This window comes from Quercus suber, unplaced genomic scaffold (genome assembly GCF_002906115.3).
Source record: "Quercus suber isolate HL8 unplaced genomic scaffold, Cork oak 2.0 scaffold_456, whole genome shotgun sequence".
Classification (NCBI taxonomy): domain Eukaryota; kingdom Viridiplantae; phylum Streptophyta; class Magnoliopsida; order Fagales; family Fagaceae; genus Quercus; species Quercus suber.
Genome location: NW_027069907.1, coordinates 305784 through 377872, shown reverse-complemented (window position 1 = coordinate 377872; position 72089 = coordinate 305784). Strand labels below are relative to the sequence as shown.

Below are 72089 nucleotides of genomic sequence, written 5' to 3'. Positions count from 1 at the left end.
TCTTTGGTTAAAATTCCACTTGTTTTAAAAAATTCAGTTATACTAACCTTTAGACACACGCGTTGCACATGTTCAGAGGCTTTTTTAATTTTTTTTCTAAAGGACCAAACTTTTCATTCATCATAATTCATGATTGATGCATTTCTAATCACCAAAATCCCTAAGAGTGATAAGATGTATCACAAAATAGAAACACATAAATCTTATCACCCCCTTATGTATTTTTGTATTCCATCTTATATTTTACCAATCACAACTTGCAATATATATATATATATATATATATTATTTCCTTCTAAGGTCACTAAAGTTTAAATTGAAAAAACAAAAAAAAAACAAAAGTTGTAATTGATGGAACAGTGAAACGCAAACAATGTTGGAAATGTTTCTCTCCAACCTAGAAAGCCTTCAAACTCCCCTTATATATATATATATATATATAAACTCTCCTTATATATATATATATATATATATTAAATGTGAATTCTAAAAACCTAACTGTTGGATTAGATTGCACGTTTTTCATGTTCTTAACGTACACATAAAATTTCGCTTAAATAAAATGTTATTTACTATTTGATTAATAAATTTATTTTTTTATGTATAATTTTAGATCATAAAAACTTGAAATTTAAATATTTGATTGATGATATAATTATTAATTTGTTATCTTCTTAAAATTTTATAAGTATAAAGAACATAATAATAACATGCCATCAAATTATTAGATTTTTAAAATTTGTATTTAATAAAAAGATACAGGAAAGTTGATCTCCATGGCGATTTCTATTTCATACTAACCATTCAGTGAGAAAGAGAGTATGAGACAATTAGTGGGATACTTTTACAGCTCAAATGCGTGGAAGACAAATCAGAGAAGCAGAAGTCAGAGTCATGCACCACGCTTTTCTTGCATGCATGCGGATGTGGCAAACAAAAACCCAGCAACCGTACGTTTAGAAGGTAAACATATGGGTCCGTCAACCCCAATTTACAACGCCATGATTACAACTTTTCCCTTCACTTTTTTTAGCTCAGTCACCAAAGACTTTGCTGAATGGTCTCTCCCTTGAACCAAATCCAAATATAATTTCAATCTTTTTGATTGGAAAATACTAATATAAGACCTAAAAGAAGAGGGCAATGCCCTTACTTTTTCCTCGGCTTTTTGAAATGAAGGGACCCTCTCCAACACCCAAGAAGAATCAGAGCCCACAAAAAAATACTAATTAATTAATAAAAAAAATTAAAAGTTTTAAGCTTTTGCAAAGGCAGACTTTTTGTTGGAATAATTTTACATGATTGAGGATTTATGTTTGTCTTTATACTAATGCCTCTTCCGCTTTGTCACTATTCTTTTCTCTCTCTCTCTCTCTCTCCTCTGTGATTCAACCTAATTCATATGCAAACAAGAAAGATTGTCTTCATTAAATAAAAACAATGCCATTGCCTTTTGTTCATTTAATTTGGTAAAAACAATGAAGTTCCATGTGAACCTGGAGATTCAAATTTGTCTTCTCTATCTCTGAGCAATTGCATTTAAATAAATTTGTTTTTTGGAAAAAAAGTAAATTGGTTTGGCTGTCACGCACGCTAGGCCATAGCTAGCCAGTAACCTCACGCTTAAGTCGCGCAGATACGGCTAGCTGAAAAGAGTATAACACAGAAAATGTCAAAATCCCTGGGATGCCCTCCCATTCCAAAGCAGAATCATTATTCATTCCCATCGTTGAGTATTTTCTACTTTATATAAAATTATATTTTTCATAATTATCTTTGAGTTATTTCTTTTTCAGTTGGATACTTGGTTTGATTCATCTTGAATTCTTGATCATTGATTTTACCTCGAATCTTGTTGCATAAAAAAAATATGTATCTTTTTTTTTTCTATATTATTAAGATATCAAATTCTATGATCTATTAAATTTGCCTCTCTTTTTTCTGTTTTAATGGGAAAATTTGCCTTATTTAATTATAAATGGATTCATTTACATACTAATTAATTTTGCAGCACGTACTGGGAGTGATTTGGTTGAAATCTATCTTTTAATATAAAAATATCAATTATTTGAAAAATAATGCAATGTTATTTGAAATTGCGTCTGCATCTTGAGAATGAGATATCTTGTTGTGATGAAACTTGCAAAGATAGCAAGAGATTCTAAATTTGAAATGTTAAATTGCATGTTAAAGATGCAATTTTAGCTTTGGATAATATACTCTGTTCATCTTCAACGTGTGATTTACTTTAAAAGGTGAATGGTTGAAATTTCATCTTCAAGCGAGTTGTAATTTCACACTGGGTAAATTATATTGACAAACTCAAGGTATACTGAACTAAACTCTCTATACTCAATTTTGAAGAGATGATCAAATAATTGACAGTCCATTTCATTTTTTGAATTATTTTAGGGGTGGGAAAAAGGGTGGAGCATCAAATGTTTTGATTATTTTGGAGCGAAGTCTCATCTCTTAAAAATCGAGTATAACGAGTCTCATTTCATTATACCTTAAGAGTGTCCGTGTAATTTGATTTCATATATATATATATATATATATATTTGTTTTTTGGAGGAAAACACATTGAATATACGATTTCACTTTTTAGATCCCATTGTCCCTCTAACCCGATCATCCTTGGCAATATTCTCTTGAACCAAACCTAGATATAAAAATAAAAAAAATAATATAAAATAGCCACGAGTAGGTTGATTTATTTAGGGGTGTCCAAGCAGACCCGGAACCCGCCCAACCCGGACGACCCGACCCGAAAACCGTCCGACCGACCCCGGCGACGGTCGGCAGCGGGTCTCCGCCCATAAAACCCAAGACCGGCGGGTCGGTTGACGGGTTTGAGCATGAAAAACCGATTTCAACCGACCCGACCGGAAAACGCATTGAAAAATGGTTCCCCGCCGATTTAGCACTGAGATATCGCCGGATCTCTTCGAGGTTTGGCCTGATTTCGTTGAGATCTGCCGAGATCTCTTCAAGATCCGGCCTAATCTCGAAGAGATTCGGCGATTTTACACTAAGATCTCGCCGGATCTCTTCGAGATTAGGCCGGATCTCGAAGAGATCTTGGCAGATCTCTTCGAGATCCGACCTAATCTCGAAGAGATCTGCCAATGATTTCGAGATCTCTTCGAGATTAGGCCAGATCTCGAAGAGATCCAGCAAAAACCAGTGATTTTGGCGAAATCCGGCGACGATATGGGCGAAATCCGGCGACGATTTTGAGCATAAAGACAACCGGCGATGATTTCTGCAAAATCCAAAACCGACCGATACCCGACCGGCGATCTGCCAACATCCGACCACCCGAACCGCTGCCGTCGGCGGGTCGGCGGCGGGTTCAGATGTAGGAGACCCGATATAGTCGGGTCGGTTCCGGGTTGGGCACAAACCCGACCCGGACCGACCCGTGGACAGCCCTAGATTTATTATTGGATTTGGATTATTAAGCTTGGTCGTGCTACTGTTTTTTAAATATATTTTTGATACGATTGTAGTTCAAAAAAGAAGCCACGTAGAGGAAATCGGGATGAAACAGTATTTACTATTTAAGGTAAATTGCAGTGACACTATTGAGGTAAAGCAAAATTAGACTTGGTAAATTTCCCAAGGGCTATAGTCATAGTGATCTGCTATATTCGATTTCAGGAAATGACAAGTATCCATTATTTTGATCATTTGGGTGTGGAAAAAGTAACAGATTGAGATTTCTTGAAAATCGGATATAATAAGTCTTCTCAAGAGTGTTAGTGTAATTTATTTAAAAATTATTTATTTCAAAACTTGACCAAACTTTATAATATATGTGAGCGTTTGGATTCAGCGTTTTTTGCTGAATCCTGTGGCACGTTTCTTCCTTTTTTTTTTTTTTTTGCTTTCACGTGGGTCAGAGACAGAAGTTACTGTGCAGTTACTGTTTATGAGAAAAAATACTGTTCAAGCACTATTTTGATACTGTTCACGCACTGTTTATGGGACCTACAGCCACTTTATTCATAAAAAAAATATTAAAAATTGGTCCCGCAATATTATTCATACATTTAAAAATTATTTTGCTACAATGTTTTTAGCAACAATCAGTTTTCAGCAACTTTCAGCAATAATAAGTTGTATCCAAACGGACATATATATATATATATATATATAGATATAAAGGATGTAAATGCCCTCAGCTTCAAACTATATCGTCCAAACAAATCAAAAATATGTACAAGTTTACAACATACAAAGGTGAGTGGGAGAACCTCCACCTTATTGTTTCCAAATCACAATCCGTCTATAGGCACCCTTTTCTACATCTAAATTCACACTTTATTTATAAGTCAGCTTGTGATTAGATTTCAACACTTTCACGTGAGTTTACCACAAATACTTGAGCATGTTATGTCAACTTATGCACCAATTACAGGTTGACACATATATAATTAGGTAATTAAGGTAACAGATTTTAGTCTAGGTGAGGTCTACAGTGGAGAGACATGGTAAAAACCTATGATTATAATTTATATCTTGATAAATTATTACTTATCCCTAAATCTTAAACTAAAAATAAGCATAAAATACGTTTTAAACTGCATAATTTAGATTGGTTTCAAATTAACAATTTTAGAAGGTTTAAGTTAAATTATAAATACTTTTTATAAAAATTATTTCAATTCAAATCATATACCCATTTAGTATGTTGTCATTAATGAAAAATACTTAAACAAAACAGCGTGATGTGATTTGAATTGAAATAATTTATTAATAAAATAAATACATGTCTTGAAATAACTATTGTAAGGACACAATTTGATCCAAAGCCGAAATGGTTTAAACAATGGCCCAATGAGCCGAAAATAATGAATTTGTTAGAAAGTGGGCATGTTACTAAACGTTTAATGAGTTAGAATGTTGATCACAATAGGCTAGTTAATATTAGGATGAACAAAACAAACAGTTTGAAAAAGAAAAGTGCTATATATTTCTCTTAGACTTATACAAAAATTCCAGTTCTAAGTTACACAGTGATTTTTCTTCTGGTTTTTCTCATCCTCCCCATCTGTAATGGAGTCCTTCCCTTTTATATTCCATCTTCCTCTTTCATCTCAGCCCTCCATATGCAGATCAAATTGATAATCTTGATACTTGTCCCATCATCACTTTCCTGGAGTCTTTATGGGTAGTTGTAAGGCTGAAAGTCACTATTCAGGTATCATTTCCACATTAATGCGGCCAAGGGGTTAGGTGCAGAGTATTCAATGTGGTGGTAGCAGCTTTCTTCTCAGATATTTCTCAATTCTTTGTTAACTCATCTCTTTCTAAAGCTTATCCTCCCCCAGTATGGTTGCCTATTGCCCAGTACTTGATGGGTGGTCAGACTTTAGGCCTCCACTCTGTTGGCCAAGGAGGGATTGCTCCTCGGATAGCGTCTCCTGCTCATCACGACCAAACCTCTTCCTTGGCCCAATAATCTATTTGCCTTCACTAGTATCTATCCGTCCTCGGGCTATTTGACATTCTCAGGCACGGCCCATGGCCCAATATCCTTATCTAGGCCTTTCATCCCTACAACTATATAATATTGTTTTGTTTAAACATTTTTTGTTAATGATGTTACCATAAATAAGTGTATAATTTTTAAAGATTTGCTTTAGAAAGTGTACAATTTAATTTAAAATTCATGAAAGTATTAGGTTTAATTTGAAACCATCCCTTAGGTTTGGTTAATTATCATTTTGGTCTTGTCAATTTTAATTTTAATTTTTTGATCCTTTAAATTTGCATTTTCAATCACGGTTAAACTCTCTAATCATAAAAATGTATTATTATTTCTTTTTTAGAAAGAGGCAAAAAATGAAAATGAAAAAACAAATCTTTAAGTTTAGTCAATTGTCATTTTAATCTTGTAAGTTCACATTGTTGTTACTATTTCATTTTTAACAGCAAATATTTTTGTGGAATGGAGGAATGACTAATGGTAACTGTAGATGTTTACTTATAGGACAAAAATGACAAAAATAAAATATTTTAAGACCAAAATGACAATTGACTATCTTAAAGGTTCTAATTTATATTTTCGGCTAAATATTATTTTAAGTACAATTGTAAACAATTTTTTCCCCTCTTCATTTTGCCTCATTGCATTAGGCATTTTACTACTTCTGAAAGTAAAAGTATATCATGTAACTGAAGGTTTGAAGCTGCTATGAGGTATGAATATCCCTTTTTTTTTTTTTTTTTTTTTGGTAACTAGTGAAACTTAAAACATTAGAGCATCCACACCAATGGATGCAAATTTCTCGTCTATTTTATACCAAAAAAAAAACTATTTCTATTTTACACTCCTATTTTTACAAAACACACACATCAGTTTATATATTTTACATATTTATTCAATACAATATTCATTCTTTTACAAAATTTTATTATTCTCTCCCTCACTGCCCCTCTCTCTCTCAGAGCCATCACTACCAATGATCCCTTTACACCCAGCCACCATAATCACCACCTAACCAACATCATCAAGAAAAATCAACCCACTCAATCTGAAACTCATTCATTACCCACCCAACTCGAAACCCAATGAGGATTTGATGATTTAATCGGTGTGGTTTGATGATTGGAAATGCCTTCGTTTGATGATTTGATTGGTGTGGTTGGTGATCGGCGTGGTTTGATGATTGGTGTGGCTTGATGATTTATTGACGGCAAGTAAAAGATGATCGGTGGCAATGGAGGATGATTTGATCAAATGAAGAAAGGGAGAGTGAGGACCAAAACCCAGAGACAATGAGAGAGAAGAAATTATTAAAATAATAAATACACAGGCTACAATGACTGTGCATATATGCACGGTCACTGTAGCTATTGTATATTTATACACAATTTTACACCCACTGATGTGAGTGTTTTTTTGGCCAAAATGTGTAAAATGAAAGGGTTTTTGTATTTTAGAAGACTTTTCACCCACTGATGTGGATGCTCTTAGTATGATTCTACATTTCTACTCATATGGACCAAATTATTATGCTTTTTTCCTTCCTTTTTAAAGCTAAACCAGTAAACCCCTTGGTTTATCTCTACACTACAAAATAACCCCACACCCACCAAGGGTACTGTTCGAAGTTCGACATTGATTTTTAAGAGAAAATTCACCTCCTTGTGAGAGAGAGGATGCATGTTTCAGAAACATGCAAGACTCTCTCGATTTTTACTACCCTTAAAACTCACTCTTCCCATACCTAAATTGCCCAAAGACAATCATTGCACGTGTGAAGTTTTTCACATAAACCATGTGGAGTCCACCTCCTTGTAAGAGAAAGGTTGCCTGTTTTAAAGACATGCAAGACTCTTTCGATTTTTACAACTCTTAAAACTCACTCTTCCCATATCTAAATTGCCCAAAGACAACCATTGCACGTGTGAAGTTTTTCACATGAGCCTTGAGGCAGTGAGCATGACGCTGTCACTGAGCACTGAGCACTGAGTGTGAGTGGACATTAGAACAAACACGTACGAGCAATGTCCAGCAATCACACACACAAGAGAGAAGCACTTTCCCATCAGCCTCTAAGAGGAAGATAGAGAATGAAAAAGAAAACGACACCACAAGCTGCCAAATCTTCAGACAGCCTTTCTTATCAAACCCCCCCTCCTCTGTTCTTCTGATTTCTGATTCTTTTCTCTCTCTCTACCAAACGAATCTCTTTCTGTTTCTCGTGGGCCCCCCCACCCCTCCTCCTTCACGCTTTTTTTCTTCCCCTTCTTTTAAAAAAAAAAAAAAAAATCACAACCACTTTCCACAAAAAAATAAAATAATATATGATAATGTGGTTTAATGAGTGCTCACTTTGCTTCGTGACATTGGAGCCTCCCAGACTCCAAGTCCTACTAGTTTAGTCCTCATGACCAATACACTGAAGTGAAGTGAGAGTGGGACTATTCACGTGGATTATGAATATGAAACCCCCCCATCATATAAACATCATTCTTAGTTCTTATTAGAGAGAAGAAGCTCAAGAGTCAAGAGAGGCCAAAGAGAGAGAGAGAGAGAGAGAAAAACAAACATATATTTTCATTTACTCATGTAGGGTTCTTCAATAATTGAATCTCTCCTGAATCCTTTTCTTCTTTTTCAACTTTAACCATCCCATAATTTCACAGAAACATAAAGTTCTCACCTTGATTAACCCTTTAAAAGCAACTTGGTTCAAAGTTTTCGGCTTTAGACTTTACACCCCATCTCTCTTTTCTTCCAATTTCCCAAGTGTCCTACCTTTCCCATCTTTTTCCAACTTTTCACGAAAATCATTTCTTTTTTTCTCGCTTTCCAAACAAAACCCAAGTAACCCTCTCACTACCACTCTCAGAAAACACCAAAAACCAAACCAAACCAAAAGGGTCAAACTCCCAACTCCAAAACCTTACCTTAAGATGGTGTCGTTAACGTTCATTTTCAGGTCAGCTTGCATTGTATTATGGCTAATGATTTTTAACGCTCGCGCCGGTTTACTTTCTGAACCCGTTAACGGCCACGACCAACCACTAGACCCTGGCGTGTACTCAACCCCAAACACTGTCCCAGCTTTCCCGGTTCAAACCCAGAGCCAAACCTGCCGGCTCGACCTCTCAGCCGAGCTATTCGGCGGCGTCAACGAAGCCTGCGGGAAAAACCTCGACCGAAGCCGATGCTGTCCAGTCTTAGCCGCGTGGCTTTACGCGGCTCACGCCAGGACAGCTCTACAGGTTCAATCGGCTTCGGCTCCAGCTGCTGGAGCCGAAGCCGATCTCCCAATGATGCCAGATGACTCACAGAAGTGCGTTAATGCGCTGCAGGGCTCGTTGCTGAGCCGAAACATTCGGCTCCCACAGCCAAACGCGAGTTGCGATGCTATACTTTGTTTCTGTGGGATTCGGCTGCACCAGATCAGCTCACTGAGCTGTCCAGCGGCTTTTAATGTTACTGGGTTTCATAATGCCACTCCTACTGCTGCAGTCAAAAACTTGGAGAGGAATTGCCGCAATTCTTCTTATTCTGGCTGTACTAAGTGCCTTGGGGCACTCCAAAAGGTCAGTTTTCACTTTCGATTTCAATTGTTGAACTTTCAAACTTTTTTTTTATTAAAAAAAAAATTATAGATTTTGCATTGTCAAGAATTGATTTATTAAGTGTAGTGGTTCCCGGATTTGTTATCCAACGTGGTTCTTTTTAGTTTAATAGTTTGGATTTATATGGAGGGGAGGTGGGTGGGGTGTTACCTAACTTTGAAAGTTATGTACTTAGCTTTGAAATTATGATCATATGCGAATGATTGGATTGGTCTATAATCTATATTGAGGTATGAATTAGGCTATGGGCATTCAAGCTTTTAGCGAGGCAATTACAGTGAAGGTCTCATGCATTGTTGGATTTTTATTTGTTATATTTTAGTATTGTTCCCAAATCCTGACATGTTGAGTTGGTATTTTTGAGTTATGGTATTTTTTTTATGAGATAGAGGTACTTGTTTAAGATTTATAGGTTAAATTTCTGTCCATTGGACTGAAATGAGTTCACTCCACACATTCGTTTTGTAGATTCTTACATAAAATTCTATCTGCATGACCGGATTATCATTAATCAGGACTGCTTTATTTTTGGACATGTGTCCAATGCTCTAATGCCAAATTCATTATTAATTGGGTCATAGTTAGTGCATGTTTGGTTTGGTATTTTTTAAATTCAGATATACTTTTGTCCAACCGATTTTTTTATTATTAAAAAATAAAAGCTTTTTGCCAACTTAAGATCTCTTGTTTAGCTGAAAAAAACTGAAAATTTTTTATTAAAAATATTATAGATGATAAATCTAAAAGTTAACTAAAAATAATCTTTAAAAAAAAATGTCTAATATAAACTATCCCAATTAGGCAATTACAATCATAATTTTTAAACAAAGCCAGAAAATAAGCTATAGCAAAGCCCAAGGGGACACATTTTTAACAAATGAAAAATACTGATTTGCCTCAAACCTGATGATAAGGGCACATATAACATGACAATGAAAGTTGAAGTCACACTTCGCCATTTTATGAACGTAACCACAGTCATTCCGATACACACTAGAAAATGACCTTACAATGTGCATCCTCTCCCCTTTTCCCATCTTGTCAATCACACACGATTCGGCCATTCACCAAGATTTACTTCTTACTCACGCTAACACAAATACCAAGTTCACTAATTTTTTTTTTTCCTACTTTTACGAAAATACGATAATTGAATTGGCATTGACTAAAATACCCTTGTATATTGTTGATAACTACAGCTGAAGGGTGGGTACAAAAACGGAACGGGGGACAAGCCCACAACCGACAGAGCAAGCAAGATGTTCAACAGGGACTGCCAGCTCATGGGGCTGACGTGGCTTCTTGCCCGTAACAAAACGGCGTACATACCAACGGTCTCTGCTGTATTACGCGCCATCATGTACAGTGCGCACCCTCCGCTACACGAGTCCACGTGTAGCCCCGACCAAGAGAACATGCCACTGGCCGTTGATTCCCTGCAATTTGAGAATGAGGAGTCCTCATCACCACCGTCCATTTCCTGGTTTCCCGTTTTGCCCCTAATCATTCTAGTTTCTCTGTTTCTGTTTGTTTAAAAAGGGGGGCCGTGGCCTCTCTGCCTTTTTGCCCTGGTTTTTGGTATCCCGTGTCGGGTCAGGTCACGTGAAGCTAGTTGACAAACGGGTTGTCAGGGCTGTTTTTGTCTTATTGCCCACTTGTAAATTTCAGCCTGTTTTCCATACTTGTACGTGTGAGGGTCTTACTTTTGCAGCTGTGCTAAAACATACACTATATATGTAGATTCTTTACCCTCAATTATTTTTGCCAAAATTTCAGCATTGATGAAGCCATGTTAACATGTTTTTATGCATTGCCTCTCTTCCAAATTTGAAACTGTTTGGGTAAAGGACTAGTAGAGACAACGTGAATGTAAGAACTATTGGGCAATTGACCTAATTTATGGCCTATTTGGATGGAGTGAGAAAGGTTGGGGAGCAGAGTAGAGTTAGCTTAAAAAAACTTAATTTTGTACTAAATTTACTTTACTTTACTCTTCCTTCTTCCCTCCGCCTCAATCCAAATGGATTATTAAGATTGCTTCAAATTTTATGCAAGATAATTGGTTCTACAATTATTAGACATCACAAAGTTATGTCCTTAATGTCCTACAACAAAGCGGTGGTAAGAATATTATAAATTTTTTATTAATAATTTTTATAAATTGATATATCATTCATTCTAAAAAAAAAAAATTTAGGTCAAATTATATTTTGGTTTCAAAACTTTACTAATGGTTATTTTTCCTCCCTAATTTTTTAAAAATATTTTGTGAAAGAGGTTTTTTTTCTCTTAATAATTTAGAAACAAAAATAAGAATAAAAAAAAGAGAGAACATTTTTTAATAATTTAAAGATAGAAAAAAAATTATGTTTAAGAGGACAAAAATAATTAGTTGGATTCAATCTTCATTTTAAATTAGCAATTATTATATTAAATCATGAAGATGATTTTCGTGATGTCTAGCCTTTTTATGTTGGGATTTGTGCAAAAAAGACTACAAACTGAAAGAAATCAGCTTGGATTGCGCGGATTAAACAATTTGGTACACTCGACGAGGTACCAACTCACGGAGCACAAGGAGGAGGGCATCACCCTAGCCTAGGACTGAGTATGTTGGTCGCATTGCCAATTGCAATGTAAACAATTGTATTATTGATTGAGTTGGGTTATTGTAAGACTAAATTACTTTATTTGTTGTGGGGTTATTCTGTAAATCCAGTTTTAATCTCACTTTTTACTGTATAAATAAGTAAACTAGAATTTTTTTTAAGTAAAATAATTTTTCCCTTTTTTTTTTTTTTTCATCAGATTTGAGCAAATATACCACCTAGTACTACTGGTGCCAAATCTTTCACTCTTTGGTTCGTAGATTAATTTTTACTTTACTCTTTAAAGTTTAAACTATGGGTCAAGTTCAAACTTCAAAGCCGCCACCCCAACGAAACTACGCAAATGCACAATGTTATCATTCAATTATTTATAATAGGCAAAATTGTATAATGCTAACAAATTTTGCTTAAGTATAATTTAAAAAAAAAAAATTATAAATGGAATCCTTTGATTTTACCTAAAATTCAAATTTTATAACTTCACTTTCATTAAATTAAATCCTTTAAATTTCCAATTTATTCAATATAGTCTTCCTATCAATCCCGTTAAAATTAAGTCAACAATAACACTTAAAATGACATTGTTTAAAACAACTGTTTTGGAACACTAGACAAAAATCTTCTAATGGAAGTGGATAGGAGAACTGAAGAGAACAAATTTAACATTTATAGGATTGAATTGAAGGTCAGCAGAACTTATATGACTGAATTTAATCTTAGTCAAAGTTTTCGTTATCTTCTTCAACTCAAATATATTTTTCTGCTCCCAGCCTCTTTGATAGACTCCGCTAGTACCGATATGCGATATCCATGATTTGGTGCTCATCCTTCACATCTATACCCACAACAAGCTTCTCCCTAGGACTCTATTTCCATGGTTGACATTGGTCTTCTATTTGGTTTGATATCTTTATTTGAGTTTGCTGCTTGATTATAACAATGTGGTGATTATAATCTACGAATTAATGGGAGATTTAGGTATTTTATTTGGTTTGGATAAAGGTGATTTCTTATTTTATTTTTAATAATGTAATAGATTTATAAACTCATGAAATTTGTGGAATTTGAGTTTTTGATTTGGTTGGACAGAGGTTTTTCTTTTATTTTTATTTTTATTTTTTTAATGTAATAAATTTACAAAAACCTAATAATTTTGTTCTTAGTTTGCAGCTGATAATTTTGCTATTGTATTGTACTATTGCAATTGTAAATTGATTGAATGTCACTTTTTTCCATGTTAATTTCATGTAGTACACATTGTAAATAAGCCGAGTTTTGTCGAATAGTGCATATTTAAGCTTAGCTTATCAAGGAAAATCAAATTTGTGACGAGCCTAGAAATAATGTTTGAGCTTGAGCCTGTGGAAAAGTGAAAAAACTTGAACTTGAATTAGTTTGACTTGATTAATTAGTCAAGACAAGCTCTCAAGTTTAATATTAAGCTCAAACTCAAGCTTAGGTCAAGTTTTTGAGCTTGAGATCTAAAAAAATTACATTATCAAATGCTTAAATCTCTAAAATTAAGAAAAAAAAATAGTATATTCATTTTATCATGCATCTAGTTTTACTTATGATTAGCCATTATTCAAATTAAAATTTTACATAATTAAATTTATTTATTCATCATTCCTTGTCTACTGCTTCAGTAGTTGTTCAAAATATAATTTTTACATTTACGTTAGATAGTGAAGAACTAGAAAAATATTTGTTTGTAATTATTATGAACGAGAAAATACTAACATGTTTCATAACTTTATTTTAGATGATTGATAGGAAAGTATTATATGTGGCTTACTTAATTAATTAATTTATTTTTAAATGTAACTATAGTTTAAAATGGTTCTTAATTAATTTAGAGGGAAGAAAAAAAATTAAAGTAATAAGTAGTGGCCCCATGTTGGTCATGTCAGTATTAAGATATGTATAATGGGTATATTTAGCTAACACATATAAACTTATAAATGAGTTTATGCTTGAATTGTTGTGTATCAAGCCTAATAGCTTATGAGCTTGTTTGTAAACAAATTTTTTTGCTTGGGTTCGGCTTGTTTATTAAACGAGTCTAAAACTAAGGGTCAAGCTTGACTTGTTTATAAACAAATAAATATGAACGCTTTTTATCGAACAAAATCCGAATTGTTCATAATTGGCTTGATTCATTTACACCGTACACCATAAATTATTGTTCTTCATCTTTTTTATTTTTTATTTATTTTATTTATTTATTTTTTAAACTTTTTTATCAACATCAACGTCAACATCAACAGAAAACAAAAACAACATAGGCACAGCAACAAAATGCACTAGAGAGATGGCTCCTCCAAGATGACATGGGCCTTAGGCCCTTAGCCCTTAGGGGAGAACGCCCAATTCAAAACAGCCAAAAAATAGAATAGTTGAGAGACCATTTAGTTAGAGAAACCTCACCCAAGGAGTTATAGACATTCTTAATAGTCTCAAGCCGACTACATGCAAGCTGGAGGGCCCATCCTTAGATCGGTTAGGGAAATTTTCACCTTTTTCGATAGTGAGAATACCAAGTTCTCTCTAATTTCACACTTTATCTAATTTTGGTATAAGAATTAAATCTTAGATTTGATGGGTAAAATTAACATATTTTTTTTTGTTAATAATTAAATAAAACAATTAATGTTTTGATTTTTTTATTTAAATTTTCAAAAAGAGTTGTGTCAAAATTTTTGAAAAATGGCATGACTCTTCAATATAATTGGATTTGGCATGCAAGTTAAGATAATTGAAATTTTTGTGAAAAATATTAAAATTGATGAACATTTAATAATAGAGGCAAATGGAAGGGGACATTGCTCAATTTTCTAACTGAACTTGTCCTTATACTTTAGGAAGGCAAAGTGAAATTAAACTCTTCATTTTTTTTTTACACAAAGCGCTCTATTTTTGTTCTCTCTATATCCAGCCACTCAAGACTCCTTTAATTTTTCTTTCGTCTTTCGTCCACAAAAATTCCCTCTCCCCCTCTTTTGATCTATTAAATTGGAACCTCCCCCGCCCCCCTTTTTTTTTCCTCTTTGATTTTCTTTATTTTTCTCACACAAAAAATCTTATCTTTTCTTTCTTTCCTTCTTTCCAAAACCCTTTACCTCTCCTTTTCACACATTTTGCTTCTTTCTTCCACCAACAAATCTCCCTTTCTCTAAAAAATTTCCATAAACACTCATCTTCAAACTCTTTTCCAATAGCACAACCACTATCCTCAAGCAATTCTCACTTTCCAACACTTAGTTGGGAAAATTTTATTTTACCGTCTCTTTTACGTACTTGGAAAGTGTGTGTGTGTGTGTGAGAAAGAGCTTTTTATCTTTCTAGCTTTGTTTTTGTGGATATTACACTTAGAGACTCGTATGATTTATTTATTTAATTTTGTGGGTTCATGTGTTAGCCTGTCATGACAACTATTTCAAGCCCAAAATTCAGAGAGAGTATATCTTGCATTTGGTGTATGCTTGGGATGTCTCACAACACATGGGCCTCACCAATATTATGAGAGGGCTGTTTTCATACACTAGAGGCAGGATAAACTTTCTTCAAAATTCATATCCTTTCTTTTGACTGTGTTTTGAGTTCTGTGCGGATTTATGTCTATTTGATTGCATGGACCCAAGGAACCTCAATTTACTTAGTATATTTTAATTCCATCATTTACAGATTTACTTAGGCTATGGTTGGTTTGACAAAAATTGGTTTCAAGAAAATATTTTTTGCATTTGTTGGTGTTTGAGCCAATTGAAAATGTTGGTCAACCTGACTGTAAAATATAGGTACTTATGGAGGAAATTAGTTTATGTTTTCATTTTCTGTAAATAATTTTTAGAATCACTCAAAACTTATCAATTGAACTTCCACCCTTACTGATAGCCACCCAACCAACCCCCTCTAACATTCTCGGTCTCCAGTTTCCAACCATTGACGACCACCTATTTCCACCACCATCAGTCGTTGGTCATAGTTAGTCTCCATCATCATTGGCCGTTGTTCTTCGTCATTGCCAACTTTTCATAGCATTTTCAGAACACAACCAAAAACTTGAAAATATTTTTTGGAATGCAATCAACCACTTGAAAATAAAAATATATATTTTCACTTCGAATTTATTTTAGGGTTGGAAAATATTTCACCTTGAGCTAAACACAACCTTAATGTTATTTATATTTCATTCATTTACATAATGTTATTTACATTTTCCATCTTTCTTAAATTATCTTATTTACCCTTTGTTCAAACCGATGCACATATTTTTTGGCTTTATTTATTACCATTTCTCTTGGTCCGTGGTTAGCGTTTCATGCCGGTTTAGAAACATTTGAGTTTGCATGGGCTCAAGGACCCACCAAAGAGAAATTTTGGATGTTCCCAAAATCCAAAACCATTGGATTAATGGGCCAATGAATGGTTAAAGCCCAGTAATCACTATCCTTTCTTTGGGCATGCGGTTAAGGTTCCATCGGTTTTGGCCCATATAATTGGGTGGACCCATGGATCTATCAAAGGACATGAATATTTTAAGTAAGAGCATTTATATTAGTTGTTGCAAAAATTTCTTCAATTTTAACATAAGAATTTATTTTTTCTATTTTACCTACTCACTTTTCAAAATACCACATATTATTTTTTTTTTTTGATAACCAAAATACCATATATTAGATTATCTATTTTATACTATATTTCATTAAAATATCAATTTTTCTTGATTAATTTTTTTCCTTTCTTTCTTCATATATAACAACTATTATTTACTCTCTTCTCTTATTCTCAAGATATGTAAAGAAAGAATAAATAATCAAATGCAAAATTAATAATATTAGTGTAAATTTACCCAATTACAGCAGCAAATTTGTGAATTTATATAATTATACATGGACTGATGTAAATCATTTTGAGATTTAAGATAAAATTGAGTAAATTCTACACATTTTTCTATTATACACAGACTAATTGAATGCTTTACTATCTTGGATGTCACGTGGTTACGGATAGGACTTATAGAATTGGCTAGATTTGAGCTGCCAGGCCTCCTTAGAATAAGAGGCAGAGGAAATAGGGAAAACAAATAAAAATAAACTTAAATCTATATTCAATTGAGAGGTATAATTTCTGGAAAAAATTTATTTTGAAAGAAAAGAAGCGAATTATAGATTGACCAACAAGCCACACCGGTGAAGTTTTAAAGAACAGGTTTCTTATCTGAAGAGGATATTTGTATACTCTCTCTGTCTCTCTCCCTTAAAGAGAGCCCCAGTTAGAAATCATAGAAACTGACCTTCACAACCCCATACATTTGACTATCATGTGGACAACTTTTGGTCTGTAGTTGAGTGAGTTGGGCACTTTTGCTGGAGCATTATTAATTAAGAATATACAGAGCTCATAATGCTTAAATAATTTTTTGAGAATGATTTTTATGGGATATGAATTTAGAACAGTAGATCTCAAACTAGATTGAAACTAGCACTATTTTGTAAGTTTTCCCATTGTTAACTTGGCATTCTTTTTTCTTCTGCAATATGGATATTAAGCATATTAACTTTATTTCTTCTTTGTACTTTAGGTGCAATTGGAGCTTTTGTACTGTCCTTCTGGCATGGAGAATGGATTTACCAACCCTTTTACCCAGGATTTTTCAATGACCTCCTTGGAGAAGGTTTTCAAAAGTGGGGTGAATGGAATAGAATTTCATGAAAATGAGAAAGCTGCCATACAGAAGAAAAGGGAGGTTATTATTAGAGGAGTACTTTCTGTTACTGTGATATCTGCTGAAGACTTGCCTGCTGTGGATCTCATGGGGAAGGCTGATCCCTATGTTGTACTCACCATGAAGAAATCAGATATTAGAAACAAAACTAGGGTAACGTCTTGGTTGCTTAAATTTTTCTCACAGATTGGAAATCCTTAGGAAGCCCTGTTTGTAGATCAAACTGCATGGCATTTCATGCCTTCTTTCTTCTTTCTCCCTTCATTTGTTGTCTATTGTGTGTGGGGGTTGGGGAGACACCTTGCCCCTTGCATGTCCAGTAGTTACTCTTAGATTCTTGTGGGTGGAGTGCAGTCATCTCTAATTAGACAGTTTATAAATTCACTTGATCCTTAAATGATTTATTTTTATTTTGTCACGCAGGTTGTGAATGAGTGCTTAAATCCTGTTTGGAATCAAACTTTCGACTTTGTTGTTGAGGATGGATTACATGATATGTTAATCCTTGAAGTCTGGGACCACGACACATTTGGAAAGGTATAAAATGTTTTGCAATTTATTTCTTCAATAATTTTTGTATGTTTCATATGGATGTTCTTCTGATTACTATAAGTGCAAAGCATGCTTTTTGACTCTGGCCCTTGTATGGGGCCTGTGGATTGGAAATTCTACCTAAACATGTTGGCAGCTTTTGAAGGGGCTATCTTTCTGATGTTGAACATTCCATCAGAGTGAGATTTGGATTTAAACAATGTATTGAAGTAACTGTCTATACTTGTTTATTTAGGATCATGTGATTTGATCTTTCTTAAACGTTGGCAGCATCTAAACTGGATCAGTAGACCTAATTATGCTGATTGATGAGTTTTGTGTCAAGTACTGTAGTTTAATGGTACCTATTTGAATATTAGGAAGAATAGAAATCATTTGACAACTGCACATATGCATGTGTATGTTTCAGTATCCTACCAAAAAAAAAAAGAAAAGAAAAGAAAAAAGTTTCCATGTATGCATGTCTTTGTGTATTTATATAATTGGATTGCTTGGATATATTTCTAGGCTATATAAACCATTAAAACGGTTGTTTAAAATTAGAACTTCCCATTGATTTCTGGTTTTGAAGTTGTGAAAACGTGAATGCGTTCAAACATAGCTAGTGTTAAAATTTGCAGCTTACAATGTTTTAATCTGGATGCGTTTATAATAAGTGTACTAACACTTATTTTTAAATCATGCAGGATTATATGGGGAGATGCATCTTGACCCTAACAAGGGTTATTTTGGAAGGGGAATACAAAGAATGCTTCCAGCTAGATGAAGCAAAATCAGGAAAATTGAATTTGCACCTCAAGTGGATGCCACAGCCAATTTACCGTGACACTTGAGTGTTTTTTGTTCTGCTGCTGACAGTAACTCCTTAAGTCAAGAACATTGCAGCCTGCGAAATTTATACAAGAACATTGCTGACACTGACACAAATTAATTAATTAATAAACCTTGCACCATGTATTTTCAAGTAAAAAGTAGAGCATTGTACATAATTGTTTCATAACTTAAGGCTGAATGTAAGTAGTGAAGTTTTGAAGAAAATACACCGTGTGGGTTGAAAGAAAAGAGCTAAAATTGTTGCATGAGATTGTTACATAGCGGTACCTTTTGTTTCACTCACATCTGATATTTGCTGATGCGTTCATTGACGTTGGTATTTGGCACCTGAAATTTTCATCCTGTTAAAGGCTGAACCTCAGTTGGATGTTGTGGATAGGTTTAAAAGCTACAAAAAATGGTGTACATCTTTTTTTCTTTGAAATCCCTTTACAATATCATGACAGGCCTCGAGGTGACTGGCTTAGCCATCTGATTTTATGAATAATTTCCCAGTGGTATCGTTATGTTTCTAGTTCAATAGGAATGACCTATTTAGCTGAAATACTATTTTGGATGCATTGTTTGATAACTTGATCTACCGTTGTAATCCATTTTGTGTTGATATTTGAATTTTGTGCTGAATTTTGTATTTTTATATATATATATATATAGATATATTTTAGAGATTTTTCCTTAAAATCTTCTAAAGCCATTAGGTATTTCTCAACAGTTTATAAGGTAATCGAGCACCAGTCACAGTTTCCTAGAGCTGTAAACGAGTCGAGTTTTGTCGAGTAGTGCATGTTCAAGCTTGGCTTGTCAGGAAAAATCAAAAGCTCGAGTTTGGCTTAAGCTTGTGACAAGCCTAAAAATAGTATTTGAGCTTGAGCTCGTGAGAAAGCCAAAAAATCTTGAGCTTGGCTTGATTAATTAGTCAAGTCAAACTCAAGCTTAATAGCAAGTTCAAACTCGAGCTCAAGTTAAGTTTTTGAGCTTGAGATCTAAAAAAATTACATTATTAAATGCTTAAATCTCTAAAATTAAGAAAAAAGAAAAAGAAAATAGTATACTCATTATATCATGCATCTAGTTTTACTTATGATTAGCTATTATTCAAATTAATAATTTACATAATTAAATTCATTCATTCATTATTCAATGTCTACAGCTTCAACAATTGTTCAAAATACAACTTTTACATTCACGTTAGATGGTGAGGGACTAGAAAAATACCTGTTTGTAACTATTATGTATGAAAAAATACTAACATGTTTCATAACTTTACTTTAGATGATTGATAAGGAAGTATCATATGTGGCCTACTTAATTATTTATTTATTTTTAAATATAACTATAGTCTAAAGTGGTTCTTGATCGTTTTTTTTTTATTTAAATTTTTTAATTTTTTATTATAAAAAAAGTGGTTCTTGATCAGTTTAAAGGGAAGGAAAAAATTAAGGTAATATAGGTAGTGATTTCATGTTGGCCATGTCATTATAAAGATATGTGTAACGAGTATATATAGCTAACACATATAAACTTATAAATGAGTTTATACTTGAATTGTTGTGTATCAAGCCTAATAGTTCATGAGCTTGTTCGTGAACTTTTTTTGCTTTGGCTCTGATTGTTTATTAAACGAGTCTAAAACTAAGGCTCAAACTTGTCTTATTTATAAACAAACAAACATGAACAAGCTTTTTATTGAACCGAGCTTGAATTGTTCATAATTGGCTTGGTTCATTTACAGCCCTGAGTTCCCACTCATATTACTCTTCTCCAGTAAATATAAAGTTCCATGGATTTCTTAATGGCAATATGGGATCCAATATTAGTTACCAGACAGATCTTTGTGAAATGGTGGGATAATCTCAACAACACGGATTTATTGATCAAGTCTATAAAGAATTTCCACGCCAAAGAATCTCAGTCACAAGGCCACTCACACAGTCACCTTCCACCCCTCTATCAGTTGAAGGAAAGACACCTACTTAACTCAGAGATGGCAAGACAATTATTTGCCCAGGCTTCCCAAATGGGGCAACTAGAACGTGCTTCACCCACATCATTTGAAGCATCCACTTCCAGTCAAACGACGAATCCCTACGCCAGTTCTCTCTTCCAAGATTCCCAAAATTCCTTTGCAGATCTTGTAGAGCATTAGAGGGAGCAACCCCAGTCAAAACTCACCAGTTCCTCTGTAAAACTTGGGAATATCTGGGAACATCATCAACAACAGTAACCCTGAACAGTGTTTGCTGACACAACACGACAATAATAGTACATCATTCTAGAAATTATGCATCCTGCAAAATAGTATATCCCACCATGCACATTTCATCATCCAATGTAGTGTATCATGCAACTATGCAATATTCCACCGGTTCACCCATTCCACCAAGAAAAAGAAGACAAGACATCACTCCATCCTATGAGGGCAAAAATAAATCTCATTACATTCCATTATCAAGGACACCCCAGTATTAGACAAAAGACATCCATTATTCAAAAAGAAGAGTCCCCATTCTCACCATATCCGAGAAAATCTCCAACATTATAAATAGAAGGTGAAGCCTTTAAGACAGTCAGATCCAATTGCAGAGCAAATTTTTAGACATGAAAAACCCAGAGCTTTCTTCTATAAACTTGTATCTTTTCCAACATACATTTCTGAAATCCATCTCATCCAAGAACATGTAATTTAGTTATAAGTTTTCATTTCAAGTGATTTCATTACAAGTATTTCAAGTGTAACTAGTCTAACTACATTTGTAATTACTTTCAATTTCTTCAATAAAATCTTTCAGTTCAGTAAAGATATTTGCACTTTACTTTTAAGTTTACGTATTTTCTTAGTTCACTATAATATTTCATATTCCTCTTTAATATTTCTATCATGCTTTATATATATATATATATATATATTATTTATTTATTTAAAATACTAGTAAAGATAATTGATCTTTGTAGCCCTGGTCCTGCTTTCCTCAAATTATACATTACTTTGGGGTGCAAGAATGCTAGATTTCCAGGTGGAAAGTAAACTGCGTAGCAAATAGAAATTAGGCCCCAATGAGCCCTTTTCACCACTTAATTTATTCTTGTCACCTAGAAAAGAAAGGGTTACATATTTCCAGATGAGAACCGTATGATGCAAACCCTATCATATAACAGTTCTATAAATAGGCTTGCTGGTTCTATTTAAATAATGCATGTATAAATTGCACGTTTTCACCTGGATACATGTAAATTTGTCTATATATATATATATAACCTGCATAATTTCGTTCTATCAGAAACATTGATCATATGGAATAATGGTATCTTATTCAACAATTAGAATTGGAAGTTCCACAATGAAGATGCACGGTTTTCCCTTTCAGGAGGGATGCAATCATTAGCTAAGAAATGCCAGATTATCTTTCTACAGAAAGCAAATAATACATCCTCAGTCAAATAAATCTTTCTCAGCAAATTCATTTCCCTCTGAAACTATATAAAGGCATCTTATTTGAGGTGGTTGGACTCTTATTAATAATTGGTAATTGGGTCAACAACACTCCTTAGGTAATGCTTCTTCAGTTTTCTCCTTCTCATATTGCTTCCCCTGTATTACCAGAAATCAAGCATGTTTTAAAAAAACAAAAACAAAAAAGACGGGGAAAAAAAAAGTTGAGTTTAACAGTAGGCAAAGTTGTAGCACATTAGTGCAGGCTATTATTGCCGAGACCAACAAAAAGTGAGATACCCCCACACTTGTTTAGTATATGCATCACTATGCTGTGCCTAATGGGAACTAAAAGCTAGCTACATCTCTTCATGTAATAATATGATACAAAACAAACAAAGCTGAGGGCAATTAATACTCTTCATCTTAACTATTTTTACCATTAAATAGTTATGATGTCGTCATAGCCCATAACTCTGGTTCACCAAATCAAGTATGACAACTTTTTGGGTTGTGCTTTTTTCAACTATGTCTCATTTAAAGCAGAGTATGAATGTTTGATCTCAGAACCATTCATGGCTCTCACCAACTGAAGAGAAGCAGTGGACAACTAAATTATTGGACCGTTGTGGTTCAACAAGGCAGACAGGTCATGTATTGGGAAGCTGGCATTTCTTGCTACATAGTTGATTAAAACTATTCAATATGGGTGCATAGGAAGTTCTTGTTGACTCCTATACTTTCTGGGTGCGTGAACTCAACATGCATCTTCGGCTCACTTCCTAATAGCTAAAGCCTTTGGAAGTGATGTTTTTTAACATGGTATCAGAATTGGTTATCTGTGAGGTACTTGGTTTAAGTCTTGGTGGTCCCAAAGTAGGAGTGATGATTTTCACCAGCAGATGAAAGCAAGGAATGCTTTACTCACCAGTATTGATTGTGTAATATGAATGAGTCAGTTGCCACTTTTTTCCCATCATCATTACGGTTCCAATGGTAGAATGCATGTGTCCTATTTTTAATCTCCAATGTAGAATGTCCGTAACTGGCTTCCCGGAATGCAGAATAATTTGGTTGTGGATCTATAAACCTGCATGACCAACAATTGTTATGCACAACAGGAAAAGATTTGAAATTTCTCATAGAAGTGGAACTTGACTCTTTTATTCATCGTGAATATTTTAAGAAATTAATTAAGGAAAATAAGTTTACTAAATCATGCAGCTCAACTCACCTTCCAGCAAGACCTTCCTGATTTCCTCCATCTCCAACTGTAATGTAAACAGGCGCTGATTTGTCTGGTACAGGGTACCGCTCACCACTTGTTACATTGTAGTGTATATTTGAGATTCGATACTGAATAAAAAAGAAATATCCTGCGTCAATAACCTTCCAATACTGCAATTCCTTTGAAACAGAAATTAAAATTAACTACTGCATATTTAAGTCAAAATTCAACGTAAAATTTTGGGCAATGCATTATGATCTCAACCCGGAGTCTAAAGCCTTAATATGTAAATGAATGCACCAATATTACAAGTTCTTATATACTAGCACCAAAAGTCTTAGATGTTTAAAGTATCATAGACTCAATGAAATCTAGATACAGCAATGATAATAATATGCATTTAAAGAGATGGACGGACCCCAAAAAACAACTGAAATCTGAAAACCATAAAATTAAATAAACCACATCACTTCATATAGTGCAACACAACATGATAATATAGAGGTGAGAACCATACAGATCTTTCATAAGCATGGACATGGCCAGCGAAGACTACATCGACTTTGTAATGGACAAACCAACTCTCAAATTCTGCTCGCATACTTTCACCCTCCATGTAGTGCGCTTCATTGCTATTGTAGATGGGGACGTGCATGAGAACAATGAGCCAAGGGGTCTCCTCCCTGTCAACCTTTTTAAATTCTTGATAAAGCCACACCCATTGAGGTGTGTACTTCACTGTGTAAAAAATATCCATCAATCTTGATGTAAAGTATACAGTATACAGACACAAGAAAGGTAGTCTCTGCCTTTTAAAGACAAAAAAGAGATAACATATAATCTTTAAATGATAACCAAAAGTTTGAAGTAATCACAGACAACTGTATGGGTCCTAGAAGGCATTCTTTGTTCAGCTATTTTGGACGTCATGCTGCAGAATCCATCTGAGAATCCATCTCTCTTTTGTGAAGATATTTTTCATCACGGGTCCAGATCATTTTAATGCAACAACTAGAGTCGATAGAACTTATAATTGCTTCAGTTATTTAACATTCCATTTCAGTAATAATCTATATTCTGTGTGAAATCTAGCATTCCAGCATAATACATTTAGTACAAGCAATGCCTGATAACCAGTATGTGAAGCTTTCACTATAAATGGAGACCAAATATTTACAATTAGGGCAATATAATACATTGGTACTGCGTTGCAAGACAACCAGATTACACATAATTTTGTTTTCAAGTGGGATTAAAAATCTAAACCAATAGCAGGTCTATCTCTCTTTTTCTGCATTACAGAGTGGTCCTTTAATGCTCTGTCATGTAAAAAACCAGATGATTCAAGCAGGAAAGAGTGTAAAACTTAATGCTAAGAAGACTTTGAGCTGGTTATCTTTTTCTCCTGCATTAATGGTGTCAGCATCTGCATATAGGGGTGGCAATTCGTGTTTGGGGTCGGGTTCGTGTCGTGTCGAGCCATGAGTATTCGGCTTTATGGGTTGACTTGAACCCAATCCGTTCAATGGTAACTTTTAAGGGAGGGTGGAACAGACTATACTACACAACACACTTTTAAGGAAATGCTTATTCCGGCCATAAAATAAGAATAGGTATGGTACTCAAGTGGAAATGGAGCAAAATTCTTCCCTCTTGAAAGAAGCACAAGTGAAATGGTAACTAGATCTGGCTGGGAAACTACAATGTTGCTTAAAGATTTCCCTAGTAATTCTAGGGTAACTGGCCTGAAAATACAGCGTGGCATTTATACTTGAATTCTAGGCAACAAGTTTGTTATAACTTCATATAAAGTTATAATCCACTATATCATGACTCTCACTTATCTTACCAGTGCCTAAATTTTTCTTTTTCCATTTTCTTTTAAAGCAAGGTCTTTAATCACACTGGTTGGGTTTATATGATATCAGTATTATTGGAACTATAACATTAAGAATGTAGAATATTAAATTGAGACGAAAGCAGAGGGACAAGTAAATTCATGTTCTACACTCAAATTACTTCATTTTGAACTGGATAGGGGGAGGGGGGTGGGGGAGGGAGGCTTAAGGTAAGGTCTTTGTTTGGGGTTCCTTAATGGGGAATCATCTGGCACCCCCATTACTTGCAAAGCAGCCACCCACCCCTTGCCGAACTCGTGGCGCCGCGATTGATAAATGATAGGTTCCACGGAATTTTTGGCATTTGTGAAGCCTTCATTGTACCATTTGTCCTCGGCTACTTCCATGGCTGCCTTTAACTCTGCGATCTCATTGGCCTGTGCCAGATTTAAGCTCTCCGCTTCAGCCAGCTTAAGTTCCATCCCCCCCAGTTTTTCACCTGTCTCTGCCAGACTCTGCTCAGGCAATGCTCGGGCTCTCTCAGCTTCCTGTGCTCTTCTTTCGGCATCCTCGACAGCCTTATCTTTATCTTTTGTCATGGCCACCACTACGTTCTTCAAAGCCTTCTCTCGGTCAGCATCCTCAGCAGCCTTTTTCAGCCAGTCCTCAACCATGTAAGCCAATTGCGCTGCCTGTTATTGTGATGTCAATAAGCATGAGGGAAAAGTATAAACACATATCTGTGAAAGAAAAAAGAAGTAAAGTGAATTACTGCTATGGTGTGCCATTGGAGCCGGGCGAATAAAGATTCGTCTGCACCACTTAAGAAGAAGTGAACGTCTTTCAGAAGCTGTAGGCGCTAACCTAGGCTTTGCGCAACTCGGGCACCCTCACCCTGAGCCCAGGTTCTAACACTAGCCGTCATAGGAAGGGGCTCGTTCTCGAGCCTAAAGATTGTTTACTATCCTACGGCCGAGTTTGTGGAGTAAGATGCCACACTAGATCCAAGCTGTCAGGTGGGACGAACTCCGCCGGTGGGCTCCCAAATAACCACGCCCCCTGTTGTAGCAATCAGGGGAGTCCTCGAAGAGGCTTCTTCTTGTACTCGGGGAGGGTCGGCAGTGTGCTGTCTTTTCTAAGGTTCAAGTGGCTGGAGGATGCTGATCTCTACCCTGGGCGTGTTACTGTTGAGCTAATGGTCATGTGCTGGGAATGAACCGTTCAATTGTCATTGTCCTTGTGGTCACCATGTTGCCGTTTTCTTGCTCGACTTCTACTTTGGAAGAATTTATTAATTCGACCTCTACCTGTTCGGCTGGTTGGACCATGGCACTGGGCTCCTCAACAGGTCTATGGACGTCGCAGCCTTGGAAAACCGAGTTTGCTGATGCATCCCTCACGAGAACTAACGACTTCGCTCTAGCCAATCGGGGGTTAAGGTCCCAAGCCTCGCCTACAGTTAGGTTGGGAGGAAGGAAGTTCGAATGGCATACGTCAACCTATGATAGTAGTGGGCTATCTACTAATAAAGCTTGCTGGTTCCTAGGTAGAGTAAACTGGGGTACAACCGAGTATAAGGTGAAACGCTCGGAGCTACTCGTCGAAATTCACAAAGATTTCTGATCGAAGAACAAAATTTAAATCCCTCACATGTACAACTCTAATGTTTGGCTTAAATCTCTTGCCGTCTGTGTTTTTTTTTAAAAAAAAAAAAACAAGCAAACAAACAAAAAACACATTTTTAGACAACAATAAAGACAAACAAAGCACAAGTACAAGTAGTTAATTATGCACAGTACCGACGAACATCCCAGGGTGAAGTTAGGCAAGTGAGCTCGTTGGCATGCCAATTGCCACTCACCCAGATGTATTCTCCTACTGAATTTCTGTTAGAATTGGGTAGACATGATACAAGTCGTACCTGTACATCCCTAACTTTCTAGTAATAGTCTATCCTAATGTTACCACATAAACTATACATGAAATTGATATCATGATGATCTAATTGCAACCCATATAATTGGTTTAACCGGCTTGTGCAACTCACTACTCGGTAAAAATTGGGAGGGAGTTGGTCGGGACTCAACCCGTAAAATCTAAGCGTCCTAAGTATCAGAGGGTCCATGGGAAACTTGACCGCTCCTTCTAGGATAGCCATTAGGGGAAAAAACACTACCTGAGGGCATCGCTTAAGGGCGATATTACAGTTATGATAGTAAGCCAGTTCTACATCCTTAGGAACATCATAGCCCGCTCTAAAGTTAGTCAGAGATGCCTCGGTGTTAAGATGGTGAGAGTACACCATATTTAAATCTAGAATCAGAGAAAAAACTTAAAAAGAGAAGAGGAATGGGCAAAGGAACTTAGTATGGGCTTTAGGAATTGGAGATCTTGGTTTAGAATCTATGCATGGAAGGAGTATGCTCGGCAGAGGAGAAAATTCGAGGAGTGGGGGTGTAAAGAGTGGTGAGATGGGTCAGAAGGTACTATTTATAAAGGGAAGGCATTTAATGAAAAGGAGCGGGAAAAATCCTTTTAACTTCTTTTCGTAACTCCTACACACGTGGCCTTGGTTCATGAACCGCCAGGCCTTGATTACGCTCAGACTAGAAAAGCCGTCATAGCGCTGCTTTTGAGAGGACATTAATAACTGTCCTGCTCATTTAATGATTGACGGTTGGACTTCTCGAGGAGTCTCTGGCACCTTTTGGGTTGTCCTTGATTCACTCCCGGTGACCGGACACGAATCAAGTGGGGGCTATTGTACGGGGCATGGCCATAGGCCCATTGAGCCTTGGCCCGAACATTCTTAAGAGCCAAAACTGAGCCTAAACCTCATAGTAAGTCCATATTGTTATTGAGTGCGTGATAGACAGGCCCATCTCCAGCCATTTATGATCTGTTCAGGAGTGCATTTGCTCGGAACAACATACCTCCCCAGTGGCTTGGTATTGCCTTAGGGAGTATTGCTGCCGAGCGATCTTTTGGAGGCAGAATTGAGTGAGACCAGAATGTAATCATGAAACCCCCACAAGCCTCAAGCTATAAATAGCAGAATTCAATGAAGAATGGGGGTTGGCAAGGTAAAGGAGAAAATAGAGAGGAAAAGAGAGTTAGAGCTGGTACCATCAAGAGGGAGAGCCACTTAGAGAGGAAAGAAAGAGAATCCATGGGGGTTAAGGGGTGTCGTTGGGTCGCTTGGCCAGGAACTACCCTTAGTAGGAAACACTAAGCCCACTAATACAAGTATAATGTGAGCCCAATTCTAAGCCCGGTCCATCAATACAAATAAAAATTAATTGGATTTGATTAGCGAATGTCCTTAGGGTATTTGTTAATGAATTACTTTTAAAAAAAAATTGATACCATTTTTATGAAATAAAAAACAATCAAAAAAGTCAACTGTTTTTTTCTTTTCTATTTACAAAATCCTATATTAAGGTTTATATAATTTATATATGTATATTTATAATTTTTCTCATAAATTTTATACAACATTTATGTATTTTATGATACATAATACATAAAAATGTAAAAAGAAAAACAATTAATATTCGATTCACATTTTAGAATCTATAATGATAAATAAATAAAATAATGTTAGAAGTGGTTTGGAATGAGATCCAGCATCTCTCTCTTCTTAATGATTGCATATACTTGCTGAGCAAGTTCCTCCAAACCCGAGTGGTACATGTGTTCAAGGAAGGGAATAGGTGCACTGATGCACTTGGAAGAATGGGTAGCAACATGGCTGAGGAGTTTCTGGTGTTTGATAATCCTCCTAGTCCTAATGTTTTGTATTTTGTCAATTTGAATGCTGCTGGTGTTTTGTATGATAAGACTTCTAACTCTGTACTTACTGATAGGGTGAGATAGTTTTATTTGTATTTCCCCTTAACCGAAAAAAAAAATAAAAAATAAAAAATAAAAATAAAAAATAAAAACCCCTCAACCGGCCCACATCACAACGTGGTGTAAACGCTGACGTGGTGAGGATTGGGATAAGAGCCAAACCCTAAATAGTAAAGGATTCCGTTTTCATGCTATTTAATATATTTTTTTACTTGAAAAGTTGGAAAGTGTTTTAAGGAAAAGAATTAGAAGATGGGACTGTTAAAAAGAAGTTGGGAAGTGAGGCATTAGCATTAGCATTTACCGGCCATGACTAAAGCAAGAATAATGCTTGTGTCACATAAAATTGTATAATTTGTGTTATAATTTATTCATGTAATGTGTTATAAATAGTAGAAAGGTGACTTTACATAGACCTATTATCACTTTTCTACCGCTTATAACTTGTTACATAAGTGAGTTGTGACATAAATTATGTAAAATTGTATAATTTGTGTTATAATTTATTCATGTAATGAGTTATAAATAGTAGAAAGGTGACTTTACATAAACCTATTACCACTTTTCTACCGCTTATAACTTGTTACATAAGTGAGTTGTGACATAAATTATGTCATTTTATATAGCACTAGCACAACTGCTAAAGTAATGGCCCACCAATTTGCTTAGATAGCTCCTCTAAAATAAGCTGACCAGCCACTTACTTTTATGTCCCTATCGTACCGTCCACCTTCGTGGGTTATCAGTTTGACAACTAATCATGCAATCTTGAAAGGCTAATTCGTGGACCCACATAATTTTGTGGAATTTTAGGAGAGAAATTGTGGACAACTGTTTCAGCACATGATGGAATGATGGAAGCAGGAAGAGGCAGCTATGATTAGAATTTAGAGTTTTGAATTTACATCTCATCTAGAAGTCTCTCTCCCCTGTAGGAGTCTGTTTTCTCTCTCATCTAAGTAAGAGTTCTCTTTTCTCTCTCATTCTCGGTAAGAGCTTATTTCCTCCCGTAAAAGTTTCTTTAGGGTTCTTTCTTGGTCTACACCATTTTCTTTAAATGGTTGTAGGCCTTTCTTTCGGAAGTGGCTGCATGGATCAAGAAGTGGTAAATAGTTTGAGAAACTTGAAGCTCACAAAAGAAGAAGAGGAGGATATTGTTATTGTTAATAGCAACAGTTCTGGAATTTTTGAAGAATGCTCACTGAGCTTATTTGGGCGTCTACTTTCAGACCGTCATCAAAACCTTAGAGCTCTGAAGAATACTCTCAAGGCAGCATGGAAGATGGGTTCTGATTTGAGAATTGTAGAGGTGGGGAATAACATTTTGCAGTTTAAGTTTGGGTCAAGATGTCAGCTAGAGTGGGTTGAGAAAAGTGGTCCTTGGAATTTTGACAATAACCTTCTTCTTTTATGCCGTTGGAGGAAAGGTTTGTCATCAAAAAACATTAGTTTCTCCCACTCTCCTTTTTGGGTACAGATTTGGGGTTTGCCATTTGAGAATATGACTGAAGACATTGGAAGAGATATTGGCAGCAAGATTGGAAGAGTATTGGAGGTTGACAAGAGAGCTATTCTAGCTGATCAAGCAAAGTTTTTAAGAATTAGAGTTGAGGTGCAAATAGAGAAGCCTCTGCGTAGAGGGGGGTTTGTGAAGAGTGATGAAGATGGAAGAGTTTGGGTTGATTTCAGGTATGAGAGGCTACCTACTTTCTGCTATAGATGTGGTATACTTGGGCATGATGAAAAACATTGTCAAGCTATTTTATTGGAGCATTCATCAGGTCGGCAATATGGCGAATGGCTGAGGGCTGGTGGTTTTTTGAAAGTTGGAGGAGAAAAAGAGAAGAGGAAGGAGCAGGCCGGGATTGAAAAGGGAGGCTCGGCTGCTATGGTGGTGGACGGTGATGACAGATTAGAGAATGAGACAGGTGGCCGAAGCACTCAGGTGCAGGTGGGTGACGGAGGTAGTGAGCTGGAGAGGGTTTCGGTGAGCTTGATGGAGGCAGATCGGTTGGACATGGCGATGAATCATGTCATGTCCAATCACAAGGAAAATGGTGAACAGGTCAGGTTGGAAGAGAGGCTGCCAGTAGCTTCGGTAAGTGAGAAAGGGCAGAAGACACGTGAAGGGATGAGTGGAGATAGAAATTATTTAGTTAGGAATGAAGGGAATGGGACTAAAGAGAGTCAGCAGATAGTTAGAGAGGAATGTGGGCCGGATATATATGGAGCTGGAATTTTAAGCCCATTAATGGTAGAAGAATCTGTAGCTTTAGAAGGGGAAAAGAAGAATGGGCTGGTTTTACATGGCAAGGAAGGTATTAAGCCCATTAAGCCAGAAAATAAGGGAAGCACTGAAGTGGACCGGGAACAATCACAGTGTCCAGACCATGTGGTCTCCCAAGGAGCTAAGAGAAGGTTCAAAAGAATAGCAAGAGATAAGAATAAGGCCCAAGACATGGTGAAGTGTGAAAAAGCCCAAGAGGTTAGTAACAAAAGAAAGGTTTTTGATAATACGTTATTTATGCATGATGGGAATGTCCAGAAACGGTTCTGTGGTGGGGAAAAAGAAGGGAATGAAAATTTCTTTGCTGAAAAGGCGGTGACTGCTGAGCAGCACCGCCTAGACCAATGATTGCTTTAGGTTGGAACTGCCGGGGGCTTGGGAACCCCCGGTCAGTTCGAGAGTTGCGCGAGATTGTGCAACGTTGGAAGCCCAATATTGTCTTCCTGTCGGAGACAAAGATGAAGAATTTTCAAATGGAAAAGGTGAAATTTAAAATTGGTCTTTTGAATGGTTTAACAGTTCCTTGTGTTGGGAGGAGTGGGGGTTTAGCTATGTTATGGAGTAGGGATGTAAAGGTAGATGTCCAAAGCTATTCTAGGAATTTTGTTGATGCAGTGGTGACTGATCCGGATTTAGATTTTAAGTGGCGTATTACTGGGTTTTATGGTAACCCTGAAACTCATCGTAGGAAAGAATCATGGGATTTGCTGAGAAGACTTAGCCGACATTACCATCTGCCCTGGGTCATTACTTGGTGGAGGAAGTTGAAGCTTTGGCTTTGGAATGTGGTCTCCTTCTTGCCAAAGAACAAAAGCTCCCCCAAATTATCTTGGAATCAGATGCTTTATCAGTGGTCAATAGTATTACAGCAGCTGAAGTTGGTGGCAATCTTGGCCATATTTATCAAGGAATCCTTAGTCTTCTTTCTTCTTTTAATAGCTGGAAAATCAAGCATGTGAAAAGAGATTACAACAAGGCAGCTCACGAGCTCGCTCAGTATGCGCGGCAGATAGAATCATCTCAGGTTTGGAAAGGAGTTTATCCTCCTTGGTTGGTGCGAGTTGTTCAGGAAGTTAGCTTGTAGTTGTTTCTGTGCGTTGTATTGCCTTTCCTGGCTTTGTTGTACTTTCTTTTTTTTGGCAATGAAGTTTTCAGCAGGTTGCTCTGCCTTCAAAAAAAAAGTTGTTGCATATATAGTGAGCATTTGGGAAGTGCAAAAACATCCTGGGTTGGCCTCCTTTCTTTTTTTTTTTTTTTTTAAATTTATTTTTTATTTTTTTTTAAGCCGTGATTGTTGATTTTTTTGTGTGAACAGTATACGGAAAGGGTTTCATGCACTATTCACGAGACCCACAAACCTCACTTTTCAGCAACTTTTTCATTAAAAATGGGTCTCACGGTACTATTCACACATTTAAAAATTATTTTACTACCATGTTTTCAGTTTTCAGCAGTATTCAAACGGACCCTTAGTATTACTCGAAAGAAGAAGTTATTATTAAGAAGTTTTTCTTAGTTTCCCCTCTTTTTAAATTTAACACGACATTCTTTTCATATTTTTCCCCTTATTTCATGACAAAAATAATGATTGTGATATAAGGATTTTCCTAAAAGAACCGAGGAACAAATTAGTATATAGGCATCCATAATGTAGTGAATCTTATGATGGACAACAGAAATAAAAGAAAGATTGATACATGTGTTAGTACTTCAGTAGTGGTGACAAAGTAATTATTATTTTTTGTCATGTGGTAGTAGGAGTTGTTCTTTTATTGTTTGCAGAGGAATAAAGTAGTACATAGGTGTCATTCTATACATATAGTGTCACGATGAACAAAAAAGAAAAAAAGAAAGAAAAAAAATGAAGAAGAAGAAGATAGATACATGGGTTAGTGCATTAGGTATCCCAACAAAGTAATTTTTATTTTTGGTAAAGTAGCGTTAACTATCAGTTTACTGTTTGCAAATGTACTAAATATTGGGAAATTCTTACTTAGTTCCAGACTACAAGGTCATCAAGCTGACCTTGTAGTCCCAGCCAATAAGAACAAAACATGTAAGAAACATGTAGGACTACTTAGCAAAAGTAAGATGCAATAATACAAAAACGACGTAATAGAGTAGCACTTAGGTGTTCAACTGTTCATAGTGTCCTAATGGATGGTAGAAATAAAAGGAGATATTGGGGTAATACATTAGGTATTTTTTGTCATGTGAGATGACTTATCTTTTTACTATTTTGCAATGAATGAAGTAATACATAGGCTTCAACTTATACATGGTGACATGCTAAAAAAAAAAAAAAAAAAAAAAACTTATACATGGTGTCATAGTTGATAATAAAAATAAAAGTTCGGTTAATAAGTGCCCTTACGAAAACATATTAATAAATTATTTTTAAAAAGTTGTAATACTACTTTTATGAAAATTATAAAAAACTGTCAAAAAAATTAGTTATTTTTTTTTTCTTTTCCTATAAAAAGTTTTTAATCTTAAACTAATGCCCTTAGGACATTGAATAACTTTTCCCTAAAAATAAAAGGAGATAGATACATAAATTAGTATATTAGGTGTCCTGAAAAAATAATTTTTATTTTTTCTAATGTAACACTAATTAAACTACCATTTACTGTTTGCAAAGATATGACTTATGAGCTTCCCTTTACTTAGCAAAATAGAGATGTAATAAAAATACAAGAAGTCAAAGAACTACAAAATAAAGGAATACATGTCCATAGCGTCATGGTAAACTAGAAATAAAAAAAGAAAGATACATTGAGTTGTACACCTAAAATGTCCTAATAAATATTACTATTTACTAAAAAAAAAAAAGTGTCCTAACAAAGTAATTTTTCTTTTTCGTAACGTTTCATGAATAACTCTTTCAAGCTAAAGCCAATGAATAACTAACAGGCCATTCAATAAAAATCCGATGGAAGTCTTGTAAATTGAAGGGTTTATTAGGGCACAATTGGAACATTGAATGAAAATTACAAGAGGAATTGTAATCTTCGTTACTAGGAATAAAATGTAATGTAATGGAATAACTAAACATATTCATAAGTTTGGTTGTAAGTTGTAACATTAGAATAAAACTTAAGATTTATTTCAGAAAATATCTTATTCATACAATTATATTTTCTTAAAAATAACATTCTTAAATTTGAGAGAGAGATTAGTTATTTTTTATAATTTTTTTATTTTTATAATTGTTACACATATATGGAAAATTTGTTTATTTGGAAATACATTAACTTCAGAAATTATTGCACATACTAAAAAATAGATATTACAATCTATTAGAGAGGAATAATTATTCCTCACTTTGAATAATAGCTATTCATAAGAAATGATTATTCCTTCTAATAAAAATATTACCTAACTAAAGAATAATTAAACCATAAAAATAACTATTACATTACAATACTTATTATAATCTACCAAATGTGCCTTTACATTTCTATAACGAAAATATGCCCTTACATTTCTGTGGGGCCAGAAAATCGGGCGGCCTCGGCCCACTTCAACCCAGGCCCAAATGGCCCACGCCGAGGACGCATGATGGGTCCGAGGATGACTCTATCCTTGGTCGTCCGAGACCTCAGTACGAAGAAGGGGCAAGCCCTGGGCGAACTGTCACCTCGGCATTGAATACGCTCACCTAACCCTTCTGACCGCATTAATGAGGATGTAACCCCTTGACAGGGCAACATCGATCAGGGTGAATCACTTGAGCACGGATATGACCTTTGATGGGATAGACGGTCAGGTGGAAAACCAATAGATGACCAACAGGAGGAGGAAGAGAGGGATATATAAGAAAGGGGAGCGATATGTAAGGGGAGGGTTTTTTGGGGGGTGAGAGAGAGAAGAAAAGGCCTCCTCGGCCATGGTCCGAGGAGCATCTCCCAGTTGTAAATTGTTCTAAGTATTTTTCAAAGAAAGAAAAGAGTTCATGCTTCGTGAACGTCGGCCAGTGCCTAAACCTTCGATCCACTCTCTACAAATTCATTGTTCTGAGTTCGTTGGGCCTTTGACCCATATCTTTTGGGCTTGGGCAACAAAAACAGACTCTACAATTTCTATAACGCATTTGCGTATCTTTAAAAAGTTTCTGGAGTATCAAGCAAAAAGAGAGTTTTCATAGTTTTAGTTTTCATTGATACGAAACAGGTACACAGTACATTGTACACATTATCATAAGAACCAATCAAACCAATTCCAAGGGGTTGGTAAGTCTTGAATTCAATAAGAAATCTAAATACTCAAGTCCAAAAAAAGAAAATGCCAGACCCATCTAAACCTAGTCTCATTGGTACAAAACATAGTCACATAGATATGCTGACTGCATCAATCTATTTCAGTGCAAATATTCGAAACTATGCAATGATAACGACAATAATCTGGAAAGGTTGACAAGTTTCAGGTTGATCTCTCTCCTTTTCACTTACGGGGTGGTATTACATACATCATATTCATACATTCACTCCCATGTGAGAGAGTGGATACATGTATCAAAACATGATAGATTTTCTTCTCACTCATAGTAATAGAAGCATCGAAAAACTTACAACATGATTGAACTCAGATTAGTCAGATAAACACAAACAAAAAAAACATGCAAAACACATAAACCAAGACCAGATCTCTCTCTCTCTCTCTCACACAGACACAGAACTCGTCTAACCCATAAAAACCACCTAACCCATAAAAACCACCTGAACACCATAAGGCTTCTCAAAGCACCTGAAAACAAGGCTGGAGAGACATTGATAGCCTAACCCCTTGAGGCTGTTCTCATCCTGGCTAACAATGCTAAGAAGCCTTCAACAAGAACATTGATACTAGAGATGATTCTCGTTCCCTTGGAAGGCAAGATCTTGTTTACATGCCTACCATCCAAGATGAGTGACAGTGTGAGTTTGGTTCACAAGAACAGTAATAAGTTCATTCTGGAGTTATTCTAGCTCCTTTTTTTTTTTTTTTTTCACCTTTTCATAAAGTGGCTTAGCCCAGACCAAGTTTCCTAAATTTATTTATATTTGAACAAATTTCAGATTATCTGCAACAATAAAGCATTCATATTTTGATAGATGATTAACATTCAACGAAAGATTAAACATTTTGAATATATACAGAAATCTTTGAAGCTTGTGCCATTAATTGTGCAGTGCAAATCATGATAATATTAGACGGAGAATCTCTCCCGAGTGCTTGAATGATTTCTCAGTTTCTTCCAAACAATGATTCTTCTCCTCTCTAGTCCAGCCCTGAAAAAACCCATACACAAATAAGTTTTTCCTATATTATAACTGGATGATTCACAAAATTGTTTTGAAAAAAAAAAAAACATAAAAAACAAACAAACAAACAAATTAGTTGTATCAGTATTTCAGGTTTACTGCTCAGATTCCACAGAAGCTTGGGGGTAAAAAGCAAAAGAATTTTGGAGTAAAAAAGGAAAATGCAATACTAAGGGTAGCAAGAAATTACTTCAGCAACTTTATTCAACTTCTCTCTCACATTCTGCAACAATTGGGAAAGGTCACCATCCCATTTGTAGAATTCCAACTCCTTGTTATTTAGTATCTGTTCAGCTACCTGAATTAGAGTAATAAGAAAAGAATTAGAGTTATGCACCTCATAAACTAAAATAACATGCCAATACCACATCAGCCTCATATAAAAAAATTTCCAAAGTAAAATTAGTAGTGTTCACATCTAGAGAGAGCAGAAAGAGAAAAGGGTGATGGAAGGGCCACCCGCAGGGATTTTTTTTTTTTTTTTTGGGTGAGGGGGAAGGTCTTCACTTATAGAAACTAAGAACTGCCACTTGCTGAAAGGTCCCCACAAAAAGAAAATTCGATTAACTGCTTCCCTCCTTATTATCAAATATTTGTTTCAAAGAAGGCTGCAATTTTAGAATCATAAAGATATCAGCCACACGTTAGTGAGGTTGAATCATGGTAAATAGGCACAATCCACAGTTACTGCACAGTGAACCTACAGTTTGGAAATCTTTTAAAGGAAAGATGAACTAATACTTCATGACAGCTAAAAATAGCCTATATACAAACAAACCACAATCATAATGATACATACAGGAACAGATAAAACAGAGCTCTAAAAATGTGGAAGTTCCTGCATCCAACATATCACATCAGATGTGTCTACAGAGCTGCTGTTAGTCATATGTTAAACGGATGAATCTATATAACAGACAAAGAAAAACAGACTCCTCATTCATTCAGAAGTTCACTATTTACTTTCATTTAATGAATATACCACTTGTAAGAGAAATTATTATGTAAACCCAGTATGCTATACCTCCCTCTCACATAAATGTGGATCTCATGTGCGGGACCAACACATGGGGTCTATACCCATGTAAGAGGAAGGTATGTAATACACCAGGTACATGGAATAATTTCCCCTGCTATAGATATCTAAGAATCAGTAGTAACAATGGTGAACATGATATTTTATGTGGAGAAAACAGCATAACTTGGAGCAATTAAAGGCGAATGAGCACTTTGAAAATTCATTGATGTCCCTATTTTGAGAATTGCAATCAAAGGGCGCACACATGATATCATGCCCACAGGGCCACAACCTACAGATAGACCTGAGTCCCTAGGCGATAAACCATCACATGGTAATATTATGACACACTATCCAAGCTAATGTCTATTTACCTTTCTCCCAATCATGCGACCACCAGCAGAGTGGGCAAAATATACATTGTAAAAGTGGCAAATAAATGCTTGAGGATCCTTCTCTGATAATTCTTTAAGATATTGTGAGTATGTCACACCAGGAGAAGAAGGTTCTGGGATGGTGTAGCCTTGCTCCTTGAACCACTCCAAATCCTTAGCCAATTTTTCAGACCTTTCTAGTCCTGTGTTTCTGAACTCTGCATCTACAACCAAAAATGAAATTTTCAATCTTTCAGCTGTCATTAGTAGAGATTAAACACACAAAAAAGAACCGAACCACATGCATGCTGGAGGAAAATGTGGTGATACCCAACAGGGAAAGATCGACTTTTCAGTTCTCAAATTTAGGCATGTTAAACTACATTCATCACTCACTATCTCCACCCAACCACAGCATTATGCCTTGAAATCCATCCAGTTAAGCTTTTGAAGGGGTGCTAAACTGCTATTTAAGCGCATAAAAGCTCCTATAGCAGAACTTGTCAAACTTTTGGTAATTTGGAGTACTTAAGAAGAAAAAAAAAAAAAAAAAAAAACTCTACAGTTCATTGTTCATGCTTTATAAATCCATAACTTTTAAAGCACCATTCACTATTTGTGCCACAAAATCTCAACAGTTAAAAGCTCTAGTTCATTCAACAATACTAAATGAACACTTTACCTTTCACAATATGGTCATATAAATCCCCTAGATACCATTAAATCAAGAAGTCACCAAAAAATGAATAAAAATAAGACTACAAATCAATATTTATTAACATATACAATTAATATTTTGATTATCATTCACTCATTAGAATTCAAAACAATAATAATGATAATAATCATCAATTGAACTCAACTAGTGTGCGCCCACGCACACAAACATTCGAGTATCTTTCCCAATCAGAACTCTAAAGAGCTCATACATCTAAAACACCAAAAACCAACAAAAGCAGAATGCTAGATACCAAAAAGACATGCCTAAGTGGGTACCCCTAGAATCACAACAACAACAACAAAGCCTTACTCCCAACTTTTTTTGAACCGGCAATCATCCTCAACAGATTAGTCAGAGTCGGCTACATGTATTCTTTTCCTTCCTTCTATTCAATCAAAAGTCATAGTCTTTGTTGCTTCATTAATTAACACGTTCTTTTCAACTACTTGTACTAAAATAAGATTAACAACAACAACAACAACAAATTAAATACGTATATAAAAGAGACCCAAAGACTCACAGGAAGGAAAAGCAGCCTTATCGACGATCCCTTCGAGAGTGTCATAGACCAACTTGCTATCCACAAGGAACCTCAAGTATCCATCGACGGTGGGGTCCCACTTAGTGACGGTCCTTTCCTCAGGCTCCTTCACTTCCTTCTCGCCCTCCTTAGCCTGCTCTTTGGTGTGCAGCTTCATCGCCACAAACCTCATCTCCTCCACGAACCCCTTCGACTCGCCCGGGTACCTCTTCTTCGGCTTCTCCGCCGTGGTCGCCGAAACAGACACCGCACCGGCCTTCAGGGGCATTCTCGTAATTTCGCGACGGAAACGGAGAGAGCTAGTGCTTCTGCTGAGAACAGAGGGATTGGGATTGGGATTGGGATTGGGATTGGGATTGAGATTGAAAGCGAAAGTGTTAGGGGGCGTTTGGAGTTGGAGTTTGGTGAAATTGTGAGAGATTGGGGTTAGAGAGGCCATAGCGAGAGATTAAAAGAAGAAAAGAGAGTTGTATCGTGCACGAAATCTATAAGAGTGAGTGAAACACAAACACTAATAATGAAAGAGAGTGAGTGAGTATTTTAAAGACTTTTTGTTAAGACAAAAATAGAGTAATCGGGGTTTAGCTTGAAATGGCGGTTCACGTAATCTTCAAGACTAAGCGATAAAAATAATTCACACAAATTATAAAAAATAAAATAAAAAATTGGTGTGGGTTATGGGGTATTGGGGATGTGTCAGTAGTGTATGGGAGAGTGTGTGTTGTTTTTGGGGCAATCGTAGACAGGTTTTGGTTTTTCTTTTAATATTTTTGTGTTGTGGACTGTGGTCTGGATAGAATGAAAGAAAGAAAGAGTACGGGAATGAATGGGAGGAAGGAAAAGTGGTTTCGTTTCGTCGAACTCAAGGCAACGCAAGGCAATGCGTGCCGGTGGTGGAAGATGTTGTACGGCGTCGTTTGCTTTGGATAGGTGATGGGGTGGGGGGGCAAATGGGTAATACGACTTTCGTATACTTGTGGTGGACAAAGTACGGAGTGTTGTTTGTCTTTTGAGTTTCTTTGACTACTGCTACTACTGCTTCTGTCTGAAGTGAAATTCTTTTATAGTACCGTTTCCGTTTTAGATTATAAAACGGCTGTCGTTTCCATTTTTCTTTTTTTTCTTTTTCTAGAGAACAGACTAAAACCATTTTGTTGATTCAACAGACACTTCACCCTATATAATAATATAATAAAAGACGTGATAAAGCACGTAATATCATAATTAAATCATTATATATACTTACTATATAATAAAAATTTGACTTAAAAGTTGTGGTTGCACCAAATAACTACTATCACACATTAGTAAATTAATTTTATAGAAAAAAAAAAAAAAAAAACTCACATTTTGACTAAATGATACGATTTAATAATAATTTAAAATAAATTTAAATTCTATTCAAACTAAAAAGCCTAGTATAAAAAAATTTAAACCTAAATCGCACGCGACCCACACTTTTGTTTTCTGCAAATTGTATCTCATTAAATTAATATTTTATTAAGATATTAAGTTATAAAACTGTTGACGAAGTTTTAAGATTTAACACTAATTTAACTTCGCTAAAACTTTATGATCTAGGTTTTAGATTTAAATTCTACTCCAACTAAAATTTTATTATCAAATTTTTCAGAATTTATATTTGTGGGGCCCGTGGGCTTGACAGCCATAGCCCATCGCGTAGTAGGCCCAAGGCCAGCGCCGAGGAAGACTGACCAGTCAAGGCTAAGTTGGGGAAAGCCTCTTTTTTGACCCACGCCGAGGACCTCTCCGTCCTCGGCATACTAAGGATAATTTTTGGGAGGGGACAAGTCCAGAGCAAGCTGTCACATTCACACTTAATGCATTCACCTAATCCCTCTGGCCGCATTAATGGGGATATAACCCCTTAGCAGGGCAACGTTGATCAGAGTGAACCACTTGAGTACCGATAAGGCCTTTGATGGAATGGATGGCCAGAAGGGAGGCAAATGGATGATCAACAGATGGAAGAAGGAGATAGGAAGATGAAGACTATATAAGAAAAGCAAGTAAAGTAAAGAAAGGGGGGGGGGGAAAGAGAGAGAAGAAAAGAGGCTCCTCGGCCACGGGCCGAGGAGCATCCCCCTAGTTGTAAGTAAACTCTAAGTATTTTCTTTTATAAAAAAGAGTTGATGCTTGATGAACGACGGCCAGTGCCTAAACCTTTAACCCACTCTCTATAAATTTATTGTTTGGGCTTGTTGGGCCGAAAACCTACCCATATTCAGGGTCAAATCCAAACTGAGTCCTTACAATTGGCGCCGTCTGTGGGAAGGTTTAGGGTGCTGGCCGGCGCACTAGGTGATTGTTCTAAGTGGTCGTTTTACAGTAGGTTGGCGAAGTAAAAAAAAAAAAAAGAGATAGAAGATTCGACAGCGAAAAGAGAAATCTTGATATTATTATTTCATAAATAGAAACAGTACAAATTACAATCAGAGGCTCAGGCAGGCATGTTTCACAAACAAATTTACAAGCTAATCCTACCAGCTATTTCTACAATCAGAGGCCCAGGTGGACCCGCCCTAAAGAAGCTAGCCGGAGGGAAGTGTCAAGCCCTGCTTTTATTGGTATAAAGAGAATGGGAGAGCTTGACACAAAAAGCAGGGAAGGGGGAGGGCCATCATGTTTCCAGGCCACCAACAACTCCTTTCTTGGCGCGGCGGAGCTGGAACAAAGAGAGGAGCAGATGCAGGGGCTCCGGGATACCTTCCCCCATGATATTCCCTTGATTCTCTCCGATCCTCACGAGTGTTGGCCGTTGGAGACGGCAACACTCGAGCACCGCCCATGAGATGAATTCGCGCGCCTTCTTCGTCGGGGGTGCGCTCCGAGGAGAGACGTTAGGTACTCTAACAACATCCCTCTGGGCCACCTTGTAGGGCGCCATCGGGGTTACGCCTAGATTCTGCCGCACCGAAAGCCCAGTGGGGGCTGCGGCCATACCGGCTTTTGCCAATTCTAGTAACAATTCCGGTAGGGTTGTTAAAAGGGCTTGGAGAGCTGGAAGAATGTGTTTTTTTCTGTTTGTATTGAGAGGTCCATGGATTGTGGGGAAACCACCTCCCCACCTTATATAGGGGATGGGGGTTGGTGAGAATTAATTCATGTAGAGTTCGAAAAGAGAATTATCAGCTGGGTTAATAATGAAGCTACCAATTTCCAAGGAGGCCGTAGACCGTTGGACTCGTGTTAATTCACGAGGACATTAATGAAGGCGCGTTTCGCACACCGAAGCGTCAAGCGCGGAACACGAACAGACAAAGGGCACTTCATAAATGAAAAAGATGGGGCCTCGAGCTGGAGGCGAGATCAACGCCACGTGTAAAGATCATAATCCGACCCAAGGAGGAATCGTCTCCAGTAAAGCGGTCCGAGGACAAATTAGATACTTACAAAAAAATAGAAGTGGTAGACAGAACTAAGGTATTGCATGGTCCTCGGACCCAAGCCTATGGTAAAACTATTCACACCATTATACCTGGGTACTAGACAGAACCAAGGTATTGTATGGTCCTCGGACCCAAACCTATGGGGAAACTAGATACTTACAGAAAAATAGAAGTGGTAGACAGAGCCAAGGTATTGCATGGTCCTCGGACCCAAGCCTATGGTAAAACTATTCACACCATTATACCTGGGTACTAGACAGAACCAAGGTATTGCATGGTCCTCGGACACAAACCTATGGGGAAACTAGATACTTACAGAAAAATAGAAGTGGTAGACAGAACCAAGGTATTGCATGGTCCTCGGACCCAAGCCTATGGTAAAACTATTCACACCATTATACCTGGGTACTAGACAGAACCAAGGTATTGCATGGTCCTCGGACTCAAACCTATGGGGAAACTAGATACTTACAGAAAAATAGAAGTGGTAGACAGAACCAAGGTATTGCATGGTCCTCGGACCCAAGCCTATGGTAAAACTATTCACACCATTATACCTGGGTACTAGACAGAACCAAGGTATTGCATGGTCCTCGGACTCAAACCTATGGGGAAACTAGATACTTACAGAAAAATAGAAGTGGTAGACAGAACCAAGGTATTGCATGGTCCTCGGACCCAAGCCTATGGTAAAACTATTCACACCATTATACCTGGGTACTAGACAGAACCAAGGTATTGCATGGTCCTCGGACTCAAACCTATGGGGAAACTAGATACTTACAGAAAAATAGAAGTGGTAGACAGAACCAAGGTATTGCATGGTCCTCGGACCCAAGCCTATGGTAAAACTATTCACACCATTATACCTGGGTACTAGACAGAACCAAGGTATTGCATGGTCCTCGGACCCAAACCTATGGGGAAACTAGATACTTACAGAAAAATAGAAGTGGTAGACAGAACCAAGGTATTGCATGGTCCTCGGACCCAAGCCTATGGTAAAACTATTCACACCATTATACCTGGGTACTAGACAGAACCAAGGTATTGCATGGTCCTCGGACCCAAACCTATGGGGAAACTAGATACTTACAGAAAAATAGAAGTGGTAGACAGAACCAAGGTATTGCATGGTCCTCGGACCCAAGCCTATGGTAAAACTATACACACCATTATACCTGGGTACTAGACAGAACCAAGGTATTGCATGGTCCTCGGACCCAAACCTATGGAAAATTAGATACTTATAGAAAAATCTAAGTACTAGACATAACCAGGGTATTGCATGGTCCTCGGACTCGAACCCATGGAGAAAGTAACTATCTGGAGAAAAACCAAAGCGTTACCTAGAGTCAAGCTATAATACGGTTTTTAGATTTATATTTGAAGGATAACAGATGGTTTCATGAGGCTAACTCCAGAATAGGATACGAATATAGAGCAGAATATTATAGTAAAGCAAATAAAAGAAAATATCATTAGTTGGAAGCAAAGTATTAAGTATTCAGTTCAAACGGAAAGTATACAACTTCCTTACAACGCCACTGAGGCAAGAAACAAAATGAGATAAACGAGAAGATAAAAGAGAAAATAAACAAAATTATCCTATGTCGTATACTAGTCTCCCCAACTCAGTAGGCAAATTAATTCGATAAGCAAATTAAAAGGCTTTAGCCAAGGCCTAAGGGCTCTGAATCGAAGGGTCCGCAGGAGGCCTCGCCACATCTTGTGGTATTTCCTGACCCTCGGCTCTAACTCCCCCCAACGTCCTCTGGGGCTCAATCTCCTCGGATGGTTGGTCAGTTAAAGATATATCATCGGCGGTCTTATCGTGACTCTCAACCGCTGGTAATGAGGACCCCTCCTCGGGAGCAGCAGGGGTAGTCTCGCGAATTGCAATAGGGTAATATACCCTATCCTCCCTCCTAAGGTCAGATGAGGCATCAACTCCTGCTTGGTTGAGGGCTTCATGCCAAGTCTGAGAACAATAATGCCTGCACACCGCAGGAACTTGAGCCCGAAGGATGGCTTCAGTCTTAGCCACCCCATCTGCGAAAGCCTCCTCCTCTGCCTGTTCTACAGAGCGCTCAGCGTCTATTTTTGCAAATTCCACCTCGTCTTTGGCTCTCACAGCCTCGTCCCTGGCATACTCGGCAACACCTTTCTCATGGATTGCCACGGTCAACTTTTCCTTCATATAGGCAATGTCCTCTTTGGCAGTCTGTAGTTGACCCTCAACGTCTTGCAAGCGATTAGTTTGATCCTCAGCTTGCCTCCTGGCCACGGCTAGGTCGGAGGCAGCAGCGTCCCTGGCCTTCGTCATCTCCTCCAGATCCTCGGTCGCCTTTTTTAGGTCGGCCTCAGATCTCTTGAGGGTATTAGCAGCTTCCAAAAACTTGTCACGCTCTTGCGCTAAGGCATTGCCCTGGCCATCGATCTCCTCATCTAACCTGAAAAGAGCCTGGATAGCCTGCCAATGAAAACAAGTAACTCCGTAAAAAGAAAGGAAGGTACTAAGCGACAAAATTTGAATAAAGTAAATGGGTGCCAAAGGACCCACCATGCCTAGGTATTTCTTAAGGTCAAGGACAACCTCTAACCCACTCATATTTCTTAGCTCGGCCATGTCAGTGGGAAGAAGAAGAGATTTCTCCAGGGCATTGGCTACAAGAGCCCCCTCGGCTCCTTGAGATTCCCGCATCAATGCGTTATCCATCAGGGGTTGATCATGGAGCATGACAGCGGGCAGCCAGGCCTGAACCCCGGACTGCTGGATGGTCTCTTTACCTTTCCGTCGACCACCGAGCTTCAGTTGCTTTGGAGGCCTGCAGAGTCTACCCTCCTCGGGCGAGGAATGGGATTTGCTCCCATCTATAGGCTCCTTACCCTTGGAAGGTCTTTTCCTCTTCGGGTCATGAGACTCGGTTTGAAGGTCTGATACTGTGGGGACGGAGGATGACCTGGTGTGCACAGTCAAAATCTGGGGCGGAGGTGCTGGGGGCTGGAGCTGCGACTCTTCTGGTACACCCTTCTTGGAACCGCCTTCGAGCAAGTCAAGAAGATTGGTTTGGGGCTGTCTTTTTAAACCCATCTCGGCCTGAGTACCAACTCTTAGGGACCGGAGATCGGCTTCGGACAAATGAGGGTCCGCTAGGTCACCGGAGGGATCCTCGGACTGATCAGCTAGGTCGAACACACTATATTCGTCCTCGGAAGAACTCAGTTCAACCACTTCCCTTGCCTTCTTAGATAGTCCTTCCTCGGCCACCGTTACTTGTTGGGATGAGGAGGGACCTGCTAGTGGAATGCCTTCAGGTATATAAGACCCTTCGAAAAATGCAAAACCGTCCTCCACCATGGTGATCTCCGTAAGCCGAGGGTCACGAGCTCTAATTACGTGCTTCGGGATTGGGAATGATTTCTGAGCTGGGTCACATCCGAGAATTTGATGAGCGGCTCTGACCTGGTTATCAGGTTCATTCAGGAAAAGGTCCGACCTGAGAACGGTTTCCAAATCCGCTTTGTTAACCAGGTGGAAATGACGTGCAAAGGCGTGCGGATCTGCGAAAAGAAAAACGAAACTCCTATGGTTAATAAACCAAAGCGGATATATGGTTATAAAGATAAAAATATTGAAACCTAGATTGTCTCCTACTTCGGATATCCTACCTGGCTCCCCCTCTACTGTTGGGCAATGAAAGCCGTTATGCCACTCCCCCGACACTATGAGGAAATATTGAGTCAACCCCTTATTGGAATCAGGAAGACACCGAATGAGACGAATCCTATCGTCCCTTGTCTTCATATAGTACGTCTTACCCCTCAGGTGATGAAGGTTATAGCACCAATTCACATCGTGGTGAGTCAGTCTCAGCCCCATTTTCTCATTCAAGATATCTACATACCCTAATATCCTAAATACATTCACGGCACACTGGGTAGGAGCCAGGCGAAAATGCCTAAGGTAATTGAGGGTCACCGGCCTCATAGGGATTCTCATCCCTCCCTCTACGAAAGCGACTATCGGGATTACGACTTCACCCTCTCTCCTCTTAAGGTACCACTCCCCTTTTTCACAGTACTTCAAACTCACATTATTGGGTATCCCATAGTCGACAATGAATTTGTTCATCATCTTGTCGGACTCAACCAACTTCTTAAACTTACCCATTCCCCAAGGACGACTAAAAGTTCCAGAAGAAGAAAAGGACGAGTAAAATCAAGGAAATTTGGGGTCACTAGAAGAAGAAGACTTACAGAAATATGGCGATTCTCTTCAGGAAGAGTGCAAGTTGAACTAGACTCAAGTCATACGCATCAATGGTTGTAAGCGCGAAAATGAGGAAACCAGGCGGTTTAAACAGGTACTTATACTCCCCCTTAGGTTCCTCAAATGTAACTGCCTGCCCATAAAAGCAGGAGATCCCTACCGAACGATTACCATCACACCGTTGAAAGTGGGAAACGTGGTGCCGCCAAATTTAATGTGGGCACACATTAAGTCTTGAAACGCAAAAAACGCACATCGAGCAGTCGAAAAGTCACCAGCATTAGCACAAACTGAAGTGGGGCGATTCGCCTATGAGGGCCCGTGAATATCAAATCCCTCCTCTCCGTCCGGGGAAACGTGCAGCAGGGTTTTGAGGGGCTATTGTGGGGCCCGTGGGCTTGACAGCCACAGCCCATCGCGTAGTAGGCCCAAGGCTAGCGCCGAGGAAGACTGACCAGCCAAGGCTAAGTTGGGGAAAGCCTCTTTTTTGACCCACGCCGAGGACCTCTCTGTCCTCGGCATACTAAGGATAATTTTTGAGAGGGGACAAGTCCAGAGCAAGCTGTCACATTCACACTTAATACATTCACCTAACCCCTCTGGCCGCATTAATGGGGATATAACCCCTTAGCAGGGCAACGTTGATCAGAGTGAACCACTTGAGTACCGATAAGGCCTCTGATGGGACGGATGGCCAGAAGGGAGGCAAATGGATGATCAACAGATGGAAGAAGGAGATAGGAAGATGAAGACTATATAAGAAAAGCAAGTAAAGTAAAGAAAGGGAGGGGGGGAAGAGAGAGAAGAAAAGAGGCTCCTCGGCCACGGGCCGAGGAGCATCCCCCCAGTTGTAAGTAAACTCTAAGTATTTTCTTTTATAAAAAAGAGTTGATGCTTGATGAACGACGGCCAGTGCCTAAACCTTTAACCCATTCTCTATAAATTTATTGTTTGGGCTTGTTGGGCTGAAAACCCACCCATATTCAGGGTCAAATCCAAACTGAGTCCTTACAATATTTATTCAACCATGGTTTTTCGATACAATCTCTTTTAACTGATAAGTCATCCCTATAATTAAATCCCACACGATACACCCCATGTTGTTGTATTTTTTTTTCTTTCAAAATGCAACTTACTCTTATATTTTAATCTAATAAATTCATGGCCAAAATGCAAAACTCACCCTCTAAGTTTTACCTTTTGTCATTTTAGTCCTTTACGTTTGACTTTTGTCATTTTAGTTCTCTAAGTTTCAATTAAACTCAATTCAGTCCTCCTTTACCGTCCATCAAATTGCACTGTCAACTTACACGAAACAATATTGTTTTACAGTTTAATCAATATATATATATATATATTTTTTTTAAAATTTATTAATTTTAAAAAAAAAGTTAATTAAAAAAACATATCAAACAAAAAACACAAAACACAAACTAAACCCAAAGTTTGAAACCCGTAAAGAACAAGAGGGGGAAAGAGAGATTGAGAGGGAGAAAGGAGATCTGTGTCATAAAACTAAAAAGCCAACCACATCATACATACCGATATTCCTCGTGAAAGCCAGAACCTCATCAATGATCCCCAAGCCACCAAAACCAAGCTCCTCCAAATATGAATCCGATTCCATTTCCGATCTGAAAGAGGTAGTGTTCATCATCTTCAAAATCTTGATTGAAACAGAATTAGCTGGCGCTATTTCAACTTTGTTTTTCACGGGTTTTAGACTTTTGGGTTTAGTTTATGTTTTTTTTTTTTTTTTTAAACATTTTTTCTAAAATTCAGAAATTAAAAAAATAAGTATTAATTAAACTTAATGGATAGTAAACGAAGGACTACATTGAGTATAATTGAAACTTAAAGAACTGAAATAACAAAATGTGAAATTTAGAGAGTGCGTTTTGCATTGTAGCCTAACTTCATCTTACTTATTGTTCTCTACTTCTGAATTTACGTGTAGGATATTATGCTAAAGGAAGTTTACTATAAAGAAGAAAAATAATGGACACCCCCATTTAAGTTTTTGGTTCTCTTATGTAAGTTTTTTATTTTTTATTTTTTTGTATATTCTTAATTTTTGATCTTTTTTTGTTTGTTAATGTTTCGATTTTTAGTTTTGGTTATTGTATTTAATTTGTGAGTGTATTGATTTTTTCAATTCGACTATCACTAGGAAAAAATCGCTATTGAAGAACAATTTTGTTTATTATTTTTTGTGCTGGCTAGGACATAAATTAAGCATAACCCAAATATGAATCAAACTCATTCCATATCCCATATTAAGAAATTAATACTATGGGCCCAAAGAATTTGGCAACCCCAACCCATTTTATATTGAGCCCAAGGCCCACGCCGAGGAAGAAGGAATGTTCGAGGACGAACGAAAAAGGCCCCAAATTGTCGAGGACAATCCTGTCCTTGGTCAACCAAGATCATGGAAGAGAAAAGCGGCACGCCATCAAAGGCAGCCTCCTAGAGCATTCCTAAAAGAAGGACGAGTGTAATGGGCCAGCCATAGGAGCATGGTGGAGGTGCAATTCAAGGAGAAACTGTCACCTCCGCATTAAATGTCCATAACTAACGTTCTAACCGCATTAATGAGGAAATGACACATGAGCAGTGTTACCTTGGTTGCTACAACTCACAGAAAGTTTGGGAAGATGACTGATGGGACAAACACTCGAGTAGTGACCTGCATTGTCAACAAATGGAGGGCCAAGATCAACTGAAAGGGGATATATAATGTAAGAGATCCTCTAAGAAGAGGGGCGGAAAAGAAAACACAAGCTCAGTAGCCACTTGTGTGTTCTTTGAAGCCCTTGTAACTAAGCAACGAAGAAGGAAGAAGAACTGTAAGTTCCTTAGATGAGGGCCGAGGACAAAATTTCAGCCCATGTTCTTGTTATTCAAATCAACTTGTAATCATGCCTAGTTGTTGTATCCTTCACTAAAGTCTAGTTCTTAAGCCCATTCTCTATACATTTATTGTATTGGACTAGTTGGGCTTGGGTTCGCTCATCCAATAGTAGAAGTGCCCAAACCGAGACCCCACAATTGGCACTGTCTGTGGGAAGAGCTTGTGTGATAGTAAGTGCAACAGGTAGTTAAGATAAGATCAGACCTTCATCGGCCAGGGTCCCTGGGGAAAGCCATTATGGTGGCCAGTTTACTACGCGAGTAAGATGTTACATGAGGCACACACAGTTGTCATCCTAGCTTAGCTTTTGCTCAGGTCTATACTTCGAAACGCGGATTATACAGGGAGAATTGCTAAATGGGGGACAGTTCTAGGGACTTCTGACACCAGGTACATGCCCCGTACCTTTATCTAGGGTTCGGTCCTCGTGAATATGGCGGCTGAGTTCGCCAAACCCCCATTAGAGGAAGGGGCAGTAACACAGAGCGATTCAAGGAGGCTCCGCAGCAGGGCTAGTTCTGGAAAGTATATGTTGATATCTTCTAACCTACTGAAGTGGTTAAACGAAACCTTAGCTATGACGGGTCCTCGGATCTCCTGCTTTAAGGGAATTAACACACACTGGCAATTGTCTAAGTATTAGACAGAACCAAGGTCTTGCATAGTTCTCAGACTCAAACTTATGGGAAAACTAACAACCTTTGACAATTATCTAAGTGTTAGATAGAACTAAGGTCTTGCATGGCTTCTCGGACCACAAATCTATGGGGAAACTAATAACTTTAGACAATTATCTAAGTGTTAGACAGAACTAAGGTCTTGCATGGTCCTCGGACTTAAACCTATGGGGAAACTAACAACCTTTGACAGTTATCTAAGTGTTAGACAGAACCAAGGTCTTGCATGGCTCCTCGGACCACAAACCTATGGGGAATCTAATAACTTTTGACAATAATCTAAGTACTAGACAGAACCAAGGTCTTGCATGGTCCTCAAACTCAAACCTGTGGGGAAACTAGTTACTTCAAGAAAAATCTAAGTGCTAGACAGAACTAAGGTCTTGTATGGTTCTCGGACTCAAACCTGTGGGGAAACTAGTTACTTCAAGAAAAATCTAAGTGCTAGACAGAACCAAGGTCTTGCATGGTCCTCGGACTCGAACCTATGGGGAAACTAGTTACTTCAAGAAAAATCTAAGTGCTAGATAGAACCAAGGTCTTGCATGGTCTTCGGACCCAAACCTATGGGGAAACTAGTTACTTCAAGAAAAATCTAAGTACTAGGCAGAACCAAGGTCTTGCATGGTTCTCGGACTCAAACATATAGGGAAACTAACTATTTTCAACAAAAGCTTTAGTTTTAAATAGATTCCAAGTGTTGTGTGACTCCTTTGATCGTACCTTTGAGTAAATTAATGAGCTTGAAAATTCACCTGAGTTACAAATGCAGCCAGAATAGAGCTTGACTCCTCGGATCACCTGCGTCGCCCATCCATGAGCTTCACTTAAAGCATTTCAAGGTACGTCTAGGTCATTTCACCTAAGGTATCACTTAAAACATCAGTTACTTTTCCTCTAAAATTAACATTGTAATATCCCTTTAAGGTCACTAAGTCCTCGAGAAATGTGTGTTAACACATACTACCATAACCTGTAAGTCTAAAGAATATAAGGTCCGCGTTATAAACGTAAGTCCTTTTGTAGCCTACCTAACGGAAAACAAACTTCGTTGTTGAGGATGTTCAGTTATTAGTTCAAGTTTGAATTAAAATTTACATGGTGAGTCCGATTAATAAAGAATGAAGTACACTACTAAGGATAACCAAGTGTCAACAAAAGCGTGAAAACATAATGAATAATAGGACGTCACCACTAAGAGAAATGGACACATGCCATTACAAAAAGAACTAGCTTCATTACAAAAGTTCAAAGTACACTAGAAGAGAAAGAAACATGAAGCAAAAACGCAACAGAGGCAGCCTATTTCTTTAACTTTATGGTCAATTTATCCTTGGAGAGTTGTTGAGAGGCTATGTTGGGAGCTGGAGGATCCTGGCTTGGGGGAATGACCTCAGATGGCACAGAAGAAAAGGGCGCAGTAGAGGAGGCCAAGTCCGATGCCTTCTCAGTAGGAGGAGCTTGAGGGTTGGCTGGAGGCTTCACCAACTCGCACAACGCTTTTTGGTTATTGTAACTCACAAAAAGTTTGGGAAGACGGCTGATGGGACAAACACTCGAGTAGTGACCTGCATTATTAACAAATGGAGGGCCAAGATCAACTGAAAGGGGATATATAATGTAAGAGATCCTCCAAGAATAGGGGCGGAAAAGAAAACAAAAACTCAGTAGCCACTTGTGTGTTCTTTGAAGCCCTTGTAACTAAGCAACGAAGAAGGAAGAAGAACTTTAAGTTCCTTAGATGAGGGCCGAGGAAAAAATTTCAGCCCATGTTCTTGTTATTCAAATCAACTTGTAATCATGCCTAGTTGTTGTATCCCTCACTAAAACCTAGTTCTTAAGCCCACTCTCTATAAATTTATTGTATTGGACTAGGGTTTGCTCATCCAATAGTAGAAGTGCCCAAACCGAGACCCCACAAATACGAAACATAAAGAGAATTTTAAAATGTAAAAATAGATAAACACTTATAAAGTCTAAACTCTAAAAAATCAGAACTTAAAGTAATTTTTTAATTAAAATTATTTACTTATTTTATAATTTATTATTAATATTTATTTAATAATTTAGTTTTAATTATTTTAAAATTTTTAAGCTTACATATGAATCTTTATCAAGTCATGCTTTGCATGGGAATAATACTAGTATTTAATATGTTATGACTCAAGAAAACTAGTCTAATCAATTAAGATTTCTTATAGTTGTTAATAATGCTCAGATCAGATGTGAGCCTTGACACATACTCAACCAATATTTACTAGGGGTGTCAAATGAATGGGTTTGAGTATAAGAAATTCATTTACCCATTTACCTAAATTTAGAATATCGCATAATAGGTTTTTTTTTTTTTAATGAAACTCACATAATAATACTCCCCCCTGTCTTAGTTTGTTTGTCCTCTATTTCATTTTGAGATGTCCCAAAATATTGTCCTGTTTCTAAAAATAAAATTAATTAATTTACTAATATTCCTATTATACCCCTACTTTATTTTCAAAACTATTTGAAAAGAAAACTAACAAATATTTAAAAAATCAATCTAATTAGGACAACTTTTTAGTTGCTTCATTAAGAATAATTCTTTAAAAAAAAAAACTTATAAATTTATTTAAGGGTAGTTTTGTAAACTTATTCATTTTTATAAGGCAGACAAGACAATAGATGATATTTCCTTAAAAAATTTGACTTTTCAAATAGGACAAACAAATTGGAACTGAGGGAGTAATTCTTAAACATGCGTGCAATATGCATGCCTGTCAATAAATTAATAAAGAATATAAAAAATAAAAATAAAAAACCAATAATAGCTCTTAATTGAATATTTATTATTCTTGAGCAATATATCGTTTTTATCTATCACAAAAACCGGAATTTTTGGAAACTCTCCAAGGAGGGAGAGGGAGAGAGAGAGACACTCTCCCCCCCTAACGCGCACTTGAGATTTTTCTAATCATTCTACTATTGGTTCTTCTGTTGTCGATGGAGCTGTGAAACCATCTATTGAATCCTTCTAATAGGAAACATGGGTACGTACAAGGCCAACTCAATGCATTATTTACAAGCCTAGGACAAAAAATTTTAATCATTTTTTAATACTAAATATTAATTAAATACTATGAATGAATTTCTTTTTTATATATTTTTTTTGTATTAAAACTTTTTTTTAGATGTAAAATTGCTAGTTAATTTTTTATATTTTTGTTTTATTTATATATATTTCACAAATTATTAGGAAAATTTTGTCAATAACTATTCAACACACTCATAATAATTTTTTTGGTGAAATAATTTATAATTTCAATTGGGTTGGATTTTTATTGGCTCAAAATTGTAAGGGCCTGCTTGGAGGTGGGGGAAAATTGCAAAACCCACCTATGGTTTTTTTTTTTTTTTTTTTCTCTTGATTATTTTATACAAGTATCATTTTACAATATTAATAGATTTTTAAACAATTTTGGAGGACTTTTGTTTACGCAAGTTAACATCCTTAAAAAAATCTGTACAAGAGGCGCCTTGGCTAGGGGTATCGATCAGGGGGTGTCGTGTGTCTTTGAATATCAGAGAAATATCTTTTGTGCAAGATCTGGTTTTGGTGATTGTGATAGAATTCAGAATTTTTTATTTTATGCCTATGTGGTTAGACCTAGGAGAGCATAAATCGATTTGGCTATATTATACTATCGTTGATTTGTTTTTAGTTTATTCTACTTGTTTTCAGATTATACTATTGTTTTTATTAGGTGTTTTTTATTTATTTACTTTTATAGTTTTCTCTAGGAGATTGTGTTCACTCCTACCGTATATTCCTCCTCATTTTTTTTTAATATAGAAGATAAAATTTTACTTTAGTCTAATCTAAGTGTATTTGTATGTGAAGTTCCTTCCTAGAGATTTAAATTCTGACCCTTACACTCTGCAAGCACTTATACTTGTGAAATAACTATTGTACCAAAAATGTACAATAGTAATCCTACCATATACTTGTAACATAGTTTTATTTCTTAGCTTTAAAATTTTCCAATTTATTCCCCCTCCCCTCCCCTCCCCTCTTATAAAGAAGGGTTTGGTCCTTCACTGCTCTTGTGGCTTTTCTGATTGTGCTTGGAGCCATGGATTTATGTAAGTCAGAAATATGGTTATTTTGTTTTCAATTGGTGAGGCTGATTTGACAAAACAAAAGCTTCATTATAATGGTTTTTGAGTGATATGCAAGTCATCAATCTTGAGAAACTAATTGTGAGTTTCCAATTAACTTAACTGGTAAAATCTCTGATGGTTGTATAAGAAATCTCGAGTTCAATCCTGGCCTATTCCAAAAACTTATTGAAGTCTTACTTTGATGATAAAGAGCTATCATCAGGAGTGGACGCTATAGGTTGAAACTCTCAAAAAAAAAAAAATCATGAGAAACTAATTCAAATATTCATTTATTATATTGTTAAGATGACACTAATCACATTAATTGTCAAACCAGTTTATAAACATTTTGTAAAATTGGATTCACGCATGCATTCATATACAACAAGATGACATTTATACTAGCTTTTATTAAGTACAATCCGTAGCATGCATAAAAGAGAAAATACTACAATATTTGTGATATACCATGTGTTAATGATGACACCATTATGTATTAACGTAATTATAAGTACAAGAAACATTAACCATTAATCTGGTAAGGCAAAAAAGCATTATCACATCCCCTTGTTTATCTCTTTACACCAAGTCAATGAAATGAATGGCCTATCCCACCAACACATAATCCTGCAAACACACATAGACACCAAAAGAAGAAGAAGAAGATATCCTACCTGCTTCTAAAAGCACCTTAGACGATCTTCCTCAATCTTTAGAATTGTTGAGAATTTTTTTTTTTTTTTTGGAATTTATATTGTAGTGCAAGCTTTGGTTGTACAACAGTCACGTCAAAGTTTGTTTTCCAGCTAAAAGAAAAAATTCCATAGGCAGCAGCTAGCTGCTGTTAAAAGGATTGTTGTTCTCTCATCTCTTCTCCCTTTTCCTTTTGTTTTTGTCTAATGCTCTCTTCTTATTTTCCATCTCTTTGTTCCTCCGATTGCCAAGGATTAATTACGCCCTCCTTATTTCAATGGACCATGCATAAGCCTTAATTTTAGCATGAAAACATGGAAATTTGATGGGAGGTGATGATCCATATGGCACATTGATATTTGATACAGTTAAAAGTGTTTGACTTAATGATTAAAAATCATAGGCCTCTTTTTTCTTTTCTTTTCTTTTTTTTAATGAAGGGTAAAATTTAGATACGGTTAATTCTTTAAGTTTTATACATTAGAATCGCCAATTAACTTCAATAATTTAAACCACATTATTAAGTTTTTTCATTAGTTAATACAATAATGTAGTTGAATTTAATTGAAAAAAATTTAAGATATAGCATTTAAGAAATTGTAAATAAAGTTTGTCTTAAAATGAATTTATATGTTTTTCTTAGTCAAAAACCCTTTGACCCTTTCAACCTTGTTATGAACACAAAACCTTTTGACCCTTTGACCCTTCCAACCTCGTTATGTGTTCTATTCTATACTCAACTAATCAAAACTTGTTGTTGAAGATTTGTATTCATTAATACTATAATGTACATGTACAACTTTCCATGAAAAACAACTTTCATGAGACAAACTTGAAGAATCATGCAAAGGGATATTTAGTAAAAAATTAAAGAGGAAGAAAAGAAACAATTTATTTGAAAAGAATTGAGGTAGAATGTGCAAACATATGGAGTTTGTTTTATTTATTTATGAACACATATGAGGCTTTACACAAGCACCCCTATGCCCCTCAAGTGAAATATGAAAAAGGAAAACAAAAAGTCTCATGGATCTTGCAAATCAAGTGATAGTTTAGGATAAATATTTTAAATTTACCCAAACTTTATAACAATAAAAAATGTAAAAATCAAGTTATTTATAAATAGTTGGGCTCAATTTGGGAAAAATAACATGTTTATTTTTGTTCATTTAGCAAAACAGCCAACTCAAGCTTAAATTTATGCTTGATATTTAAACAAACTAAGCTCAAATATAAAAATGTACTTATAAACAAGTTTGAGAGTATGAGGTTTGGTTAAAATATATATAATAATATAATTTTTTTATGTAGATTGTATAAATCTTAAAATATATTTATATATACTTGAGATTAGATTATATAAATTTGTAAACAAGTTTAAAAGATATCAAATGATTATTTGCAATTAATTAACAATATTAAATAGTCCATTTATATATAATGTTTAACAACACAAGGTTCATGAATTTAATTTTTATAATCATAAAAAGAAATCATTCTATCTAATCAATTATAATAATATAATTTCAACTATAGTTTAATATTTTAATTATTTATTAATAATTAGCATATATATTTTAGGGATAAAAATGTTACTCTTACTGTTTACAATATGTGGGAAATGTTAATCAAATAATTTGTAAATAGGCTTGAGCTTATTTTACAATAAAATGAACCAAACTTTTTTTTTGAAGAGAAAATGAACCAAACTTGAACAAGTAAATTCATTTGGTAATGAGCATGAGCTCAACTTATATTTAAAAATAAATATTAAATGAATAATCTTGTTTAATACTTGACTTGACTTGCTTACTACCTTACTTTTAAAGAGAGGGAGGGGGAGAGGAATAGGAAAATGGCTTTTTACCATTTTAATTGTAACCTGCCATGTCAATAGTTATGAAAAAAAGAAAAAGAAAAAGTAAGTATGCCTAGCTAGCTGTGTTTTAAAGCAATGGGAGCACTTGATAAAGATATCGGATAAAGTCAGACACAATTAAGAAAAGATCATCTTCCATAGAAGCCGAGCAATCTTGGCAACCACTAAGAAAGAACAAGCCATGATGTCCCTGAGATCACGACTCGGCCAGCCACAAACTTATATCCCTTTCCAGGTGAAGCTCTCTTCCAAGGTTGATTAAGCATTTGGCAATTATGAGTAGGTGAAGTATGCTTGCTTGAGCCATTAATTTGTAATAGTTTATCTAAAGGTTGCACCTCCAAGGACCATCCACTATTATGAACTGGATTTTCTACAGCTGAGGCATGGCTTGCAGGGGTGGACTCCAATAAGGATTGGAGACTTGAATAAATGGCACTTAGTCAAGTGTTCCTGTAAACGCATGTTACAATTATGAATTAAAAAGATAAATAAAAATCAAAGCCATAAAGGAGAATACTAATACTAGCATTATCACTTTCACACGGTCCATCACACAACATGTCTGCTCAATTGTTGTGAAAGAATTTGTGAAAGTTGTGTCCTTGGACTAGAAAATACTACTTGCACTTACCAGATTCTGTAACAGAATAGCCTTCATATTCTTTGTGTAGTTCCCAGGGAGCAGTAGCTGGGTAATAAGACAATACTTCATCTTCATTAATTTTTGTTACTTCAAAATTGTTGTTCAGCTGGTAAAAAGTTGCAGTAATCAGATAATCAACAGAATATAAGTAAAATTATAACCAAAGCCTATATTGTAACATGGTTAGTGGGTTTAACACGGGTGAAGCCAGATTTTATTTCCAAGGGGTTCCAATTCATAAAATTATAAAGATAAACAAACAAACATAAACCTAGTTAGTTACCTTTGAAGACATATCAAGAGGCTCATGTGACCAATGTGGTTCCTGTAGGATCATTGGTTCCCCGTCAATTGATTGAGGCATAGGAATTTCGAGTATTGAATCATATAATCTTTTTGAATAGTGCACACCAAATCCCCTATTAGGGTTAATTTCAGACTCTTTCGCTGCTCTCAAGAACTCATTCTGATCAAGCAACATTTGATCTGTAACACAATCTGCTGCCTGACTATCCCAGATATAGTGACCATTAATCTTCTTAAGTTCTGCCAGGAAGCCGAGGTCCTCCAAATTTTTGAATATATCACAACCATCCCAACTAGGTGGAGCTTCATATTCACTTTGATTGAAATTGAACAAGTCCTGATACTGGTGGCAAACATGGAAAATATTTGCTCAAGTAAAACATTCTATATCATTGATGTTACCGAGTCACAACAGGTAATAAGAACAAAAATGAAAGTCAGTCATCAAGCAATGCAATATCTAGTGCCCATTGTTCTTGTTATCGCAAATTGAACACCTTGATTTGCATATTTCAGTCCATTGTTTGAGGGGTGTACTAGACTACGAAGCATATTATTAGGAAATTATGTGTGTGCACTTATTTCACCCTGTTGAATATGTTATTATTATTAGCAACATGATGTGTTATACCATGTTGTGTATGCTAGAGTGAATGCGGAAGAGGAAGTATAGAATATGAACACTGAGAACACGAGGGTTATGTGGTTAGCTTTGACGGCCTACATCCACGGAGGAATCCCTTAAGGGCTACATCTTTATTGTATAAGAGTGTAATACAATAACCTGTGTTATAATGAACCCTAACATGAGTATATATAGGCGACTAAACCCTAGACTACTAGTACAAGCAGGAATGGGCTTGGGCCTATTACATTGGGCTAATATGACTAATATATATCTCTAACACCCTCCTTCAAACTCAAGGTGGAAGCTTGATGAAGGCTTGAAGTTGGATAAGCATGAGAAGATGACTTGGAGATGCTTTGAAGAATGCCTTTGAAGAAACCACAATGAAGAATGAGCCAATTGACCAATTTCGGAGCTTCAAATGAAGAAACGGAGTCCAAAATTGGAATCTACGCGAAAAACTGAGCAAGATAGGCCATTTCGAAAATTTTGACTTTTGGTCAAAGGTCAACACAAAAAGTCAAAGTCAACGGTCAGTGCTCAGGGGTCAGATCCGGGTAGTCCGAGTCGGGTCGGTCCGGGTCAACAGTCAACTAGGTGACGTGGTGCTGACGAGGCGACACTGCTGACATGGCGAGCTGCGTGGCTGATGATGTGGTGATGACGAGGCCTTTTGCTGACGTCATTAATGACGTCATCATATATTTCGGCGAGTGGCTGGCGCGTGGGAGGTCCACCGGCGCGTGGAGGAGAAGCCAGATACCAAATCGGCGCGTGGAGGTGCGTGCTTAATCATTTGAAAGCCAGATTTCTTCTGTAGGCAGATCGGTGGTCGACATGGCCAATAGGGCGACGCGTGTGACTAATTAATGAGCTACAAAAGAGGAAATCGAGGCGGCGCGTGGGGAGGTTCCGGAGCTGTTGGCGGCGAGTGGCGGCGCGTGAGGCCGCCGTTGGAGGCCGTGTTCCTGGGTTTTGGTCGCGGGAGGTCGTGGATCACGTCTGTGGTGTTGGTTTCATCAGGCGAGGCTTGGATTTGCACAGATTTGAGAAGTTGAGTCGCGGCTTTGCTTGAGTTTGTGGATTTTGGACGCAGCACTGAGCCATGGTGGCTGCAAGATGCCATAGAGTCTAGATTCAGCAGAGAAGCATGTGTGACTTCTAATGGTGATGTGCACATTAAAATCTTCTTTGCTTGCTAGAGATTTTGTTTGATGCCAAGAACGGAGTTTGGCTCTGATACCATGTTGAATATTAGCTCTGATACCATGTTAAATGGAGAATATTATCAAACGCAATGTGTTATACCATGTTGTGTATGCTAGAGTGAATACGGAAGAGGAAGTATAGAATAGGAACACCGAGAACACGAGGGTTACGTGGTTCAGCTTTGACGGCCTATATCCACGGAGGAATCCCTTAAGGGCTACATCTTTATTGTATAAGAGTGTAATACAATAACCTGTGTTATAATGAACCCTAACATGAGTATATATAGGTGACTAAACCCTATACTACTAGTACAAGCAGGAATGGGCTTGGGCCTATTACATTGGGCTAATATGACTAATATATATCTCTAACACACCCCACCCAAAAAAAAAAAAAAAAAAAAAAAAAAATTCATTAGTGATCAAGTAGTAGAGTCTTAGAAGCTGGAGTAGCCGCATATAATGAGCAGCAGAGCTGCTCTGTAACTCCAAGTTTTAGCTCTGTCCCTCCCTCTATGTAAAGAACACGTAAACCTTTAAGAGACACCATTTCTATACCGTAAACCACATGATGATTACTTCCAATTCCATGTGTGTGAATTGAATTTTCAATTTTGAGTGGGTACTTTTCTAAACCACTCTGCAAAAGAACTCAAACGTAGGCATGCAAAATTTTTAAATCATGGGGACAAACGATTTGGAGCACCAAAAGCAAGCATAGTTGATGGTAAAGACGATTTCATGTGAAGCATCAAGCATGTGAAAATTAAGATGTTGATAAAGTCATAAAACGGTGAGAACGACAATACGCCGAAGAAATTGGAGAAAGTACCACACGGTCCACAGTCCACACCGCCCAGTACACGTTTCAACGGACGGCATAAACGACATGTATTTACTATTTATATCTGACGGCAGAAATGACATGGATTATTGTCTATTCTTTTAAAAAAAAAATTATACCGTTATTTGGTTAGGATGCTGATAGAATGACACTGAAAAACATGCATGCATGTTAGGAACTCGGGATGGCACAAAATTGATTTGGATTCGTGTTAAATTTGGAATACAAGTGAGGTTGAAATCCATCATAGCTATTAAAAAATAAAAAATATATTTAAGGAATTTATTTATAATTTTTTAAACCTTATTATGTTGTTTATAATTTTAATTCTTTTCTTTGCTTATTTCCCTCACATATAGGGCGATTCATTGAGCTTTTTGTTTTTTTTTGAGAAAAGATTCATTGAGCTTATTTGTTATTAACTTGTTTACTTAAATGTGAAATAAAATATTACTTTAAACAACTAGTAGCAAATAAGCTAATTAAAGTCCCACTATAAATGACCATTTTTGAACTCGTGATAATTAACGGGAGGCCTAGACCCATGACATTAATGCATTGCTTCTAGCTCACCCAAGATGTTCAAGCTATTGCCACCGTAGCCTATCGATGCAAGACTTTGAGGTTCCCAAAATGACATCATTCATGTCATCAATTTAGTGACATGTTGAAGCCAGTGGCAGAGCCAGGAATTTAGGCCGGGGGGCAAGATTGAAAGTAAAAAACTAATCTAAAAATATTAATCAATATTAATAACAAAATAAATACAATTTATGGTTAAGGATAATCTAATTAAGAGATCATTATAAATACAAATAGTTTAAACATATAATTTGAATTATAAATTTATGGTTAAGAATAATCAAATTAAGAGATCATTATAGATACAAATAGTTTGAACATATAATTTGGATTATAAATTTTTGGTTAAGAATAGTCAAATTAAGAAATTCATCTAAATGTAAACAGTTTATACATATAATTTGATTCTTCAAAAAATTAAATAAATAAATAAATCAAAGCAAAAGTATTAAGAGTATGCATATCTATGAATATTTGAATGTGTGATTTAAAAACCCAACTTGAATGCTTTTAAAAACTCCATAGAAACTCTGAGATCCAAAGAAAGAGACTAGTATGAAAAGAATTTTTTTTTCTTTTTGATGGGAGGCATGCTTTGTTTGCATTATATATACTTTTTTTTTTTCCATTGTTCTATGCTAGTACTGATTTCTATTCTAGCAAAGTTGTTATTTTTTATTTTTTTAATTATTACCAAGTGGGACCTGCAGTTTTATATTATGAGAAATTCTGGTGCCACTCCTAATTACACAACCTTACCCACAACTCGCCCATGTGGCAAGTTGTGGTTGGTAGAAGGGTGATAGTGGGTCCATATGAAAATACCCGTCCACCAACCACAACTCACCACATGGACAAGTTGTGAACAAAGTTATGTAATTGGGTGTGGCACCAGAATTTTTCTTATGTTATAGTTGTAAACTTGTAGAACGTTTTTGTTTAGTCCATCCAGTTTTTGTGTTCAGACTACTATTCAATGCATCAATGTAGAATTTTTTTATTTTAATCATTACTAAGTGTGACCCATTGATTTTATATATATAATTGTACGAGGAGTAAAAGTCTACTACTACTAGGAGTTGGAAAGGTAACGTGAATTGTTTTTGTGTTCATAGATATATATATATATACACACACACACACACACATATATATATATATATATGTGGGGCCAGGAAATCGTACAGCCACGGCCCACTCCAAGCCAGGCCCAAATGGCCCAGTCCGAGGAGGGATGACTACCCAAGGCCAATTTGGGGAGCAAACCCTCCTTTGGATCCGCGCCGAGGATCCCCTCGTCCTCGGCATACTAAGGATAACTATAGGGGAGGGGGGGACAGACCCAGAGTCAGTTGTCACCTCAACACTTAATACGTTCACCAACCCTTCTGGCCGCATTAATAGGGATGCAACCCCCGGGCAGGGCTACATCGATCAGGGTGAACCACTTGAGCACAGATACGACCTTTGATGGGACAGGCGGCCAGAGGAAAGGCCAATGAACGATCAACAGGAAGAGGAAGAGAGTAGTATATAAGAGAGACAAGTAAAATGTAGAAGGGGGGCTTTTTGGGGGAGTGAAAAGGGGGAAAAAAGCCTCCTCGGCCCACGGCCGAGGAGCATCTCCTAGTTGTAAATTGTTCCAAGTGTTTCTTTAATAAGAGAAAAAGATGTTCAGGCTTCTTAGACGCCGGTCGACGCCTTAACCTTCAACCCACTCTCTACAAATTTATTGTTCTGGGTTCGTTGGGCCTATAACCAATCTCTTTTGGGCTTAGGCTACAAAAATCGACCCTACAATTGGCGTCGTCTGTGGGGAGGATTAGCGCGCCGGCCGGCACAACAGGCGACGGTTCTGAGTAATCATTCTATGAAAGATTGATGGTGATAAAAAAAAAAAAAAAAAAATTCGAGACAGATGATTCAACAGCAAAGAAAGAGAACTCGATATTATTTCATAAAAAAGAAAAATTACAGATTACAATCAGAGGCTCAGGCAGGCGTGCATTACAACTGTTCCTACCAGCTAGTTCTATAATCAGAGGCCCAGGTGGACCTTACAATTCCCTAAAACTAGCTAGAGGGAAGTGTCAACCCGTGCTTTTATTGGCATCAAGAGAATGGGAGAACTTGACACTAAAAGCAGGGAAGGGGGAGGGCCAGCTTGTTTCAAGGCCACCAACAACTCCTTTCTCGTTGCGGCAGAGCTTGAACAAAGTGAGGAGCAAATGCAGGCGCACCGGGACACCCTCCCTCATGATGTTCCCTTGATTCTCTCCAGCCTTCATGAACGCTGGCCGTTGGAGACGGCAGCGCTCGGGCACCATCCATGACGCGAACTCACACATCTCCTTCATCGGGGGTGCGCTCCGAGGAGAGACATTAGGTACTCCAACGACATCCCTCCGGGCCACCATGCATGGCGCCATTGGGGTTACGCCTAAACTCTGCCGCACCGGAAGCCCAATGGGGGCTGCGGCCATAATGGCTCTTGGCACAGATGCCCTCACAACCGCCCAAGACCGCCCCATATCTACTGACTCCAGTCACAATTCCGGCGAGGTTTTCAAAGGAGCTGAAGGGGTGTGTTCTTTTTGTTTGTGTTGGGAGGTTCATGGTGTGTGGAGAAACCTTTCCCCCCGAAGAGCCTTATATAGGGGATAAATGTTGGTAAGAATTAATTCACGCAGAATTCGAAAAAAGAGTTGTCAGCAGTGCTAATTATGAGGCCACCGAATTCCAAGGGGACCGTAGACCGTTGGATTTTTGCTAATTCACGAGGACATTAATGAGGGCGCGTCTCGCGCACCGAAACGTCAAGCACAGAACACGAACGGCCAAGGGACGCTTCGTAAGTGAAGAAATGGGGGCTCGAGCTGGATGCGAGGTTAACACCACGTGTGAGATCAAAGTCCGACTCAAGGAAGAATCATCTCCAGTAGAGCGGTCCGAAGACAAACCCCTACTTACAGAGAAATGAAAGCGTTAGACAGAACCAAGACATTGCATGGTCCTCGGACTCAGGCCTATGGGAAAACTACTCGCTCCTCTATGCCTGGGTACTAGACAGAACCAAGGTATTGCATGGTCCTCGGACTCAAACCTATGGGGAAACTAGATACTTACAGAGAAATGAAAGCGTTAGACAGAACCAAGGCACTGCATGGTCCTCGGACTCAGGCCTATGGGGAAACTACTCGCTCCTCTACGCCTGGATACTAGACAGAACCAAGGTATTGCATGGTCCTCGGACTCAAACCTATGGGGAAACTAGATACTTACAGAGAAATGAAAGCGTTAGACAGAACCAAGGCACTGCATGGTCCTCGGACTCAGGCCTATGGGGAAACTACTCGCTCCTCTATACCTGGGTACTAGACAGAACCAAGGTATTGCATGGTCCTCGGACTCAAACCTATGGGGAAACTAGATACTTACAGAGAAATGAAAGCGTTAGACAGAACCAAGACACTGCATGGTCCTCGGACTCAGGTCTATGGGGAAACTACTCGCTCCTCTACGCCTGGGTACTAGACAGAACCAAGGTATTGCATGGTCTTCGGACTCAAACCTACGGGGAAACTACCCGCTCAATCAGACCATTGTGCCGAACAGAACAGGGGCGTTGCATAGCCCTCGGACTCGGGCCCACAAGGAGGCCAACCACAGAACATCCCAAGTTAGGAAAGGACCAAGCACCACAGGGCCCTTGAGACGCAAGAGAGCTGCCCATGCATACGTTCACTCGCCTTATCACCGTTACTGGCGCAACTGACCGACATACAATTCAAGCTAAAGTCATACAGATCTAAGGAAGAAAGGAGAAGCGGGCAGCGTGTACACAAACAAACAACTCAAATGAAGGGAAATCAAATTTGCATTACAGCAAGGAGTTCGTAAAAATTGCATGGCAAGAGCCACAGTACATAGAAGAGAAGTATTACAAAATAAAATGACAACGTGAAAGCAGGACGAGCCGAGACGCCGGGGAGCCTACTCCTCTTACTCAGGCCGAACAGAGGCAACCCCTGACCCCTCCGAGCCCCGGCCTGAGGGGATAGTCTGCGGGGGCACGGCGAGAGCAGTTACTTCCTCGGTGGTGGGGGCTGGATCATCGGAAGGGATCTCCACTATCTCTGGGGGCACCTCCTCACTTGAATGCTCCCCCAGTTCAGCTGCCCGCACTTCTTCAGTAATTTCCCCAACCTCAGGGTCCTCAGGGGCGGCCTCACGGATTGCGGGGGGATAATACACGTTCTCCGCCTTCCACAGGTCGGACGCAGCCTCCACCCCAGCTTGTTTGAGGGCCTCAGCCCAGACCTGGGAATAATATCGCCTACACACTCCCGGGACTTGAGCCTTGTAGTCGGCCTCTACTGCAGCCACCCCATCAGCGTAGGCTGCGGCTTCGGCCTCCTCCTTGGCACGCTCGGCCATCTCCTTGCCATGATCAGCCTCGTCCTTGGCCCGCAGGGCCTGGTCCCTGGCCCATTCCGCTGCCCTCTGATTCCCCTCGGCCTTAGCCACGTCAGCCCACAGGTCAGTAATCAGATCCCTCGTGATCCGTAATTGCTCCTCCGCCTCGCGTAGGCGCGTCGTCTGCTCCGTGGCCTGGGTCTGGGCGCCCTTAAGACCAGACAGCGCATTATCCCGCTCACTGGTCACCTCCTTCAGAGCCTGTCGAGCCTTGACGAGGTCAGCTTCAGAATTTTTCAAAGTATTGGTGGCCTGGTATCGCCAATCGCTCTCCTTTTTAAGGACCTCCTTCTGGTCGTTTGCCGCCCCTTCCAACGCAAAGATAGCTTGGACGGCCTGTCAAAATGACCAATGCGCGATGAGCCCCATAAAAGGAAAAGAGTGGGAAAAGAATTGAGGTTATAGCCCTTACCATCCCCACATATCGCTTAAGGCTGAGGAAGACCTGCTCACTCATCAATGAGTCAAGCTCAGCCATGTCCGCTGGGAGCAGCAAGCTCCTCTCCAATGCGTCTGCCATGCGCGTACCCTCACCCTCGTTGAAATCCCTAAGAGAGGCGTTATCCCTCAATGGCTCCCCGCAGAGCATCGGGGCTGGGAGCCAAGCGTCAGCCCCGGACGAGGTGGTGTTGGTGACCTGCCTATCCGGACTCCTTCCGCCTATCTTAAGCTGCTTGGATGGCCGCAGAGCAATGTCCTCCTCCTGTGAGGACACCATCCTATCCCCCACAATCCTTTTACCCTTATCCTTCTTCTTCTTAGGACCAGCAGGCACGGACCCAGAGGGCGAGCGCGTTTGAGAAGGAGAAGGAGGAAGCTTTTGCCAAGCGAAAGTCGACTTAGCCTTCGAAGGAGAAGTAGGAGTTTTCTGTTGGGACTCCCCCGGTTGGCCCTTAAGCAAGTCCAACAACTTGGTGATGGGTTTCCTCTTGTAACCCATTGACGGCCGAGGAGGGGTTTCTGAAACAAGGAGGTCTGCTTCGCTCAAATTGGGATCACCCAAGTCCCCGGGAGGATCCTCGGACTGATCAAGATGAACGAAAACTTGGAGCTTCCTCGGCGGCCTCAGCAAACAGTTGGGAAGAAGAGGGGACGGCTAATGTGACAGCTTCCTGGTCGGAGGGCTCCTCGGGGATTGAAAATCCGTCCTCGGTCACAGTAATCCTCTGAAGCCGAGGATCATTGGCGAGGATGACGTGTTTCGGAACTGGGTACGATCTCTGGGCAGGTGTATAACCCAAAATTAGGTGGGCGGCCCTAACCTGGTTGTCGTCCTCGTTTACGTACACTGGCGCCCTCAGCACCTTTTGCAAATCTTCCCGGTTGACCAGATGGAAGTGACGCTGAAAGGCGTGCGGATCTGCAAACGGAAAGCATCACCGCATTAGTAAAGAGAGAAAAAAGAAGAAAGAGGGTAAGGAAAAAAGACAAGAGCTTGAAACCCTATGTCTCCCGCTGCCCCACCTGGCGTTCCCTCTGTTGTTGGGCAGTGAAGGCCATCGTGTCACTCCTCGGACACAATAAGGAAATCCTCATAGAACCCCTTGCTGGACTCGGGGAGGCACTAAATGAGCCGCACCCTGTCGTCCCTCGTTTTCAGGTAATACGACTTGTCCTTAAGAAGCTGAAGATTGTAACACCAGTTCACGTCATGGTGGGTCAACCTCAGCCCCATCTTCTCGTTCAGGGCGTCCACACAGCCCAAAAATCCTAAAGACATTTATCCCGCACTAGGTGGGGGCCAACTGAAAGTGCATGAGGTAACCCCTCATCACCGGCCCCATGGGGATCGTCATCCCCCCTTCAAGGAAGGCGACTACTAGAATTACCACCACGCCCTCCTGTCTGTATATGCGCCACTCCCCGTCCTCACAATGTCTCAGATTCACATTGCCGGGAATTTTATAGTCAGAGATGAATTTCTCCATCGCCTCCTCAGTATCGACGTATTTCTTAAACCTACCCATCCCAGTAAACGCCTAAAAGAGCTAAGAAAGAACAGGCGAAACAGAAAAAAAGGTAGCAAGAAAGAAGGACCAAAGAGAAAGCAACTTACAGAAAAAAGAAAGGGCTCCTCAGACAGGCTTTTGTGCTGAAGGTGCTAGTTAGGGTATGTCTGAACTCGGGAAGGGCGCAAGAATATCCTCGATTACAAATGAGGAACAGGGAGAGGCGGTTCATACGGGTATTTATACTCCAAATCGAGGAGCCATGCTGGTTTTCCCGCTCATGAATGCTAGACGAATCTCCACCGTTGGATGGATAACTCCTCATTGGACGTGTGGAGCACAGAGCCGCCTGGATTTAATGATGGACACGTTACGTGTTCCGAAGCGCCAGCGACGTGCCCTTGGCAGATGAATGGGCCCCAGCACTAACGAGGGGTGGGGGGGGGATGAGGTCGAGGATGTCAAAATCCTCCTCCCCGCCCAAGGATGCGTGCAGCAAGATTTTGAGGGGCTATTGTGGGGCCAGAAAATCGTACAGTCACGGCCCACTCCAAGCCAGGCCCAAATGGCCTAGTCCGAGGAGGGATAACTACCTAAGGCCAATTTGGGGAGAAAACCCTCCTTTGGATCCGCGCTGAGGATCCTCTCGTCCTCGGCATACTAAGGATAACTATAGGGGAGGGGGGATAGACCCAGAGTCAGTTGTCACCTCAACACTTAATACGTTCACCAACCCTTCTGGCCGCATTAATGGGGATGCAACCCCCGAGCAGGGCTACATCGATCAGGGTGAACCACTTGAGCACAGATACGACCTCTGATGGGACAGGCGGCCAGAGGAGAGGCCAATGAACGATCAACAGGAAGAGGAAGAGAGTAGTATATAAGAGAGACAAGCAAAATGTAGAAGGGGGGCTTTTTGGGGGAGTGAAAAGGGGGAAAAAAGCCTCCTCGGCTGTGGGCCGAGGAGCATCTCCTAGTTGTAAATTGTTCCAAGTGTTTCTTCAATAAGAGAAAAAGATGTTCAGGCTTCTTAGACGCCGGTCGGCGCCTTAACCTTCAACCCACTCTCTACAAATTTATTGTTCTGGGTTCATTGGGCCTATAACCAATCTCTTTTGGGCTTAGGCTACAAAAATCGACCCTACAATATATATATATTTTTTATCTTTTGTGCAGGGGGGCAAATAAGGTATTTCAGGTCATTATTAAAAAAATTGAAAGTTTAGGGGGGGCAGGTGCCCCCCCTTCCTCCGCCCCTGGTTGAAGTTAAGTGAAACAGTGGAGTTGTTTAGTTTGGGGAGTCTCACATTGGATGAGTTGCTAAGTGTTGGAAAAATTACCAATATATTTATATTTTGATTACAATAAAAATAAAAATAAAAATATAAACGAACAATGTTAGATTGAGGCACAGAAATCTTGTTCTTTTAAGGAGATTCAAGTCCTCTACAATTGGCAAAGCCTAGAAACCGATGCAGCAGAAATTCACTTTTGACTTGTCCTCTCCAAGATACAACAACCCAACTATTCGTTATGTAACTCGGACCAACTTTGCATAAGTGGTTGAGCTCAAAGCTCTACCAAAAGAAACAACTTTTTTTGGCCCGAAATCTCTCAAGTATTTAAGAGAATTATTGAATTCACTCTCTCACACAATACTCTATGCTTTTAACTATTTCTCTTCATTCACTCTTGATCTAAACTTAGTCTATAGCATAGCCATATATATAGTCCTCCAATCCTTCTCATAACCTACATGTTATTTATTAGCTTAGATAACTCCTATTAATTTATTTAACTTAACTTACATACAAGTTAACTCTTTCTTTAACAAATTCCACTATAACTCATCTCTTTATTAATCTTCAGTTAATTTAAGTTTTAATGTACTTTAAATTAAAATGCACTAACATTCCCCCACTCATTTTAATATTAAATTAGGAAAATGAGAGATTACCGGGAAAAGAGGGATTATTATGCATCATGAAGGTGTGCTCTACATTGAACCTTCACTTAGTGAATCAACAATCTCTACTCCAGAGTCAGTAGTGGTCTTCGACTTAAACTATGACTGTTTAAGGGAAATAAAGTATTATTGCTCACACATAACGATCCAAGTGTTGCCATGAGCTTTACTAGCTAGCACATTACGACCCTGTGTTGATCCCAATTTTCATGAGTGTCCTTGAGAATAAGCCCAATTCTCATAAGGGCCCCACTCTCACACTCACATAGGTGAAATCTATCTAGAGTGCTCCTGTAACATTGACACCCCACTCATAAGAGCTACAGATTGTTCATTAAGAGTTTTTAAAAAACTCAACCTCCTACACGTTATAGGATAAATGCATTTACACCATAGGGATGGATTTTTTTTTTTCAAATAAAATTAAAATTTATAATGCATTTTTTACAACCATCATATGATTCATTTTTCCCATTGAACTCAGTTCTCAGGATCTCTGGTCCCCGGGTCAGGTATCCTCATACATGGCTCATGATTGTATGGGCTTCAATCCCTTCCCTCTCGATGTATTCCAATCCCTTTCTCTTGCTAAGGGCTTAGTTAATGGATCTGTAAGATTATCACAAGATTTAATGTATTCTATATTAATGATGTCATTACTAAAATAAGATCTCACAGTATTGTGTTTTCTTCTTATGGGTCTGGATTTGCCGTTATAAAAACGGTTACGTACTCTACCAATTGTAGCAGTGCTATCACAATGAATTAAAATAGGTGGTATTGGTATTTCCCAAAGAGGAATTTCATGCAACAAATCTCTCAACCAATTTGCTTCCTCACTTGTTGAAGCTAAAGCTATAAGCTCAACTTCCATAGTAGAGTTAGCACTAATGGTTTGTTTTTTTAGATTTCCAACATATGGCACCACCACCCAAGGTAAAAATGTAACCAGTGGTAAACAGAGAATTACCTGACAAAGTATTCCAGTTGGCATCACTAAAACCTTCAAGTACATCAAAATATTTTTTATAAAACAAACCATGTGATTTGGTACTAGATAGATATTTCATAACTCAATGGCTTGCCAATGATCTCTACTAGGCTTGCTAGTAAATCTGCTTAGTACTCCTACTGCATGGCTAATGTCAGGTCTAGTACAATTAGTCACATATCGCAAACTACCGATTATGCTAGCATATTCCTTTTGATTAACTATATCTTTGTCATTATTAACAGGCAACAAATGAACACTAGAATCAAAAGGAGAAACAACATGTTTGCAATCATGATAGTTATATTTTTTTCAAAATTTTCTCAATATAATGAGTCTGGTGAAGATAAATTTCATCACATGTTTTTGTAATTTTCATGCCCAAAATAAAATTAGCCTCACCAAGATCTTTCATATCAAAATGGCTTCTAAACATATTTTTTGTTTCATTTATAACATGCAAATTAGAGCCAAATATTAGTAAGTCATCCACATAGAGGCTAAAAATGACATGTGAGTTTTTCCAAGTTTTATAATAGATGCACTTGTCACATTCATTTGACTTATAGCCATTTTCAATCATGCAGGAATCAAATTTTTCATGCCATTGTTTAGGAGCTTGCTTTAATCCATATAGGGATTTAGTTAGCATACACACGTTACTTTCTTGACCAGGCTCTACAAATCCTTTTAGTTGGTCCATATAAATTTCCTCATCTAGGTCCCCATTCAAAAAAGTTGTTTTTACATCCATTTCATAAATTTTCAAATCATATATAGCTACAACAACAATTAGCAATCTACTGGATGTAATTCTAGTAATAGGAGAAAAAGTGTCAAAAAAATCAACATCAACTTTTTGCTTATAACCTTTTGCAACAAGTCTAGCTTTAAATTTGTCTATTCTGCCATCAGGTTTAAGGTTTTTCCTAAGGACCCATTTACAACCTATTTTTTACAACCAGGTGGTAAATCTACTAACTTCCATGTTTTATTAAAATTAGTGAATGCATTTCATCAATCACAACCTCTTTCCAAAAGCACAATCAGGTGATAACAAAGCTTCTTTCAAAGTAAGAGGATT

The 72089-nt window shown here is 37.9% G+C and overlaps 5 protein-coding genes and 1 long non-coding RNA gene across 6 annotated transcripts; 3 read left to right on the top strand and 3 right to left on the bottom strand.

Moving 5' to 3' along the window:
* The first annotated feature begins 7838 nt into the window (after positions 1 to 7838).
* Positions 7839 to 10885, top strand: LOC112022849 (uncharacterized GPI-anchored protein At4g28100). The gene is made up of 2 exons (XM_024055475.2): positions 7839 to 9066; positions 10305 to 10885. The coding sequence occupies exons 1-2, from the start codon at positions 8431 to 8433 to the stop codon at positions 10638 to 10640; spliced, it is 972 nt and encodes a 323-aa protein (XP_023911243.1). The 5' UTR covers positions 7839 to 8430; the 3' UTR covers positions 10641 to 10885.
* Positions 10886 to 17273: 6388 nt separating this feature from the next.
* LOC136062824 (synaptotagmin-5-like) lies at positions 17274 to 19073 on the top strand. Its single transcript, XM_065762400.1, has 3 exons — positions 17274 to 17595; positions 17866 to 17979; positions 18681 to 19073. Exons 1-3 carry the CDS (start codon positions 17332 to 17334, stop codon positions 18825 to 18827), a joined length of 525 nt encoding a protein of 174 aa, XP_065618472.1. The 5' UTR covers positions 17274 to 17331; the 3' UTR covers positions 18828 to 19073.
* Positions 19074 to 20676: 1603 nt separating this feature from the next.
* LOC136062825 (uncharacterized) lies at positions 20677 to 21544 on the bottom strand. Its single transcript, XR_010624555.1, has 2 exons — positions 21342 to 21544; positions 20677 to 21239 (listed from the first exon to the last, which is right to left on the bottom strand). It is a non-coding gene; the product is annotated as an uncharacterized LOC136062825 (long non-coding RNA).
* Positions 21545 to 22118: 574 nt separating this feature from the next.
* LOC136062823 (bifunctional purple acid phosphatase 26-like) lies at positions 22119 to 24258 on the bottom strand. The gene is made up of 4 exons (XM_065762397.1): positions 24004 to 24258; positions 23493 to 23614; positions 23187 to 23348; positions 22119 to 22417 (listed from the first exon to the last, which is right to left on the bottom strand). The coding sequence occupies exons 1-4, from the start codon at positions 24241 to 24243 to the stop codon at positions 22342 to 22344; spliced, it is 600 nt and encodes a 199-aa protein (XP_065618469.1). The 5' UTR covers positions 24244 to 24258; the 3' UTR covers positions 22119 to 22341.
* A 5975-nt stretch (positions 24259 to 30233) lies between these two features.
* On the top strand, positions 30234 to 31811 carry LOC136062818 (uncharacterized). The gene has a single exon (XM_065762385.1). The coding sequence runs from the start codon at positions 30234 to 30236 to the stop codon at positions 31809 to 31811; it is 1578 nt and encodes a 525-aa protein (XP_065618457.1).
* A 4674-nt stretch (positions 31812 to 36485) lies between these two features.
* On the bottom strand, positions 36486 to 40308 carry LOC112035653 (heme oxygenase 1, chloroplastic). The gene is made up of 4 exons (XM_024068487.2): positions 39400 to 40308; positions 38159 to 38382; positions 36957 to 37064; positions 36486 to 36733 (listed from the first exon to the last, which is right to left on the bottom strand). Exons 1-4 carry the CDS (start codon positions 39857 to 39859, stop codon positions 36641 to 36643), a joined length of 885 nt encoding a protein of 294 aa, XP_023924255.1. The 5' UTR covers positions 39860 to 40308; the 3' UTR covers positions 36486 to 36640.
* Between the last annotated feature and the right edge of the window lie 31781 nt (positions 40309 to 72089).

Bases quoted from the DNA above. Each gene is read 5' to 3' on its own strand.
- LOC112022849 (XM_024055475.2), top strand. From the start codon at position 8,431: ATGGTGTCGTTAACGTTCATTTTCAGGTCAGCTTGCATTGTATTATGG. The intron at 9,067-10,304 runs GTCAGTTTTCAC...TGATAACTACAG, and splicing joins GCCTTGGGGCACTCCAAAAG to CTGAAGGGTGGGTACAAAAA.
- LOC136062824 (XM_065762400.1), top strand. From the start codon at position 17,332: ATGGAGAATGGATTTACCAACCCTTTTACCCAGGATTTTTCAATGACC. The intron at 17,596-17,865 runs GTAACGTCTTGG...TTTGTCACGCAG, and splicing joins ATATTAGAAACAAAACTAGG to GTTGTGAATGAGTGCTTAAA. The intron at 17,980-18,680 runs GTATAAAATGTT...TAAATCATGCAG, and splicing joins ACCACGACACATTTGGAAAG to GATTATATGGGGAGATGCAT.
- LOC136062823 (XM_065762397.1), bottom strand. From the start codon at position 24,243: ATGGATATTTTTTACACAGTGAAGTACACACCTCAATGGGTGTGGCTT. The intron at 23,615-24,003 runs GTATGGTTCTCA...TTTTTTATTCAG, and splicing joins TCCATGCTTATGAAAGATCT to TATCGAATCTCAAATATACA. The intron at 22,418-23,186 runs GTGAGTAAAGCA...CTGGTAATACAG, and splicing joins ATATTACACAATCAATACTG to GGGAAGCAATATGAGAAGGA.
- LOC136062818 (XM_065762385.1), top strand. From the start codon at position 30,234: ATGGTTGTAGGCCTTTCTTTCGGAAGTGGCTGCATGGATCAAGAAGTG.
- LOC112035653 (XM_024068487.2), bottom strand. From the start codon at position 39,859: ATGGCCTCTCTAACCCCAATCTCTCACAATTTCACCAAACTCCAACTC. The intron at 37,065-38,158 runs GTAAATAGACAT...ACTCTAATTCAG, and splicing joins GTCGCATGATTGGGAGAAAG to GTAGCTGAACAGATACTAAA. The intron at 36,734-36,956 runs GTAATTTCTTGC...GGGTTTTTTCAG, and splicing joins AGTTGAATAAAGTTGCTGAA to GGCTGGACTAGAGAGGAGAA.